Source organism: Lissotriton helveticus, chromosome 11 (genome assembly GCF_964261635.1).
Source record: "Lissotriton helveticus chromosome 11, aLisHel1.1, whole genome shotgun sequence".
Taxonomy (NCBI): domain Eukaryota; kingdom Metazoa; phylum Chordata; class Amphibia; order Caudata; family Salamandridae; genus Lissotriton; species Lissotriton helveticus.
In genome coordinates this window covers 273441030-273513118 of record NC_136072.1, presented here as the reverse complement: position 1 = coordinate 273513118, position 72089 = coordinate 273441030, and positions in this window count along the sequence as shown.

Genomic DNA, 72089 nt, shown 5'->3' with positions numbered 1-72089 from the left:
GTTCGGGCTGGACTGTTCCCATGAGGCACAGGGTCAGACTGATTTGCATATGGCCATGTCTGAACTGGCGTGGCGGAGTGAGCTAAAGAACTGTGATGGATTAAACCCAGATCAGTTGACTGGGGGTGAGTGTTTGTATTGTCAACGCTCCGTCCATCACCACCTTTGGTTTTTCTTTGTTCGCCCTAAGTTGGCAGGGTATGCTCAGACGTGAGTCCCTTGCTCACTTTGCCACTGGAGTCAAGCAAGCCCGGCTGAAGACGGCTGTAATGCCAGAAACCGGTCCTGGGAAGCTTGATTCCGGTCCAGGGAAGACATGGCTTGGCAGTTCGGGCTGGACTGTTCCCATGAGGCACAGGGTCAGACTGATTTGCATATGGCCATGTCTGAACTGGGGTGGCGGAGTGAGCTAAAGAACTGTGATGGACTAAACCCAGATCAGTTGACTGGGGGTGAGTGTTTGTATTGTCAACGCTCCGTCCATCACCACCTTTGGTTTTTCTTTGTTCGCCCTAAGTTGGCAGGGTATGCTCAGACGTGAGTCCCTTGCTCACTTTGCCTATGGAGTCAAGCAAGCCCGGCTGAAGACGGCTGTAATGCCAGAAACCGGTCCTGGGAAGCTTGATTCCGGTCCAGGGAAGACATGGCTTGGCAGTTCGGGCTGGACTGTTCCCATGAGGCACAGGGTCAGACTGATTTGCATATGGCCATGTCTGAACTGGGGTGGCGGAGTGAGCTAAAGAACTGTGATGGATTAAACCCAGATCAGTTGACTGGGGGTGAGTGTTTGTATTGTCAACGCTCCGTCCATCACCACCTTTGGTTTTTCTTTGTTCGCCCTAAGTTGGCAGGGTATGCTCAGACGTGAGTCCCTTGCTCACTTTGCCACTGGAGTCAAGCAAGCCCGGCTGAAGACGGCTGTAATGCCAGAAACCGGTCCTGGGAAGCTTGATTCCGGTCCAGGGAAGACATGGCTTGGCAGTTCGGGCTGGACTGTTCCCATGAGGCACAGGGTCAGACTGATTTGCATATGGCCATGTCTGAACTGGGGTGGCGGAGTGAGTTAAAGAACTGTGATGGATTAAACCCAGATCAGTTGACTGGGGGTGAGTGTTTGTATTGTCAACGCTCCGTCCATCACCACCTTTGGTTTTTCTTTGTTCGCCCTAAGTTGGCAGGGTATGCTCAGACGTGAGTCCCTTGCTCACTTTGCCACTGGAGTCAAGCAAGCCCGGCTGAAGACGGCTGTAATGCCAGAAACCGGTCCTGGGAAGCTTGATTCCGGTCCAGGGAAGACATGGCTTGGCAGTTCGGGCTGGATTGTTCCCATGAGGGACAGGGTCAGACTGATTTGCATATGGCCATGTCTGAACTGGGGTGGCGGAGTGAGCTAAAGAACTGTGATGGATTAAACCCAGATCAGTTGACTGGGGGTGAGTGTTTGTATTGTCAACGCTCCGTCCATCACCACCTTTGGTTTTTCTTTGTTCGCCCTAAGTTGGCAGGGTATGCTCAGACGTGAGTCCCTTGCTCACTTTGCCACTGGAGTCAAGCAAGCCCGGCTGAAGACGGCTGTAATGCCAGAAACCGGTCCTGGGAAGCTTGATTCCGGTCCAGGGAAGACATGGCTTGGCAGTTCGGGCTGGACTGTTCCCATGAGGCACAGGGTCAGACTGATTTGCATATGGCCATGTCTGAACTGGGGTGGCGGAGTGAGCTAAAGAACTGTGATGGATTAAACCCAGATCAGTTGACTGGGGGTGAGTGTTTGTATTGTCAACGCTCCGTCCATCACCACCTTTGGTTTTTCTTTGTTCGCCCTAAGTTGGCAGGGTATGCTCAGACGTGAGTCCCTTGCTCACTTTGCCACTGGAGTCAAGCAAGCCCGGCTGAAGACGGCTGTAATGCCAGAAACCGGTCCTGGGAAGCTTGATTCCGGTCCAGGGAAGACATGGCTTGGCAGTTCGGGCTGGACTGTTCCCATGAGGCACAGGGTCAGACTGATTTGCATATGGCCATGTCTGAACTGGCGTGGCGGAGTGAGCTAAAGAACTGTGATGCATTAAACCCAGATCAGTTGACTGGGGGTGAGTGTTTGTATTGTCAATGCTCCGTCCATCACCACCTTTGGTTTTTCTTTGTTCGCCCTAAGTTGGCAGGGTATGCTCAGACGTGAGTCCCTTGCTCACTTTGCCACTGGAGTCAAGCAAGCCCGGCTGAAGACGGCTGTAATGCCAGAAACCGGTCCTGGGAAGCTTGATTCCGGTCCAGGGAAGACATGGCTTGGCAGTTCGGGCTGGACTGTTCCCATGAGGCACAGGGTCAGACTGATTTGCATATGGCCATGTCTGAACTGGGGTGGCGGAGTGAGCTAAAGAACTGTGATGGACTAAACCCAGATCAGTTGACTGGGGGTGAGTGTTTGTATTGTCAACGCTCCGTCCATCACCACCTTTGGTTTTTCTTTGTTCGCCCTAAGTTGGCAGGGTATGCTCAGACGTGAGTCCCTTGCTCACTTTGCCTATGGAGTCAAGCAAGCCTGGCTGAAGACGGCTGTAATGCCAGAAACCGGTCCTGGGAAGCTTGATTCCGGTCCAGGGAAGACATGGCTTGGCAGTTCGGGCTGGACTGTTCCCATGAGGCACAGGGTCAGACTGATTTGCATATGGCCATGTCTGAACTGGGGTGGCGGAGTGAGCTAAAGAACTGTGATGGATTAAACCCAGATCAGTTGACTGGGGGTGAGTGTTTGTATTGTCAACGCTCCGTCCATCACCACCTTTGGTTTTTCTTTGTTCGCCCTAAGTTGGCAGGGTATGCTCAGACGTGAGTCCCTTGCTCACTTTGCCACTGGAGTCAAGCAAGCCCGGCTGAAGACGGCTGTAATGCCAGAAACCGGTCCTGGGAAGCTTGATTCCGGTCCAGGGAAGACATGGCTTGGCAGTTCGGGCTGGACTGTTCCCATGAGGCACAGGGTCAGACTGATTTGCATATGGCCATGTCTGAACTGGGGTGGCGGAGTGAGTTAAAGAACTGTGATGGATTAAACCCAGATCAGTTGACTGGGGGTTAGTGTTTGTATTGTCAACGCTCCGTCCATCACCACCTTTGGTTTTTCTTTGTTCGCCCTAAGTTGGCAGGGTATGCTCAGACGTGAGTCCCTTGCTCACTTTGCCACTGGAGTCAAGCAAGCCCGGCTGAAGACGGCTGTAATGCCAGAAACCGGTCCTGGGAAGCTTGATTCCGGTCCAGGGAAGACATGGCTTGGCAGTTCGGGCTGGATTGTTCCCATGAGGCACAGGGTCAGACTGATTTGCATATGACCATGTCTGAACTGGGGTGGCGGAGTGAGCTAAAGAACTGTGATGGATTAAACCCAGATCAGTTGACTGGGGGTGAGTGTTTGTATTGTCAACGCTCCGTCCATCACCACCTTTGGTTTTTCTTTGTTCGCCCTAAGTTGGCAGGGTATGCTCAGACGTGAGTCCCTTGCTCACTTTGCCACTGGAGTCAAGCAAGCCCGGCTGAAGACGGCTGTAATGCCAGAAACCGGTCCTGGGAAGCTTGATTCCGGTCCAGGGAAGACATGGCTTGGCAGTTCGGGCTGGACTGTTCCCATGAGGCACAGGGTCAGACTGATTTGCATATGGCCATGCCTGAACTGGGGTGGCGGAGTGAGCTAAAGAACTGTGATGGATTAAACCCAGATCAGTTGACTGGGGGTGAGTGTTTGTATTGTCAACGCTCCGTCCATCACCACCTTTGGTTTTTCAATGCTGGTAGGAACGTCACGGGGAATTATCATAGATTTTGTAATTTTATACAATTGATTTTTCCTGTTCGTTTCCCAAAAATTATTTGCATTTTTTTAGGGTGTGTAAATTTGATTTTATAAAATGTTGTGAAATCTCTGTTCCCCCGAGGATAATGCCTTGCCTTGTGTGTACAACTATACTAGATCGTGTATTCCATTAGAAGGCTGTTTACTATGTCTATCACCCTGTATTTTGAACCTTCCAAACATGCTTCAGTATATTCAGCACTTGCACTTTAAAAAACCTGTGTCCCTCCCCTAACGTCATGTGATCAAGGCCTCTGAGAAGGCCGAAACGTTATGCTGGTGGCGATTCTGAAAATATAATAAAAATATCTTTTCACCCTAGCCTGGGTCAACTTTCGTTTTTCAGCCGACGACGCCTGAGGATTGCGGGTACGCTGGCTATTTGGAGACGAGTGTGTTTCGTACCTAATGACCGTTCCTGGCTTCTACGGTCTTCAGGTTGACCCCTCCTTCCACGTGGGCGACACTGCAGGGAGCTGTTCCTTTCAGTTCTCCGGAAGCAAAAGAAACTCCGGTGAGGAGTCGCTGCGCCAGCCCCCGGACTGCGTGATTCAAACCTGCAGAGCCGAAAACGAGCGCCGAGTGACGGACGGCCCGACTTTTGGTCCGGTGCTCGCTGCGGTGTACGTGCGGGACAATACGTGGAGAGTCCGGAGAAGGAGTAGTGCTTTGTAGACGAACGACACCACTGGGCTTCACGTTCATCATACAAGGGTGAGCAAGCACTTGTTGCATTTTATTCAATCGCCATGTCAGCCAGTACAATAAGGGGCAGAGAAAAGGGTAGAGCAGAGGCAGCTCTTGACATGTTCAACGACTCCCCGGCTAGGGAGCCGACCACCATGAGTCAAACCGTCCCGGAACAACAAACCAACAACAGCCTTAAAGACATTTATAAAAAATTGGAAAAGATCATGAGGAGAGAGCAGTCCAAGTGGTGGGAGCATTGCTCCCTGAGTAGATACCTGGAGGTGGGGCGCATTCCCCGCGGGTTGCGCGTTATGCTGGCACCGTCATTTGAACAACCTGACCCCAAGATGCTCGATGAGTGGGCACAATGTAATTTGGACTCATCACGAAGGCTTGTGATAATTTTAGTGAGGTATGCAGAAAGTGATCGCATACTCCTGTTACAGCAAATTGATGTCCTTGAAAGTGAAATCCTCGAGTTGGAAAAAGGCTCTGAGGAGGAGTCTAAGAAATTAAGAGAGGAGATGACAGCTAGGCTGCTTAAGGAGGAAGACATAATAAAAAAACGAAAAACTTTAAAATTTCAAAGGGACAAAGCCGATTATCAAAATGGCCGCGTATTCACATTTGCTAAAAAGTACGACGCCATAAAAGCGGTTAATTGCAGTGGAGAGGCAGGTACATCAGCAGCAGGGGCAGCAGGAACATCGGCCCCCAACCTACCTTCCTCGGCCTCGGAGTATAGCTCTGCTGCGGAAAGCGGTTCTGAAACAGATAGTGGCAGAATAAACCTGAAGTTGGGGTTTACCAAATTCTCTCTGGGGCAAGAGGTAAATTGTCTCCGGCAAGACCGTCGAGACACACTGCGCCCCAGGATCCCACGACCACAAACAAACATAAACGGAACCGCAAGCGATACCAGCTGCGCAAAGCAGCCTGAAGGCGAGCAACCAACAACGAAAAAGAAATTTGTAGCAAAAAACAAAAAGAGATGGAACAAACAAAGTTAATTGACACGGACACAACACAAGTACAACAACCAGGAGGTCCAGCTGTGATAAATCTCACTCCAATGATACTTAACAAGTCCGATGTCGATATCTTATCTCTAGGTCTCTCCTACTGTCCAGCCAACAATTTCAACTATGCGAAAACAAGGATTAAGTTGTTTAAATTCATTCGGAAACTCAAACTCAAAAAACATTTCCTTAACAGCCGCCCCTTGCTGAAGGCACGACCAATCCCACAGGGCACAACGACGCAGGGAGCTGTAGCTGGGGATGCCAGCCTACTCCAAAATCTAGTTGCCTTGAGGAATGAAGGGGCATCTTTAGCGTCACAGGATGAACCTGTGATTACTAGCGCACCTGGACTGATGACCCATGTGTACTGCAGATCGCATCACACATAGAAAGAGATAAAAACAAGGAGAAATACAATTATTTCTCCTTGTTATACCACCCCTGGGGATGTGCAGCAGTTTTGAGCCAATCCTGGGTCTACTATTTACAGTAAATCTGAGAATGCACCAAAATCTATGGGTGTTGTGTGGGAACACCCACACACCACCCATGGAAGGCCTCCCTGGGCCAGAGTAACGCAATGCAGCGATTTGCAATGCGTTGCATTACTCTGGATTTATCAAGCCACTCAGGGCCACACAAGGTGGCCTTGCATGGCTTGATAAATAATATTTAAGGGTTGTGTAGCACAAAAGCAGCGCAACCCTTTGATAAATATATGGGATGTATGACATTAAAACGCATGCTTTTACCACGCATGCCTTTACATCGCAGTTTTTACAACGCATGCTGTTACAACGCATAGCGCTAAGGGGTGCTGGATAGTGAATAGTTTCATTTACTATTCCAACTCCAGTCCCCGTGGATAGTAGGGAAGGTGTTGGATAGTAAATTAAATCTATTCCCTATCCTAGAGCGCCCCCCAGCGCAATGCGTTGTAATGACATGCGTTGTAATAGTTGCGTCGTAAAGGCACTGCGTGGTAAAAGTTGCGTTGTAAAGGATGTCTCCCAAATATATGTCCCCTTAGGTGGAGATACTAGTAAAAACTGTGTTGCCTCAGTAATCAAAGCACAACAACAACGTTTATTCAAAGTGGTCCACAGTAAAGCTTGATTAAAATGGCTTTTAACCTCATGTATTACACATAAAGCTAGAAAGCTATGTTATTTATCGTGTAGCATTTTAAACCAATCGCCTGGAGCCATCCAGGAAATTGGTCGCAATCAGTTGAGCTACTAATACACACTTCATCATCTCTCTTTTGCATTTCTGAGCAAAATGCTAGTTTAATAAATGTCATGCACGTGGCATTCTCTGGCTTTTTATCCCACATGATAATGGCTCCTGCATTTGCATCCTCATGGAAGAATTACTTGAAAGCTTTTTAAATGGGTGCCCCCTGACACGATGTTTATGGCATCCTTTTTACACATACTATTCATCTCTCTTGCAATAAAGTGTTTAGAGTGAACTATATATAGCCTTAACTTTCTCTCAGAGCGTATCCTATCAATATACAGAAAGAGGAGCAGTAGCTCAACTCCCGTCAGACATTAGTTGTTGTAAGGGCCCTTCACGTGTTTTTCAGCCTACATTAAAGTGATTGGTTGTTGCAATTGTGATGTACGGTGTATTGTATTTGTACCTGGCTACTGCCGTTTCATTAGTACAGTAGGTGCATGAGTCCACACAGGAATGAATACATACAGTTTTGCTATGATGGAGTATGCTCTACTCCTGACTGAGGCCCCTGTCGCTGGGTTGCAGCACCAGAGGGTATTGCACTCCGGCTGGCAGTGCTTAATTTGTGCCGGTGGTTTCCGGTGCTCAGCACCGGCACTTAATTGTCAGCTCCAGCTCTAGTGACAGTCCGCCACATGGTGACACTGTCTTTTTAATACTAAGATGAGCACAACAACCGTGTTTATCAAGTCAATATAGATTGAAAAAGAAGAATAACAGCCTTTCCTGCCATTATCATAGTTTTGTGTGGCCTGAAATAGTCCTAATTGTCACAGATGTAGTAGTCTGATGGTTAGGTATTATGTTGGTGCTGCAATTGGCAGAGTTGACAGGGTATGGGTGGTGCAGACTGCAGTGGTCTTCCGAGAAGGGCCCTGGCACTTAATTTTTTACAAATTAAGCACTGCCTGCTGGCTCTTGAGGAAGGCGTGCAGAGCTAGACCGGGTTCCCAAACCATCCCTGACAATTACATCTGACCGGCTCAGGGGGGATGAGGAGGGAGGGAGGGGGGGTGCAGGAGGGCTGGTGGGAACACTGCTGCTGCACTTTTGTTACAAGGGGACGATTTTACAGCACTGCCCCCACCCTTCCAGCCCACTGGGGAAACGCCAGGTGCCCGCTACGGCCAATCTGGCCCTGAAGGCGTGCAGAAAGCCACGACACCATCAACGGCGTAATACAAGCCCCTGTAGCGCCTGAGATGCAGGATTCTCCCACCCTTCAGGAGCCCACATTCAGTCCACGACCAATGAATATTTATGAGACATGGGAGACTCAAGGGGCCCTCATTACATTATAGGGAGGAAACTTGGTGAATGCACATTTTAACATGAGCTAATATATATATAAGCAACTCTTCGATAATCGTTCATAATGCCATCTAATTTAGTTAGTTCTGTTAATTATTCACATATCTCATTATCTACAGAAACTATTTAAAAATACTTACACATGTGCGTTATCGCGTTCACATTTCGAATTCACGTTAGAAGAATACCATAGAATCTTAGTAAGTACACACCTATGTTACTGAAACAAGCAATTTTATTCTACTTTTTTCTGAATGCTTTTAGGATGAAGTAAGTTAGGGCCATATTATCAAGAAAGGGTGATACATTATCGCCGCTTTTATCAGCAGGAAACTGCCGCTAAAGCGGCGATAATGGGCTTGATAATATGCCCTTGGAAATTCCCATAGCTGCCCAGGTTCTGGTGTTAACCTGGGCTTCTATGGGAATTCACAATACACTCATGTCATTTACTATACACTAACTTACTTTAACCCTTTGTGTGCGTTTTTTTGGGGGGGTGATGGGGAGCGCCCCCTTGGGTAAGGGTTGCTCCCCTTTACTGGGGTGATAATTTTGACTGTTTTGTGGGGGCAGATCGGCCTTATATTTTTAGGCCAATCTGCCCCAAGGGGGTCAGGAGCCACTAAACACTAGGAATTTCTTTTGTATTTCAATTTCAGCAATGTCGGGGAGTGGCTTCCTTGGGGATGAGTTGCTCTCCTTCATTGTGGTGATTTTTTGGGCCGTTTCTGCCCACCTTGGGGGCAGATCAGCCTTATGTATTTAGGCCCATCTGTCCCTAAGGGGGGCAGAAGTCACTAGACACCAGGAATGTATTTTTAATCAATCTTGGTGATGTCGGGGAGTGGCCCCTTGGGCAAGGCTTTCTCCCATTTAGTGGGGCGATTATTTTGGCCATTTCCGCCCCCTTTGGTGGCAGATCAGCCTTATGTTTGTAGTCCTATCTGCCCCTTAGGGGGGGCAGAAGCCACCAGACACCAGGGATTTCTTCATTAGTTCAATGTTGGCAATGTCGGGAGTGGCCCCTTGGAGAAGGGTCGCTCCCCTTTATTGGGGTGATTTTTTTTAGGTCATTTCAGGGTGCATTTTAGGGCTATTTCTGCCTCCCTTGTCTTTAATTTCCCAGTGTACACTGGTAGGGATTCCACTATTGACCACCCTGGTTGTCCGTCCACTTAAGGAGTTTCAGAGAAGATTGTGTGGGATCTTGGTAGAAGACTTTTTAACAAAGGTCACCATTTGTACCTAGATAACTTCTACAATGCTGTGCAATTGTTTGAGGAATTGTTCAAAGTGGACACTCTTGCTTGTGGCACAATACGCTCTAAACATAGAGGTTACCCAAAAGAGCTTGTTTGCAAAAAGCATGAGAGGGGACAGTGCAGTGCCTTGTGCAGTGATTAACTGATAGCTGTGAAATATGTGGACAGGAGGGATGTCTATATGCTGACTACCATCCATGATGAAAGTACTTCACCTGTGACTGTTTGGCGTCAGGTTGCTGAAGTGTGCAAACCTAAGTGCATTGTAGACTATAATAAGCACGTAGGTGGTGTAGATAGAGTAGATCAGACGTTGGAACCTTACGCTGCTGTTCGTAGGGCTTACATTTTACATAAGAAGTTGGCCATTCATCTCTTCAACTGAGCAACTTTTAATGATTTTGTTGTGTTCAAGGAGTGTTCTCCAGCATCAATGATGACTTTTGTTCAGTTTCATGAGTCTGTGATAGGCAGCCTTGTAGTAGCGGAACAGGCAAATGTTCATGGAGCTGGAGTGGTGGTGGATGTGGCTAGATTTAAAGATTGTTTCAGGATATGTATGTTTATTTATTTATTTAAGAAGTATGGTGTACAGATAGTGTTATTTAGATAGGACACAAGGTTAATATTGATTTAAATTGCATTTAAATTGTGTGTGATTGATTCATATTTTTTAATCATTGTAGATACCCCTGACAAAGATCCAAATCTGACCGAAATGCATTGGGTGAATTAATATGTATTGGAGGACGGAGTTCAATTACATGCCTGAGAATAGGCCCGGATGGGCAATTCCTGTGTAATTTAAATGCGTGAAAAATGTGAACTTCCTCTCTTTGACGTGACGGATAAAATGTTTTAAAATGGAAATAAATAGTGGATGAACTTTGGTAACACTACGGAGTACGTGTAAAAATTGTTTCACATATGTGTATCCAGCTGTGCAACTCTCCTGGGACATGAATCTTGAGTGTCCCAACTTTGTAATGAACTCTTACCCATTGCATGTTTGGAACGGAGCGCATAGAGAGTGAATGCACGCGAAATATGATAAAAGGATTACAAAATAGAACTTTGGCAAACCAAGGTGTGCTTCAGACTCTTTTCAGATAGATTGAAAGATTGCCCCTTTCCCGATTTAATTCCTCCCACGCCTAAAAAACCCAATCCCTGTAAGAGATGTAGAGTCTGTTAGCGAAGAGGTATGTAGAAGGAGACTTGTATGCAGTGTGCTGATTGTCCTTCTAATCCTGGGCTGTGTGTGCCACCATATTTCAGATTGTATCACACTCAAAAGAGTTTTTGGGAGCAACCTCGAGTCTAATAGTGACCTGCCTGGTTTGTATTGTTTTATATTTATAGTTCTGTTTCACGGTTGGCATTAGAATGATGTATTTAGTTACCGCTGTTGTGTTTGTAGTCATAGTTTTGTATCTATTTCCAAAGAGTTTGTGCTTTCTGTCTTGTTAAAAACAAATCGATGATGGTGTGTGTGGAATGTCATTTGGCATGGTGGTGTGCATGGACTGGTGTGCATGGACTGGCATTTGGCTGATGGTATGCATGGACCGGTGCTTGGCTGGTTGTGTGCGTGGACTAGGGCTATGCTGACTGTGATCGTGGACTGGCATTTGGGTGGTGGTGTGCATGGACTGGACTTTGGATGGTGGTGTGAATGGACTGGCGCTTGGCTGGTGATGTGCGTGGACTTGCGCTTGGCTGGTGGTGTGCCCAGACTGGCCCTTGGCTGGCAGTGTGTGTTGACTGGGGCTTGGCTGACAGTGTGCAGTCAGTTTTAACCAATCCGAGACCAGGCTGGAAGGAGCCAGTTGTACCCCCCAGGGATTAAATGCACGCCACAGCACTAAAAGCCATTTTGCACGCTGCTTTGTTTAACATGTGTTACGTTGTTCTATGTTTTTAAACACCGGCTGTGCTTAGCTCTGATTAGCCCGTTTTAGCCATTCCGGGAGGAGCCTGGGAGGAGCCTGGGAGGAGCCAGTAGTGCCTCTTGGGCAATAAATCCACTCCGCAGCATGGACGTGCTGTCAGTATGAGTGGTGCTAGTCAGAGGGAATATGTTGATTGTATTCGGAAGCTAATTTGTACTAAAATCGATTTTTTGCTGCTTCGTTTAACTTGTGTTACTTTGTTCTATGTTTTTAAACGCCGGCTGTGCTTCGCTCTGATTGACCAGTTTTAGCCAATCCGGGACCAGTGTGGGAGGAACCAGTTTGCCCTCAGGCATTAAATGTAGCAGACGCGCTCAGCAAGCGCGCCGCTGGCACCCCGAAGGCACGCCAAAAGCAAGCACATCTGCTCCCATCTGCACCTGAACATCGCCAGGAGCCAGGCATCCTCCTCCATTACTACCCCACAGGTTAGTCTACTCGTGTGAAGCCTTGTTTGCTCTGCACTATGAAGCTCCTTGTGGGAAACACAACTGGTCCCCTGATGCAAGCTCCCCATACTGTAATCGGTGCAACTTTGAGGTCAGCCCTTGCCTGCGCTTTGTAGCTCCCACCCCCAATGAGACAGATTTTAAAATCTGCAGGCTAAACTGCTGCTCTTTAGTCAAGCACTACGCAGAGGTGTTTGACCTCCTACATGAAAGGTCCCCTGATGTTTTATTCCTTACGGAGACGTGGCTCTCCGAGGACTCCGTTGCTATACCGGCCCTTCCCGCCAGCTATGCCATGAACAACTTGAATAGAGTGGCTGTGAGAGGGGGCATTGCAATCATATACAAAGTTGCCTATACTTGTAGCCTTATCCCGAAAGATATTCCCGATTGTGAAAGCGCTCTTTTTAAAATTGCGCTGACAGAGAATTTCACATTCTCTGGGCTACTCATCTACCACCTGCCCGGCCCATCAAAGGTTCTTAGACAAGCTCTAGCCAATGCTGTCACTACATTAGTTCTTCAGACAGCCAATTTTAAAATTATAGGCGACCTGAACCTACATTTAGAGTTACAAGGGGCTCCTGACATCATCAAATTCTTTGGGGACATGGCAGCCTGCCAATTGCTGCAACTGGTCCCGGGGCCGACACACCTAGCTGGTCATTTCCTTGACACTGTCTTCTCATATTTCCAGACCCTAGTAGTGCAGGCCCTCCTTCCGATGTCTTGGACCAATCACTCCCTCATCTCCCCTGCGGATACCCCTAGCTGGCACCAAATCACAATCCCAGCGCAACCCCTTGAATAAAATTTCTTGGCACAAACTGGACCCTGCTGCCTTCAAAGCTGCCCTAAGCACCCAGCGTCCAGAACAGCCCGCTAATATAGAAGCAGTCAACAAATCCTTTCTGGGGTGGGTCACTCTAACACTGGATATTTGCATTCCGGTCAAACTAACCCACCCTAAATGCATGCGGGCCAATGCCTGGTTTGATGAGTCAATAGCATTAGCAAGGATGAACTGTAAGGTTCTAGAACGGGCCTGAAGACTGTCCTACGACCTCACAGCTAAAGCACCACATAGAAATGCAATTAAAGCTTACCATAAACTGGTCCGGAAGACTAGGGCCACACATTATGCCGATATGATCAATACCAGTAGCAACCCTACTAATTCTATTTTTACACTCCTGAAAGATATGGTAAAATCCCTTTCTGCCCCCAACAGTACCATGTCTTCCAACTTGCAGTGTGAAGTATTGGCTAAATTTTTCAATAATAAGGTCGGTTCTGCCCTGGAATACTTCTCCCTGCCCTTGGAGGAGTCCGCGCTCTCACCTTGAGACCCACTCCCTTTTTTTAATTTCTCCTATTTCTCCCAAAACCTTCGAAGCTCTGTTTGTCAAGGTAAAGTCAGGGCCCCAGAAGACCATCTGAAACCTGACCTTTTTATAAAATTCCAACAATGTCTCCTACCCGAGTGCCTGGAGCTGATCAATCTGTCTCTATATTTGGTGTCTATTCCCAAATCTGTTCCTTTGTTGAAAAAACAACATTGGAGGTGTCCAAGCCTGAAAATTTCCGACCAATCTCCCTGCTCCTGTTACTTTCCAAAATCACGGAATCATACGTCAACGCTATCTTAACCCAATAAGTGGAAGTTCATTCGATACTGGATCCATCTCAAAATGGTTTCCGGCCTCGGCACAGTAATGAGTTTTGCAGGCTGTTACGGAGCAGCTACGGGCTTCTCTGGACGAGGGCAGAACATCAGCACTGATTCTGCTTGATCTGAGCACAGCCTTCGACACTGTCTCCCATAAGATCCTACTATAATGGCTGAGGGAGATCGGCATCAATGGCAAGGCCCTCTCTTGGTTCTCGTCTTTTCTAGCCGACTGGACCTTTCAAGTCATCACCCCCCTTTTTTCTCCCTTACCCACCGCTATGCTGTGGAGTCCCCAGGGTTCAGCACAGAGCCCTACTTTATTTATTGCTAAACTGAACTGTCCGATATACAACTATGCCGACGACACTCAACTAATTGTCCGCATTGTTAATTCCTCTCAGGCACAGATCAAGGTACAGAACATCCTTCGGTTTACGATGAATTGGATGACTCTGATCTCGCTCAAAGTAAATCCAGACAAGACAGAGGTCCTTGCTATTGCTACAAGGGCCAGCACATGGTCTAGCCTCTTCTGGCCACAAGAGCTTTGCAGTACTCCGACACAGATGCCAGCAGCGAAAAGCCTGGGGATCAGGTTAGACTCCAAGCTAACGACGGATAACCAGGTAGCTGCTGTAGTGGGGAGTTGCGTGGGACTGATGAGGCAATTAAGGAAACTTGTAACCGTGCTGTCCATCGCTACCTGGCGCACTGTGGTGTTGGCTCTAATCCTGTCACGCCTGGATTATGGCAACGCAGTATACCTAGGACTCACTGTTAAACTTTTGAGGAAACTTCAGATGGTCTTAAATGACGCAGTGTGACTGATCCTTAAATTGCAGAGAAGAACACATGCCACACCACTGCTACATCAGTTACACTGGCTCCCTATTAAGCAGAGGGTCAGGTCTAAGGGACTGTGCATCGCACATAAGGCTAAGTATGGATTGGCGCCTAGCTACATTAAAAACCACCTGAAGCCTTATGTACCAGGCCGATGTCTTTGTTCATCAGAGACTCACCTGCTGACCTGTCCGTGCTTCAGCAGAACCACCTTTGGGGTTCGTGCCTTCTCGTTGTGGTTCCCCAGATCTGGAATAAATTACCAGAAAGTCTGCACAGGGAGACGACTCTTTCCATTTAGGAAGAAACTCAAGACCATCCTTTTCACAGAAGCGTTTGGATAAGTTCACCCCAATTTTGCCATCTGCAAGTGTTAAGACATCCCGGGTTCATGGTAATAATACTAAGAGACCGTTGGTGATTTGGCACCTTACAAATATAATCTAACAATAACAATAATGCCTACATCCGACCTCTGGCTTTGATGGCTAAAGCCCGGAACATAATTTTGATGTCATATGCGGACGACACTCAGCTGGTGCTTACCTTTTCTAGCAACCCCAGCCAGGACTCAGTGAAATTTCAGGAAGATCTAACTGCTATCTCTGATAGGATGGATAACAATTACCTCCAATTGAATTCCACCAAATCTGAAGTCCACTTGGTGGGCAAGGACTCCCATCTCTGGGGCAGCCAGTGGTTGCCCCCGCACTTGGTGCACCCCCCCAAGCTAAATCCGTGGTCAAGAACCTGGGTGTATAGGTGGTTAGAGCCCTGTCGTTTGAGGCACACGCTAAATCAGTGGCAGGCACCTGTTTCGGATTGCTATGTGGCCTAACCCTATTCTAGGACTTTTCGATTCTCACATCCGGCAGTTGATCCTCCAGTCCACTGTCCTGGCTTGATTGGATTACTGCAAGGCTCCAACAAATCAGTGATCAAAAGGCTCTAATGTGCCCAGAACGCTGCAGCCCACGCTTTGTTCACACTCCCTAAGCATTGTCACGTCTCTGACCTCCTCTACCAGCTACACTGGCAGCTCATGGAACTGAGAATTTACTTTAAAGCTCTCTGCATCATCTATAAGATCTTTTCGGGCCTTTGCCCTCGGATTTTGAGCATTACCTGCTCTCCTTACGCATCCACCCGTGCCCTGCACTCTGCGCAGCTGCATCTGGCTCGAGTGTCTCAGGTACGCAGGGTCAGAGGGGGTAGCCTCTCGTTCAAGGCACGGCATCTGTCCTTTGGAACTCCTTACCTCTTGCTACCCTCAGCATCTCCGATCACTGGATTTTTAGAAGGAATGGGAAGAGTTGGCTATTCTCCAATCACTAAGCTCCCTATGCTTCCCACTATACTAGACAGTTAGTGCTGGGATACCCTGTTGCTGGGGTAGCCATGCGCTTTATAAATATTTTAACATAACGTAACTCACATTTGGCTGGCGATGTGCATGGACTGGCGCTTGGCTGGCAGTATTTGTGGACTGGGGCTTGGCTGGCAGTGTGCGAGGACTGGCACTTGGCTGGTGGTGTGCGTGGACAGGCATTTGGCTGGTGGTGTGTGTGGATTGGTAGTTGTCTGGCAGTGTGCGAGTAGTGACTTGCTGCTGGTCATTACACACACTGCTATCCAAGCACCACTCCACACACTACATCAACCACCAGCCGGTGTGATTTCTGTGTCAGCCATGTGGGCATATGAAAGTAATGGGCCCTTAAATGGCGCTGTCTATTGATGTCAATGTTGTGATATGCTGGGTATGCAGCTGGCTGTGTGAATGGTCTGGTTTGTGTCACGTATGAAAGATGTGTGAATGGCCTGTAAAGAGGTTGGTGCCTTGCCGTGGCTTTACAGCTCACGAGCTGTGAGTCATTGGTTTCAGATTCACCCTCGTGCCAAATCCAACCAGTACGTGTGTGTACTTGAGGAATAGATGGATAGGCAGTAATATTTGTCTTGTCTGTCTTTCCGTGCCAATGTGTAGTTTGTCTCTAGGAAAAAACTACCAACTTTAGATATTTTGTTAAACTAAAAGTACAACCTACTGGTTGGTGTTCCTCTCATGGATCCCAACATCTTTTTTTTTTACTCACAAAGCCATGCAAACCTCAAAATGTGACTAGAGTCACACATTTTCCATGCATTACCCTGTCATAATCGCCTGGTATCAGAAAAAAACACAATTTTCCCACCACCCAGTGTTCCCCCAGGTCTCCAAATAAAAATGGTACCTCACTTTTGGGGTTGGGCCAAGTACCTGAGACAGGTAGGACCCAAAACATATTGTGGAGACATCAAAATTACCTATCACGAGGAGGAGCTTGGCAGGCATCCGAGATGGCCGCGTGAGCACAGCGCTCCCCGGACCCCCGCCGCTCCCGGCTTAATATCCTGCTTTAATCCTGATTTTTTGCGAGGATTCATATAGAGGACGTTGGGCTGATCTACCTGGACCTTTCAGAAACTGATTTGGACATCGGGTGCCTGAATTATGTTCAATTGAACTTTTGGGCTCCGCCCTCGAAGTGCGCCCGGGACTGGGTGAGGTTCGGTGGCCGTCTTGGAGTTGAACAACAACGGCAGGGGGATTGGTCTTGTGGGTCCCCTTCTTAAGTTTCGGTTTTGTTTCTGCCTCGGACTGGGACATTGGTGAGAGGGTCGGGCCAGAGCTGCGGCCGGGACACGAGTAGGTTGTCCGGCCCTTGGCTGCACTGTTCCTGGAGTGGGCTGCCTCTATCCTGGTGATACCCCTCTTGTGGTCCTTTGGTCCCGGGGCCTCCATTTCTGGTGCCCGGTCCGTCGACCCTGGTGACTTTACTCGTGACGCATCTTCAAAATGGCGGGCAGAGGGGACCGAGAGACGCGCAAGACGAAGACACCTCTGCGCGGGGGTCCAGTTCAATCTAATGTTATGGATCGTTATACCCACTCTAAAGGGTCCCCTGGAGCTGCCCTGCCCGGTCCCATTGCGTCCGACCAAGTAGTGGATGCGTCGACGGAGCCCTCCTTGCAGGACATCATGGGCGCCATTTCTGGCATGAGGGAATCCATAGGCCAACAGTACGAAACCTTGGCCCACAAACTTGACACTGTGGCAATTGAGGTGAATTTGATTCGGGCCGATCTCTCCAAGACGGACGAAAAGGTGAAGTCGTTGGATATCAAATCATCCAGCCTCACGACGGACGTCTCTGATATTCAGACGGAGATTGGCAATCTCCGTAGGGTGAACGATTTCATGACCCGGCGCTTGGAGGATTTTCAGAACAGGGCACGTCGCTGTAATGTTCGCGTGGTTGGTGTGCCGGAGAATCCAGAACCCCGCTCGGTTGATCTCCTGGTTGAAGACCTCATCCATAACCACCTTTCTCCGTCTGGCCTTAGTAAATTTTTCACAGTGGAGCGCGCACATCGTGTTCCGGGGGGCCAGGGCAAGCCAGGCGCCCCGCCGAGACCTATTGTTGCAAAGCTTTTCCACTATAGAGATCGGGACGCTATCCTGCAGGCCTCGCGGGTGAACGGCCCGGTGGCCTTTGAGAATGCCACGGTGAACTTTTATCCGGACTTTTCCCAACAGGTCCAGAAGCAGCGTATGGGATTTCGTGGTGCCAAGAAGCGTCTTAGGGACATGGGGATGCGTTACGCAATGCTCTTTCCGACCAGGCTGCGGGTGGAATATAATGATCGAACTTTCTTCTTTGAGCGGCCAGATGCTGTGAATGACTGGCTAGACTCCCTGCCTCATCGACCTCCTGAGACTGAGTCCGAAGCCCACCCGGGCGGTGCTGAAGGTGGCGTAGAGAGCTGAACATTTCATCTTTGACTGATGCCTTGTTTTGTATAACTTCTCCAGGGATGTAAGCCTATGTTCCTCTACCTCACATGTGTTTTGATGTATGATCTTTTTCTCGTCACTGGTTTGCTCGGGGGGTGGGTGGGACGGAGCCTTTCCTCCTCCAGGGTCTTTGTGTAGAATAGGGGTTCTTGGGTGACAGGCACACTGCAGGTTGGGGTGGCTTTTTAGCTTTTTGCAGGGGTGCAGGGTGGGGGGTGTTTTCTTGTTATTTGGGGGGTGGGTGGTTGGGAAGTTCGTTGTTTGTGTGTTCTGTGTTCAAGGCGACTTTATTCTGTATTTGGACTGCTTTTTAGGGTCATGCTCATTGGTGGGGGGTTTGGGCTTTTTCGGGTGGGATGGGGGGTAGCGGGTTGAGACTTGTTTTGTGGAACGTTAACGGTCTGGGAGATCGTATCAAACGAAGTGTGGTGTTGAAATGTATACGAAGTTTATCTCCTGACATTGTTTTCCTGCAGGAGACTCATTTGATAGGCAATGTTTGTCATGCAATGAATAGGTGGGGCTATCGCCTCGTAGCACATTCGGGGTTTACCTCGGGTTCCAGGGGTGTGGGTATCCTTATCCGGGCTTCCCTCCCCCTGGCTATTGATGATGTTATTCAGGATGACCGGGGGCGGTATGCTGTTCTTGTGGGTCGATATGAAGGCCGTGCCCTCTCCTTATTAACTGTTTATGTGCCCCCCGGCTTGCAGACTTCTACCTTTTCAGATTTGGGCCGTGTCTTGTTGGACCTCCCTGATAGTACTCTCTTTCTGGCTGGTGATTTTAATTCGGTAGTCTCCGGCCTCCACGATCGCCACCCCCCTAGGGATACCCCGGCGGCTCAGCAGTGGTTGGGTGGATTTCTGGATACCTTTGGCCTGGTGGATTGCTGGAGGCTTTTGCATCCTACGCAGCTTCAGTACACCTTTCACTCTGGGGCCCATGGGAGTCTGTCTCGGCTGGATTATTTCCTGATGCCTGCGGCTCAGTCCCCAGCGGTGCGTGAGATTGTGCACCTGCCCAGGGGTATCTCTGACCACTCTCCGCTCTGGCTTCGTTTTGAGGTTGGGGTGGAGGCAGTGGGCCGGGTGGCCCCCATTAATCCGTGGTACCTTACCTCTCCCGAGACCCGCACCCTTTTGCTTAAGTCCTTGGACTCGTATTTTCTGGATAACGAGGGGTCGGTTTCCTCTGCTGTGTCCCTATGGGAGGCCTTTAAGACCGTGATTCGTGGGCAGGCCCTCTCCCTTATTGTTGAGGCCAAGAGAGCGAGGAATAGAGAGGTGGTTGATCTTGAGGGGGAGATTTCTGCATTGGAGGAGGGTTTGGAATCTGGTGTCACGCCTGAGAAGCTCCATGCCCTGGGTCTGAAACAATTTGCTTATAAGTCCATGGTCACAGATGCCGCCAAAGTGATGTTTCGGGAGCAACAGGGTCGATTGTATGATGTGGGTGACAAAGCGGGTAAATTGCTGGCATGGCTGGATAAGAAGGAGAGACCTAATCGTGTGGTACCCGTGATTCAGTCTGCGAGTGGTGTGAGTGTAACGGACCCGATCGGAATAGTTGACCGGTTTGCCGATTACTTCCGTGTGGTGTATACCCCTGTGTCTGTGAGGGATGTGGTTGACTCTCGCCTTCTGTTGCGTGATATAGCCCTGCCCATTGTTTCCGATTTAGACCGTGTGGCGTTGGACTCCCCCTTTACGGTTGATGAGATAGCTACTGCCATCCGTTCCCTCCGTTCGGGCAAAGCATTGGGCCCGAACGGGTTGCCAATCGAATTGTACAAGTTGCGTCCCGATAGGGTGGCTCCGTATCTTCGCGCCATGTTTCTGGAGTCCCGTGAACAGGGTATTCTCCCTTATGATCAGAGACTGGCCACAATAGTTGTCATCCCCAAGGAGGGTAAACCACGTGATCTTTGTTCCTCCTATAGGCCCATATCCCTGCTAAATGTTGAACCCAAGGTATTGGCGAAACTCCTGGCATCCCGTCTCTTGACGGTCATTAGTGACTTGGTCCATCCGGATCAATCTGGATTTATCCCGCATCGCAACACGGCTCTGAACCTGCGTCGTCTTCACGGCGCGGTCACGAGGGCGGGGCTTCTGACGGAGCCGGCCATTTTGGCATCGTTGGATGCTTCCATGGCCTTCGACACGGTGGAGTGGCCTTATCTTTGGGCGGCTCTTGAGAAATTTGGATTTGGGCCTGAGTTTATTGGTTGGGTCCAGTTACTGTACGCGGAACCTCTGGCGCAAGTAGTGGTGAATGGTAGGGTCTCGGCTCCTTTCACCCTTGGTAGGGGTACCCGTCAGGGATGCCCCTTGTCTCCGTTACTGTTTGCGCTCGCCTTGGAACCATTGGCTGCTTGGCTTCGGTGGGAACCTTCCCTCAAGGGGATCCGCTGGTCTCCGGACTTTGAGGACCGCGTTTCGCTTTACGCGGACGATATCCTTTTATATCTCACCTCCCCGCGTAAATCTCTGTCTGTTCTGTTTGACGTTCTTGCTTCCTTTGGAGCCAACTCGGGCCTTGTTATTAACTGGACCAAGTCCTGTGTATATGTTCTTTCGGGGGTTTTGCCCCCCTTGCCGAGCAGACTTCCTATTCAGGTGGTCCAATCGGGTTTCAAGTATTTAGGGATTTTTATTACGTTGGACCCGACGCTCCGCTTTGAGCGTAATCTCCTACCACCGTTACTTAGATTGCGCCTGGATGTGGCCCGTTGGCGTAAGCTTCCTTTGTCTCCTCTTGGCAGGGCGGCCCTGTTTAAAATGATGTCCTTGCCGCGATTCCTTTACGCGCTCCAAAACTCCTATGACGCTATTCCTAAGACCTATTTCCAAGAGATTGAGAGTCTTCAACGGCAATTGATATGGGATGGGCGTCCGCGTATCGCACTCGCAAAGCTCACCATCCCTTGGTATGACGGGGGCATGGCGCTCCCCGATATCAAGCGATATTATTGGGCTTCCCAGTTGTCTGCCATTAATCACGTGATGTTTTCCCCGGGTCGTAATCCTGCATTCGAGATGGATAGACTCCAGCTTCCGGGTGGGGACTTTCCTAGAGCACTTTATTCTCGATCGGCCGGGCGCCATCTTGTGGGCCCATCCAAGATCGCAGTAACTGTATGGCGAGCTGCGAATGTGAGTTTGGGGTGGGAGGATCGCTTGACGTTGGCGACGCCGCTTTATGCCTCGGAACGTTTGGGCGGACTTTGGTCTACCAAGGGTTTCGACCGCTGGGATGTGATTGGGATTTGTAAGGTGGGTGATGTGTGCTCGAACGGTTGTGTGAAGTCGTTCCAGACCCTCCAGGCGGAATATGGTTTGAGTGGTAGGGAATTTTTTCGCTACCTGCAGGTCCGGCACGCCCTTGCCTCAGTCTTGGTTCCTGATGAGGCCCTGCCTGAATCTTCCCCCCTCGAGGACCGCGTCCTTGATGGGCATCTTCCCGATAGTACTATTTCTCTGATTTACAAGAAATTGATCAATAATCGGGCGGACTTATTGGTCCGACTTCGGGAGGCTTGGGTTGGCGATGGGTTGGAACTGGACGACGAGGATTGGCAGTCGGCACTCTCTTCTCCCAAGGAGGTGGCCATTCCTGCCCGTCTCCGTTTGGTTCAACTTAAGATTCTTCATCGAGTTTATGTCACGGGTCCGCGTCTGGTGACGATGGGCTTTTCTTCGGATGGGCTATGTAAGCGTGGTTGTGGTTTGAGTGCGACCTTTTTACATATCCTTTGGGAGTGCCCGGTTGTAGCGGCTTACTGGACTGCTGTGCTTGAGGTGATGACTGCTGTGACGGGTGTGGCCCTGCGGCCGGAGCCTCGACGTTGTCTGTTGAATGTGTGGGAGCCCACTGACTACTCTGTGGCCCAGACCAGATGGGCTACCCTGGGATACATGATTGCGAAGCGGGATGTTGCGCAACTCTGGGGCGCTTCCAGGCCCCCTGAGGTCTCGAAGTGGGAAGACAACATGGACTGGTCCATGTTTCGTGAGAAGACGGTTTATGTGGCCAGGGGCAGACCCAGGGCGTGGACGAAGGTTTGGGGCCAGTGGAATGATTATCGTGGGGATATTTGCACCCCTCCCCTTGTAGGCACTGCTGAGATTGTCCTATCTCCCTAGACGAGCGTTCCCGGAACCTTCCCATACGTTTTTTTTTCTATATTTCCGGTTCTCCCCGCTGCTCCCCTCCCCCCTCCCGACTTGATTGGAGCCTCCGGGCTCTGGGTGTGTTCTCCTGATCGTGTACCGTCCCCTCCGTTCTTTGGGCTGACCTTAAGTATCGTACATTCGCCTTTTAGTGTTTGTTTTTCTTTTTGTAAAATAAAAAATTCTAATTGCTCTGTGATATATGTAGAGTAATGCTTTGTGCTCGAGCTGTACCTGACCACGGGTGTACATTTCTATTTCATGCATTGTGCCTTATTATTAGCGGCCAGCCCGTGAGGTTGTAGGCCCATTCTTGTACTTTTCTATGCTTGCTCCAATAAAGGTTTTTGAAAAAAAAATAAAAAAAAATACTGAATTAAATCAGTTGAAGAGCATTTTAATGCAATAAATATCACTATACAAGCCATACCTTCTCCTAAATAATGCGTGAGGTCATGTCATTTATTGTCGGTATTGGTGAATTACGTAAGAGTTTTCTATGGAACGTTAATGGCTTTATTCAAAAGTACCTTAAGTGATGTACTGCTGCCTTATTGAACCACCAGGGGAAGGCTTCAAAGAGTGCCATATCACAGCGGGGATTTGCAAATAAGGTCCTTTTGAGAAATGCACAGCCAATAAAAAAAGTTTGCCTGAGGCACCTAAAAAAAAAAAAAAAAAAAAAAAATTACCTATCACAAAATGACCTGGTTTTGCAAAAGGGGTCCCCTAGGTTTTTGACCCCGGGCTCAGCATCCATCTAGGGAAACCTGCCAAATCCAGAATTTTTTTAAAACAAGACACCTGGGGTAGTCCAGGGAGGTATGGCTTGCATGGACCCCCCAACGTTTTCCTACCCAGAATTCCATGTAAACCTAAAATTCTGCTGAACAAATCAAATTTTTCTCAAGTTTCTGTGTAGGAAAGTTGTGGGATGACTGGGCTGACACAAATATCCTACCACCCAGCATTCCCACAAGTCTCCCAAGAAAAATGTTACCACGCTTGTGTGGGTGGGCCAAGTACCCACGACAAGCAAGGGCCCAAAACATATTGTGGAGACATCAAAATTACCTATCACAAAACGACCTGGTTTTGCAAAGGAGGTCTCCTGGGTTTTTGGCCCCGGGCTCGGCGGCCTAGTGAAATCTAACAAACCCAGACATTTCTCAAAACTAGATACCCAGGAGAGTCCAGGGAGGTATGGCTTGAGTGGCCCCCCCAAAGCATTTCTACCCAGAAACCCCTATAAACCTCAAATGTAGCTGTAAAAATTGTCACTTTTTTCTCACATTTCTGTGCAGGAAAGTTGTGGGATCACCAGGCTGACATAAATTTCCTAGCACCCAGTGTTCCGCCTGGTTTCCTGATAAAAATGGTATCTTACTTGTGTGGGTGGGACAAGTACTCACAACAGCAAATGGCCCAAAAAGTATTGTGGAGACATCAAGATTAGCTAACACAAAACGACCTGCGTTTTTGGTCCCGGGCTCGGCGACCATCAAAGGAAACCTACCAAACCCGCATATTTCTGAAAACTAGACACCCGGGGAAGTTCAGGGATGTGTGGCTTGCATGTTTACCTTAATGTTTTGCTACCCATAACCCCCTACAAACCTCAAATTTAGCTGAGAAAATCACATTTCCCTCACATTTCCATGTGAGATTACCGTGCCGGCACAAATGTCCTACCACCCAGAGTTCCCCCAGGTCTCCTGATAAAAATGGTACCTCACTTGTGTGTGTGGGCCAAGTACCCGCAACAGGAATGCTGGGTGGGTGGAAATTTGTGGATCCTTGCAGATTCCAGCACTTTCATTCACAGAAATGTGTGTGCCGAAAACGTGTTTTTTTGATAAAGTTTGATGTTTGCAAGGCATTTTCGGTAACAGAACCTGGCAAGAGCCACACAAGTCACCCCTTCCGGGATTCCCCTGGGTGTCTAGTTTTAAAAAATGTATAGGTTTGCTAGGTTTCCCCAGGTGCCGGCTGAACTGGGGTTCAAAATCCACAGCTAGGCACATTGCAAAATAGGGGTCAGTTTTCAGTGGAAAAATGTGTTGTGTCCACATTGCGTTTTGGGCCATTTCCTGCCACGGGCTCTAGGCCTACCCACACAGGTGAGGTACCATTTTTTCAGGACACTTTGGGGAATGCTGGGTGGGTGGAAGTTTGTGGATCCACGCAGATTCCAGAACTTTTCATCACAGAAATGTGAGGAAAATGTTTTTTTTTTTTACACATTTGATATTTGCAAGGAATTCTAGGTAACAGAACGTGGTGAGAGCCCTAGCCTGGTCTTCCCTGGGTATCTAGTTTTAAAAACTGTATAGCTTTGCTAGGTTGACCTGGGTGCCGGCTGAGCTAGGGTTAAAAATCCACAGATGGGCACATTGCAAAAACAGAGTCTGTTTTCGAAAGAATATGAGATGTGTCCAGGTTGCATTTTAGGCCAATTCCTGTAGTGGTAACTAGGCCTACCCACACAAGTGAGCTGCCACTTTTATTGGGAGGCTGGGTGGAAGTTTGTGGCTTCCCACAGATTCCAGTACTTTCCATCACGGAAATGTGAGTAAAATGTGGGTTTTGTTTGCAGTTTGAGGTTTGCAAGGGATTCTGGGTAACAGAACCTAGTGAGAGACCACAAGTTACCCCATTGAGGATTCCCCTGGATGTCTAGTTTTCAAAAATGTATAGGTGTGCTAGGATTTTTTAGGTACCAGTAGAGTTAAGGGCCAAAATCCACAGCTAGAAGCATTGTGAAAAAAGGGTCAATTTTCACTGGAAAAATTTGATTTGTCCACGTTGCATCTTGGGCCAATTCCTGTAGCGAGTACTAGGCCTACACACACAAGCCCGGTACCATTTTTATCGGTAGACTTTGGTGAGTGCTGGGTGGGTGGAAGTTTGCTGCACCTCGCAGATTCCAGAACTTTCCGTCACATTGTGGGTACAATGCACATGCTTTATGGGTACCCACAGTTTTAAACATGTGCAAATAACCAATGCTTTTAAACTCTATATTTTGTTCTCATTAGTACCTATTTTTCACTCTTTATATTTTACCAAATTAATTGCTATATAGCTGGTACAAAATGAAAAATCATTGCAAGACAGAGCTCAGTTATTGTCTCTGGGTTCCTCGGGTTCATGGTGAACCTACAAGTCCTATATATTTCAACTGTTAGTTTCTATAAAAAAACTTGAAGGATCTACTCAAATGACCACTTGCTGAATTCTAAATGTTGTCTACTTTTCAGAAATGTATAGCTTTTCAGGATCCTTTATTGCTTTCACACCCATTTCTATCACTAACTGGAAGGGGGTTGAAAGCACAAAATATAGCAAAAATATGCTATATCCCAGTAAAATGCCAAAACTGTGTAGAAAATGTGGATTTTCTGACAAACGTCTGCCTGTGCCCGAAAGCTGAGAAGATTGTGATTTCAGTACCACAAACCCTTTGTTGATGCCATTTGCAGGGAAAAAGCAGATGCTTTCTTCTGCAGCACTTTTTCCCATTTTCTGCTGTTTTTTGGCTAATTTCTGGGTTGCTTCCAGGGGAATATTCAAACCCTGGAAACCTTTAGAATTCTAGAATCCTCAGGGTGTTGGGAAAAAAGGATGCAAATTTGAAGTGGGTACCTTATGTGAACAAAAAAAAAAGTTACAGGGGCCTAAGCACAAACTACCCCAAATAGCCAAACAAAAGGTTAAGCACAGGGGGGGAAGGCCTATCAGCAAAGGGGTTAAGCCCAAATTTACACTGTAAATCTTATCTAAATGTCATAATTTATAATAAAAATGCATATTTGAATACTAGAATGCTTGCTTGCTAGCCTAAATTCAAAAAGCCTGATTGCTTATTTGCTCAAACGTTTTCCTTTTCTTCTTGCTTGATTCTGTCTCCATGGGAGAGTATCTCAATATTACAAAGTATTGCAACTGTATCCTGTTTCAGAAGATCACACAAGCCTACAAGGGCCATGTGATACAAAGATTGTTACACTAGGAACATCTGCATGGGAAACTGCCCTTTCAAACATGTTCATGTGCTTTGTTAAAGGATATTTGTCGAAGGTTCACCTCTACCGGGTGGTCTGGTCATTTATGTAACCTGAAACGCCTATATTCCTGCAAATGTGTCTTCTTTATGCCTCATGACAAGCATCCGATATGTACTGACCAAAGGACTGAGTGGTCTGATCTGATGTGGTAACATAGAAGGTGCCACTTTCAAATTGTGATAATATAATATCCATTGGATTGACGATTCGGAACGCTTTCATTCTTTTTACCACCTTTTGATGGCCCAAAGAGATCAATTTGATGATTTTGTGTTATTAATTTTCTGATGCCTGATATTGGTGTATTTACTTCCTAAAAATTCTGATAAAATCTAACCATTTATCAATCATGTTTCTGTCTCTCTATGACTAGTCTCCAATTATTGATTGTGCATTACTGTAGTTTAAATTAGGCACGGGCGGAGAACTCAGCTCCGCCAGCGGAGTCTGCGGAGATTTTCCTACTCCGCGCTCTGCTGAGAATACGGAGTAGGGACAAAACTTGAACTCCGCAGCGGAGCGGAGTCAGTCAGCCCCCGCCTCCACCCCTCATAATTTAAAATGCCAGGACAACATAATTTAAAAATAAATAAAAGTAGCTTACCTTACTGTGGCGTCCCCAGACTGCCCTCTCCTCCTCGCGTACATCTTGCACGAACTGAGCATGAGCATTTCATTGTGAGAAATGCACTCGCGCATGTGCAGTTTGTGCAAGATGTACGTGAGAAGTGAAAGGGCAGCCTAGGGACGCCTTAATAGGGTAATTACTTTTGTTTCTTTTTAAATTATGTTGTCCTAGTATTTAATTGATGCGAGGTGGAGGTGGGTGGCGAAGTGGAGCGGAGTTCCACAGGGTTTCCCCCCAACTCTCTGAAACTCTGTGTACTTGCACTCTGCAAGCTCCACCCAGGGTTAGTTTAAATGAGAGATGGGAATTCTAACAGAAAGATCTCTAGTCAACAGGTCACAATGTTTCTATTTTGTATAGGTTTAACATTATTACTGGTTTGTATGATCCTAGGTTGTCTAAATTTCTTCAGGAGATTTGGTTTAGAAGTTATAATTCTGTGCCTGTATAGGCAATTATTAATAGTCATTACATGAATTTAATTACTAGCTTATAGGTCAGTTATCCAATTTCTGGTCCTCATTAGATGACTGGATTGGAACCCCTATATCCAACCCCTCTCAGCATGATTCAAGATCCTTCGGAGGACCAAAGTAAATGACTCTGAGGTATAGTATCAGGTACATTAAAGATTAATAGTAAATTGGCCCAGTGGTCCTACCGCAAAGTCTTCAAAATGTTGATGCCGAGAACCCCTGTCAAAATTCTTTAGGCATAAGGACCCCCCTCCTGACAAAAATTTCTAGAACCTGGTAGTCCTCCTCATCGCCAACGTTTGACAACCATAAACACCCCCAATTCTCACTGCAAATTATTTTTACAGTGGAGAAATGTTATTAAACTGTGTTTAGCAACCCAAACGTCAATGACTGTGGAGGAGTGGTCAAATGTGTAACTAAAAGCAAAGGGCCCCATTTATGAGGAATTGGCGTATCGCCGCACCGCAAGTCTTCTTGCTGCCGTGCCCTACACCAATGTAAAAAGGCAGGAATGCGCCCTATTTATGAAATACTGTTTATTCCTGTCCTTTCCCCCTGCTTTGGTGCACAAATTGATGCGTAGTGTCAACGTAGACAGGATTGTTTTTGTGCAGGAAGAAGCATTTTCCTCTTTCTATGTGCAGAACACATGGAAAGAGGAAAAAACGAGGAGAAATAAAAACCTTTCACCTCGTTGTGCCTCCTCCAGGGAGGCGTAAGGTTTTCGCGCTGCTCCAGGTTTAAGTGGTTTTGTAAATCTGTGGCAGCGTCAAAAACTATGGGTGTTGCATGGGAACACTCAACACAACGCCAATGGAATGCCCCCTTGACGCAGAGTAAGGCAACACAGACACTTGAGCATCTTAGCCTTACTCCATATCTAGGTAGCTACATATATTATAATTGGCAACTGAAATGAAAAATAAATTTGAAAAAAGTTGTTACTCAGTGGGAAATGCACTGTAGTACATTATGAAACCGCTATTAGAAAATGCGCTGCAGAGGTCTCTGTGTAACAAGAGAGTTACGGAATTAAATCTTTGTTGGTGCAGTGGAGAATAGGGACTTGTGTAGTGCAACAGGTCACAGCCTGTGAATATGCAAGCCATTATTTTATTCTTACATTACACACAGTATAAGATAGAATGCTACAAAATGTGCAAATAGTTTTACGATAAAATGTTGATTCCAAAATGCAGATTTTAGCTAATCCAGACCCTACGTAATGCAATTTATTTTACACAACTGTCCCCTCAATACCTCCTTAAGGGTGCTAAGTGCTGCGTAAATACATTTACGATTAAAAGCACACAGCTTCACAGCCCAGTTGTTAACTCTGCACACTACCACTCAAAACAAAAACAAATCTTTGTCTTCAGAAATCTTGGAGTGATTTGATCAATTAAAGCCAGAACCGGCTCCCAAGCATCCTTTATTTTTGCAGATTACCTTCTACACCTGCAGATTAACTCATAGCTCACATTTGCATTTCATTCTAGCAAGCAGGCACCCTGACACGAAGCCTTGTTTAGCTGTCTGCCAATGGTGGCCACCCCAAAACTCAAGTGGGAGAATGGGGAGGCCAGGGGATTTTGGAAATAATAATAATAAACAAAACACATACCAGTCCTGCCATCGAACCTGCCATCTGCCTCAGTGCTCCCCGTCTCTCCTGGTCCTGATCATGTCCCAGCAGTCCATGGGACACCACCAGAGGCTCCCCACCCAATCCCAGCCCAGCTCTCAATTGGAGGAGAGCAGCACCAGGATTGGTTTTAGGAGCCTGGGTTGCTGTTCAGACAGTTTCTGGGAGTCTGTGCTGTTTCTCCAACCCGGCTGTGCAACACAGCTGGGTTGGAGAAACCGACATGCACACTTTAGAGTGCACCTCCCTGCCATGGCCCTCTCCCGCCACTGACTCCCTGGCTCAGTCAGTCAGTGGAAAAAAAATATAATGTTGTTTTATTATCATTTTAATTTATGCTGACTGACTCAGTGGGACGACGCTCCTCGGCCATTATGGGGGAGCCTCCCCCTGCTGCCTGACTGGCTTAGCTTTGCAGCACAGGACACTCAATTAATGAAACTTCAGCTAATGCATTATAACGATTGGAATTAACCATCTGCAGGGCGGCTGTCTTTTTCCAAAATGAAGAGCAAGCGTTTTGGATTCCCGGCTGGGGAATACACGCCATGCATATCAGGACATCCATGCCCCCCAGAGGGTCACGCCCACAGATTGAAGACCTCTGTCCTAGGGAGTGCAACCCCAGGTGCAGAAAATCACTCTCATGTACGATCAGACAATCCCAGCGCAGACTGCCCAACCAGTGGCCAAATGAGTTTTTACCATTTCATCACGGGTTCATGGTCAGTCTTCCACCATTAGGGCCCCTATAGCCCTCATCATCAACAAAGACCGTGAGCAGGATCTGAGACCTCACAACCAGCAAGAATGCTGTGTTGGTTTAAAATCCCTTCTCCTCCTCTTCACTTCGAGAAGTACCAGGGAGTGATACTGCCATTTTCTATTACCTTGACTTTAAATGTGGCAGTGTGTTATTGTGGATCCGTTTTTTTTCTGATTACCTCAGATACTTGCACAGTAATCTCACAAAGTTTTAGGAATTGTTCACATAGCCATGTTTACATTCATAGATTACATTTATGCCTAGTTTTGCTCTATTTAAATGTATATTACAAATGTAAATAAGAGGGATAACACGAGCAGTGGTTCTGTTATAATAATGGCAACATGTATCACAGCAAATATTCTGACTCCTCCATTAATGCCTTCATGTGAAAGTCTTCAAAAACAAATAAAAAACCTGAGTTATTGGCTTGGTCAGTGCATTCATCTAGGCATTCAATCATCCACCCATCCACACACTAATTCATCCATTTATTTACTCACCCATTTCCCATCCATGCGTTCACTGAATCAACCATTTATACCTGCAATGATCAAATTAAAAAAAATATTTATTGTGTGGTTGACAAAAACCATTACAAAATATGGCAGACATTCCAGAAAATAATGATAAGATAACATAAAACAATTCCGATAATAAGCAAGCTCAAAACGGTGTGTAAACAAAGCAGGGATTGATTACCTTGTAATTGCAGCAGTTCAATTTCACATTTTAAGTTAAGCTTGTTAGTGGAATTATGTAAAATGGCAGACATTCTGAGAATCACTACAAGATTGCATAAAAATGCTTTAATGTTAGTCAGACTGAGACATTATGCAGGCAAGGAAGAGATTGAGCACCAATTAATGTCAGCAAGTCGATTTCACATTTTATATTACGCTCGTTAATGGCAGCTTTACTAAAATTACTTTGAAAAAATTTCACAAAGCCACCATGGGCGTCAATTCACCAAAATGCCAGGGGTAGCATAGTGCCACCACATGCCACTTGACCTTTACTTTTACTCACACACACGCTTACACATACACACACACTCTCACTCATGTAAACACGCTGTTACCCACAAGCATGCATACAACATACATTTAAAAGCATCTATACTTCTCTTAGCTGCCAGATAGTGTCATATTCCAGCTAACTGTACTCCATGTTTCACAAATAATGAAGAATAATATTTTACTATTTGTGTAATAAAAAGAAATTTGACAGAAAATCAGGAAAGTAGATCTCCAACCTACATCCATTAGGATGAACTGCCCCAGTGTTCTGGGCACTGTTTACCCCCTCTGAGGCCATCCATCACAAAGGAAGTGCCAGGGGACGTAAGGGGCAAGCCAGGGTTGGCAGCTGCGACTTCTGGTGAACCCTAAATGGCATCCATGAAAGCCAGTGGCCAGCATGGTAGGATGGAGGGGTATGGTGTGGTGATGCTGGTTAGGCTTCACCAAGCAATACTGTCACAAACCCCAAAGATGGTTTTTGGATTCACACAAGTAAATCCTTAGCTCAGTTCTGGTAGTGTGGCAAAGAGAAGTCAAGCTTTACTAGCATAACATGTGTTAAGCTTTTTGGAGTTCCAACATGGATGATAAGTAACTGATACGCCTTGAAAGAAATCCGAAACCAATTTATAAAAATAGAGTGTATTTGTATCCTAATTTAGACACCAAAACAAATGGAATAACGTACATATAACTGGAGTTATAGATTTTTTAAGCATTATAAAATCTAGGTGCAGCATCCAGTAAAGGGGAGTACTGGCGACCAACAAGCCTTGGCAGCTGTAAGTATAGCAGAAAGTTACTTCAATCTCCGATGGTCCCAGGGAAAGCAGTAGTTGCCTGTAACTTCATGGAAGGCAGGACTACAGGTTCCACAATGCTCCAGACCATTTGGATTTTGGCAATCCCTCGGAGGGCCTAGTGACCAGCGACTCTTCAAGTCAGGAACATTGGTTTATTTGACAATTGCAGGGGACTAGTGCCAAATAAAATAAATAAATAAATAAATTAGTCCAGGGAAGTCTGAGAGTGACTCACAGGGGTCCCTCTGTGTGGGGAACTGAGAGCTAACCTAGGACAAAGTCTCAATCAGGCAATTCCAGGAGGTTTGCCTCTTTTGCTTCGTGCAAGTCCTGTTGTTACAGTGACGGGTCTCTTCTGTCCTCTTTCATGCAGGTTGCTCACTTAAATCCTAAATTTAGGGGAGTTAGGGGTGTAGCAGCAAGCAGCCAATGGACTGCTAGTCCCTACAGCTAGTCCGCCTTGAGATGAACACATCCGGGGCTGTGGGTCACCTTTTCTACCCAGAACCCTCTATTCTGCCACTCCTAATAATGGCAGAACCCTTCTTCCAGTGTACAGACTTGACTGCCCACCCTAGAGGTGTGGCTAGGCTTCTGGGGGTGTACATCTCCTTGACTATCTATTTTCCCGCCTGCCGAGGTGCAAATGTGCCTGAGGCAGGGCGAGGGCTGTTTCTTACTCTGGGACTCAGCCTTGATGTATATAAGATGTTTTGCAGCCTTTGAAGCTCCCCGCCTTAATGTGTCACTTCACTATCCTGCATGGGAGAGAGGAGATGTGACCCCCCTTCCTGCATAGGCGTTCTGTTCCTGTCGCCGGGCAGGGACCACACTGCCTGGTTGAAGGTCAGAATCCTGTCTTGGTGGCAGCAAGCACGGGATGTGCAGGCTTGCCAGCAAGAGCACAGAGAAGTTGTGGCAACCAGGTAGGCAACCGCTAAGGTGGCCACCTGGGTGTATGTCACATCACCCTCTACACGAGATTCAGGTCAGGGATGAGAGGGCTTGTTGTTTGATACCAAACATGACATATTGAGGTGGTACCATAATGGAGCTGCCAACCTTGTGTTTGCCCATGTGCCAGCCCTTGTTATCCTATGGACCGTCTATCACTTATAGTGTTCTTTAATGGTAATGGGCAGTATAGAGTCACATAAGCTTGCACTCACATGTCAACACCTTTGATATAATGCACCCTGCCTCCTGGCCTTTAGGAGGCCTTCCTTAGGGGTGACTGACATATATCAAAGATTGTGCATTGGCGTTGCCACACACAGTGAGGGTAAAGTTGAGTTCAAGCAGTTTGTGCTGCTCCTGCAGACTGCAATGGAAGGTCTGCTGTCAGTTGTTGATTTGGGTCACTTAGGCTGCATAAAGAGTGCAACAAGCCCTGGGGACCCCTTTACCGCCCTTGCTCTATGGTACCACTGATACCATATACCACAGGCTTATAATCAGGTAAAGTCCTTGTCAATTGTGATTGCCAATTTACACATAACAGTTTTAAGAAGAGAGCACTGGCATTAGGGCTAGGGCAGCAGGCTTTAGTACACTATCAGGGTCATAACCATCAGCATTGGAGCACAACTTGAGGGGTGACCATACAAAGTAAATAAGTAATGTGTTTATTGTACAGTTATTTAAAAACCTTTACAAAAATTGGCTGTCTCCTATAAACAGTAAAACATCAATTTCAAAGGCTGATAGCAACAATTAAGAACACACATTAAATTTACAGAAGATATCCACTCCCCTGGCCTTGGTGACCCATAGTCCAGTTTCTTCATTTTTGTTTGTTGAGATTTAGCAGCGATTCATGACGTACAATTACCCCCCTGGCCAGAGTCTTGGCTACAGAGTGAAGACAGGCGAATAGGTGCAAGTTAAAAGTGCATAGTGCAGCCTCAGCATTAGTTGCTTAGTACAAAAATGTCCGATGTCAGCCTGTTGATGCTTTTCCTTGAGGCTTGGATGTGCAAAAATGCTTAGTGCTTGATGTGCAAAGCGCTGCTATGGCTATTACGCAATGGGTTAACTGACTGGCTCCATCCCGGTTCCAGTGCAACTTCTCCGATGATCTAGCGGTATCCGTTTTAGTCGGAGATCAGCAGCAGTAAAAAATGTTACCAGGCAGCAGCTTAGTTGAACAACTTCACCAGAGAAGCTTGCGAACACCGCTTGTCTACACGGCAGTATTTGTTTCTTGTTAAAGATAGGTCTAAGTAGCGACCGGCGCTCCTGTATCAGTACCCATCAGCAGTGAATGGTTTAAATGAAATTTCTGAAATATTCAGACTGTAAACTTGCAGGTCTTCATTATGAACCTAGCTGTGTGGACCTTTCATTAAACTGCCCCTGACACATGCCTCTGTCTTTACACACCCCCACCCTAACAAACTGAGGACTTTATGAGTTTCATGACTGAACTCATCAACCCTGCTTGAAGCGTTGCCCCCTTGGATTTGATGGGTTCGAGGCCGTATGCTTAGCTTTCAAACGCTCTGCCCGAGGACACCTGCCATCTCTATGCGTCGATCTTATTCGTGATAAAACACCTGGACATTCTCCCCTTAAAAATCCCCAAGCTGTACAATAAAACAATTCTGGGCACATGACAATGGCACCACCGTTGCTAACACAGGCTTGCCTGTCTTCCAACTGGCTAATAAAGGTTTTCACGATGGGACATAAAACCATAATGACAGATGCTCCGTCCAAGGACACCCACCAATCGTTTAGTTTTCAGGTGTCATTCTTGTTAGATCACCCTGGTTTTTCTCCCCCTAAATGAAATGTTGATCGTGGAAAGCATAATGATTTCGGATAGAAGACAAAGGCATCTCCCTTGATAACACGGGTGTTTGCTTGTGTCTCAAACTGGCCAATAAAATTTTCTCGGAACGGGATATAAAACTCCATCTCCCGTGATGCCAGATTATCCACAATCCTCCACGGGACGCTGCGCCGTGGGCGAGTTTGGCTACGGATTGAAGATGCCGACTGTAAACAGACGAAGCGGTTGTCCATACTTCTACAAGGTTAGTGTTTGTCAGGTCGTGTATTTAACTTCATGCAGGCATCTCTTGCAGTTTAGCTGTTTGGATTAAGGCTTTGTTGTGAGGCTTTTTGATATCGGCATATTAAGGCAGTGGTTTAGCTGGGAAGTTAAACGAGTGAGGACTGCCTAAGGAACTCTGTGACCGGCACTGCAAGTTCCATTGAGGCATAAACGGTGGCAGAGTTGTGTTGGTATTAGAACAGATACAGTGAGATTAATTGGATATTGTTTATATCCACATACGGGCGAGCTGATGTTGTCATTTACAGTACATGGTCAGATAATTACGCTGGATACAGAAGGGGGCTCCAGTCTGGCTGCCTGTTTGATCGCAGTCATTTTCACTTTTGCAGATTTATGCCATTAACCGGGGAAGCGTTGAAGCGCCCATCTTTCAACTGGCTGCCACATATTGGAAATTCTATCGGTATGTTAGGTGCGATATCCATTCAATAAGTTAAGACATGAAGGTTTAAAAAAAATATATAGTCTTGACAATAGAGACTTTACCTGCTTGCCCTTTAGATCTACCGTTGATATTGTCACCTATATTGGATTCACGGGAAACGGCTTTTACAACGAAGCCGTTTCCACGAAATCTTTAACCACGCATGCAGTACAACGCATGCGTGGTTACCACTAATGCCTTTACCACGCATGCCTTTACTACGATGTTTGTAGTAAAGGCATATGTGGTAAAGGTACAAAAAAAAAGGGGGGGCTTGGGGGGGTCTCCCCCCCAAATAAAACAACTCACCAGAAGTCACGTCGGCATCAGAGTCGTTTAAGAGAAATCGGGAAAAAATGCCGTTTTCTCTTAGCGACGTATGAAGTCACCACGCAAATAGTCGAGGAAAAGTTTATGCGTGGTAAACGAATTCCGTTGTAACGCATGCGTGGTAAAGGCATGCATTGCAACGGAATTCGTTGTATTGTCATATATTCGGATTCACTCCATCATTGTATCTGAAGTCGCAAGGATTTTGAATTACACCACAATGTAAGCCCATTTTTCCAATCTTTGGGTGAGGCACATTTTGACGTAGTACTGACTGGTGGGAGGTTTCGAATTTTGTCTCCCAAGTTTTTCCTTTTTGATTATCTTTTGATTTTCAGACAGATTAAGGATTGACTTTAAGTACAACAGCCTTTCAATTATAAGTAAGGTAAGGAATCGCTGCACCTTTAGGGTGCGTCCATATCATTGTTGTTTATTTGATGATCAGAGTAGTAGGAGTTTGCGTCTCTTTTTTCTTTTTTAGATTGTGATGGTCCTGATGAGAGCCCTGGGATTTACAAGGGTTCGAAACGCGTCGACCTAGCGCATTGTCTAGTCAAACAAACTTTTCTGAAAATGTTGTGTTTGTAATGCTCTTGATTTTCTGTGAACTTTGGGGAGTGTTTGGTGCATTGCTCCATTTTTGAATTGGTGGCAAAATTTGTTGTTGTTTGACTGAGTGCGTTGTGTTCCCCTTTGGGTTTTGCCTTTTCAAGTAATTTGTGAATGTACTTGGCTCAACCCTTTGGAGAATTTGGTGAGTGTGCTGAGTTAGTTATGTGTCAGGATGGAAGTTAAATTGAGCGGTTGTGGTGTCTTTCGATAATTTGTGCAATTGTGCAGGAATGATTTTGTACACTTAGGGGTCGATTCCGATTCGTTAAAATCCCCTACGAATCGCTCTATGGAACATTTTTCCCATACGAATCGTATACCTTCAGCGTGCCCGTACGTACGATGAAGTCACATCCGTACCCGAAACAGATCTTTGTACGAATCATACCAAACACCATACGACCCAAAAATACGTGCAAATTGTATCCGGAACACGCTGTACGTGACGTCCGTACATAAACAAGCCGCAGTTTCCGGCCCAGCAGGTACGATTAGTCTCTGCGATACTCCGTACGACCATTTTTCTACGGGAGTTCAAAACGTCCGTAAAAGCAGAGTCCGACCCGAACCGCATCCCCAGTATGCGACATACACGCCATGAACCCCATCATCCCTGTCATCCCAGTCCTGTAAGCCTACGACCTGGTGTACAGAAACCGACACCGCCGCATATGGTGAGAACAAGGTACCGCAACAACGGAAATGTATTTGTACGGTGCGTCTTATACGCTCGCGTATGGCACCATTGCAATAGTAATACGAGCTGCACACACACGCCATGAATGTTGGGGTACGGTGCATTTCACGCGCTCGCGTATGGCACCATTGCAATACTGATATGATGCACTCACACGCCATGAATGCTGGGGTGCGGTGCGTTTCACGCGCTTGCGTACCGCACCCTCACAATACTTATACGAGGCACACACGCCATCAACCCCATGTGGCCAACAGTATGGGGTGGGTGGATATGACTCCCAGCAGTGCCCAGACATATGAGGGGTGGGTGCAGAAGACTCCCAGCAGAGGCCAACAGTATGGGGGTGGGTACAGAGGATTCCCAGCAGAGGCCATCAGTATGGGGGTGGGTGGATATGACTCCCAGCAGTGCCCAGACATATGAGGGGTGGGTGCAGAGGACTCCCAGCAGAGGCCAACATTATGGGGGTGGGTGCAGAGGACTCCCAGCAGAGGCCAGACATATGAGGGGTGGGTGCAGAGGACTCCCAGCAGAGGCCAGCAGTATGGGGTGGTGCAGAGGACTCCCAGCAGAGGGCAGACATATGAGGGGTGGGTGCAGAGGACTCCCAGCAGTGCCCAGACACATGAGGGGTGGGTGCAGAGAACTCCCAGCAGAGGCCAACAGTATGGGGGTGGGTGCAGAGGACTCCCAGCAGAGGCCAGACATATGAGGGGTGGGTGCAGAGGACTCCCAGCAGAGGCCAACAGTATGGGGGTGGGTGTAGAGGACTCCCATCAGTGCCCATACATATGAGGGGTGGGTGCAGAGGACTCCCAGCAGTGCCCACATATATGAGGGTTGGGTGCAGAGGACTCCCAGCGGATGCCAGACATATGAGAGGTGGGTGGATATGACTCCCAGCAGAGGCCAACAGTATGGGGGTAGGTGGATATGACTCCCAGCAGTGCCCAGACACATGAGGGGTGGGTGGATATGACTCCCAGCAGAGGCTAACAGTATTGGGTGGGTGCAGAGGACTCCAGCAGTGCCCAGACATATGAGGGGTGGGTGGATATGACTCCCAGCAGAGGCCAACAGTATGGGGGTGGGTGGATATGACTCCCAGCAGAGGCCAACAGTATGGGGGTGGGTGGATATGACTCCCAGCAGAGGCCAACAGTATGGGGGTGGGTGGATATGACTCCCAGCAGTGCCCAGACATATGAGGGGTGGGTGCAGAGGACTCCCAAAAGAGGCCAACAGTATGGGGTGGGTGCAGAGGACTCCCAGCAGAGGCCAGACATATGAGGGGTAGGTGGATATGACTCCCAGCAGTGCCCAGACACATGAGGGGTGGGTGCAGAGGACTCCCAGCAGAGGCCAGCAGTATGGGGTGGGTGCAGAGGACTCCCAGCAGATGCCAGACATATGAGGGGTAGGTAGATATGACTCCCAGCAGAGGCCAACAGTATGGGGGTGGGTGGATATGACTCCCAGCAGTGCCTAGACACATGAGGGGTGGGTGGATATGACTCCCAGCAGTGGCCAAACACATGAGGGGTGGGTGGGTATGACTCCCAGCAGTGCCCAGACACATGAGGGGTGGGTGCAGAGGACTTCCATCAGAGGCCAGTCAAATGAGGCGTACATCATCATCAGCATACCACACCTACATGGGGTATGTGCACATCCCTAACTTGTGAGTATAATGATAGTGCCATAGCAACACATCACTTACAGCAATGTCCCACTCCCTGGAGGATGAATTACTTTCACACACTGCGTGACACACCACATGTGGGTGTGTTGACAAATTACACATGCATACCCACCCATAGAGGTTGCTGGTGAAATAATCACCCTACCATCTTGTCACAATAGTGTATAGTGATGTAACAGCCTACCAAACAAAGAGAGCAAAAGGGAACACACACTGTCACGCACATCCCAGGACTGATATGAATGTCCAGGTGGTGGTCAGACCACCAAGATGTAGTCTATCATGGAAGGAATAGGGTTAAAACCCCTTAGATACAATGCACAAAATTGTGAGTCATGTGCCCAAATACCCTGCATAACATTCCCCAACATAGGGGTAGGCTGTGATTATACACATGCATAGTGGTGAAAAGGTTGAATGTGTCCAAAAGCATTTGTACATATTCAAAACACAAGTACAGTGATTTGCAAGGATGGCACAGACGAATGACCAGTAGACATCTGTGAGCAGGCATGGCCATCGTTGAAGGGAACTGTCACCAAAAAAGGAAATGTGCACACATGCCAGCACAACAATTGTGTAACTGTCTGCAGTGAAGATGTCAGGTGCCACAGAGGAAGGAACACTCCTTGGGACAATGTCTCTAGCCGAAATGAACACACACAACCAATGATTAATTGCAGAGACATTGTGATGGCACACAGATACCATGGTCCAACTCATGACCATCAACAAAAAAGATCTTTCAGAACCCCAAAACATTACCATGACACGAACTCCAAGTCCCTCATCACCAACATTAAGTACCTGAAATGCAATAGTGGTGAACATAAAATAAAAGGCTTTATTCAGCACAAAATAAAAAGATGTTGAAAAATGAGTCTCTGCTCAAATAAGGCCAATGGCCAGTCCAGAAATTAGTCCTTGTCGGGGGACGCTGGGTAGGTCGTCTACCCCAACTTGCTTGCACATGGAGCCCTCAATGTGATGTGGACCCTTGGGGGGCATCATCAGGGGCAGGACTAGGCACTGCAGGGACAGGAGTGGTAAGGGTAGGTGTGGTGGGTGCAGGGGTGGACGTATCATCCTCAGTGCAGTGTGCAGCGCCGAAGGTGGACTCATACTCAGCGCTGCACACTGCAGCGAGTTCGGCCAGACCAACCCCTACACCCGAGGACACAATTGGAGTGGAGGGAGAGGGCTGTGAGGGTTGTGCACCGTGACTCTGGCTGCGTGTATGAGGTCTGAGCCCAGTCCCTGTGGGTGTGCCTGCAGCCACCTGAGTGTGCGTGCCAGGAGGGGTGCGCTTTGCCACATGTGGGGGTGTGCTGCCTGGGTCTGTTGGGGTACGTGATGGTGTCTTCCTGCATGTACGTTGGACAAGTATGGGAGAGGGGAGTGTTGATGGGTCCGAATGAGGGGGGGACGGACCGCTGCAGGAGGGAAACTGCTGCCAACAGTGAGGAGTCCATGGACTGCATGATCCGACGTTGGTCAGACATCCTTGCTGACATGCCCTCCATGAAAAACAACAACTGGGTCAGGATTTGAATGTGTCCATGGAGGACACTCAGCATCGATGTCTGACCAACATGCAATTGGTGGAGTAAGTCCACAGCCTCCGCACTGAGGGCAGCAGGGGTGGCAGCGGCTGGAGCTGCAGTGCCGGGGCTGAAGGAGACTTGGGGGCTGCACGGACAGAAGGGACGGGAGCAACTGGGAGGGTGGAGATGGTGGTGGAGGGGGAGGGCACAGACTCTGTGAAGCTGCCCGGTGTTGCTCCATATTCCTCCTCCTCCAGGGAGCCAGAATCAGATCCGTCGGCCTGGTATGATGTCTCGCTTTCCAACTGGTCCGCAGACTGACTCCCCTCACCCTCCGTGCCGCTGGCTCCCTCTGATTCCTCCACGCTGGTGGCACCGTGGCTGGGTCCCTCCACTTGGTCTGTGCAGCTGTCTCCTCCAGTTTCTGGTGATGATGCTGTGGGCAAGGAGAAGAAACAGAAATACATCAGTCACCTGTACACATCTGACACATGAGCACAAAATGAGTAGGTCACACTGCAAATCGTGCCATGCACCACGAGTAACAGCCAGATAACTCAGCACATATCTAAGCCTTGTACTGCCCAGTTGGTATAGACACAATGCTACTTGGACACAATGATCCAAAGAACACACCAGGCCACACCTTGAATGAGAAATACACAGAGAAGCTAGTGTTTGTTTACAGGAGAGCAGATCAATGCAATGAAGTGATGCCACCTGAAGTTCACAAAGAAAGAAAAAGTAGTGATGCCCCTCAGGGAAAACTAACCCACCTCAATCCCCAAAGGTGATACCACACTCAGAGCCCTGTAAGTACATTGGGCAAAAAATAAATGATAAAAAAAGTTGGTATCTTGGGACTCACCATACTTTACACAGTCGACATGTATTGAATGTGGTAATTCGCCAACTTGTGAAGAGAACACGTATGTGCCTTCATGAAAGATGTCTCACAATGAAATGCACAATAAGAAACATTTACACATTCATTGAAAAAGCTGGCACCCTTTAAGAGAAAACACTGTTAGAAACAAATGGCGTTGCAGATTGTCCATATACATGGTCCAATGGAGGTCTTGATGTCTTGACACTCTTTAGTTTGTATAATTGACAACAAAGGAGTTTCAAGACCTCGAGACCACTGTGGGGACATGTATATGGAGATCAAGGCACACCATTAATCGCTAACACTGGCCTCTTTGAATGGGTTCCAGCTTCTTTCAAGAAAGTGGAAATGTTGCTTTGTGTGCACTACCTTGTGAGACATCAATCATGCAGGCACATAAGTGTCATTTACACAATTCGACATATTAACACATTCTAAACATGAACAACTTTTAACAAGTGGTGTGAGTGCCAAGGTACAATCATTTATGTGATACAACTTCAAATAGGTCCGTCCTCACATGGGCATCCATTCCCTGATGACACAGTTGCTTGCACATAAAACCTACCGGCTGTCATGTGGAGTGGCACACATGTCCAACTCTGGACAATGCTTAAGCTATTGGGCCAGCAATTGTGATGAACAAAATCATTGCTGCATTGTGGACACACCGCCATCCCCAGGCAAAATGTCAACACTAAGACAAAACAGCGTTGCATCTTAATTACATACATGTGATAAAAATGTATGAGCCTGAATCATGTCAGGAACAACATTACATAGGCTGCCAAGCCCCAAATGCAATCACTGGCCACCATCACGGGGGCAGTGCATGGTAAATCATTGTTCAGCCAATTCTCACCCACAGGTCAGACCTGGCAAGGCTAAATCAGGCAGGCCCATGTAGACCTCTCCTGCACAACACCCCATCCCTCAGTCAATGTGATTGATACAGCTCAAGAAGTGATACCTCTGAATCGGGGTAACAAAAACTGTGCAGCAACCATTCCAAAAGTAACCCAAGCTCACCTCGTGGGGCTGGGAATACATTTTTGTGACAAACAACCATCAACATATTGTTGTGAATAGGCACACAGGCACTGCCCAGTGTGAGTACACACAAGCCAAATGTTGTATCCCTGTCCAGTGGACACATATAGCAGACACAGGAAAAATACAAACTATGCCAGGGATCAATGTCACAGAGGCAGGCCCATGCTGAACCCACAGAGAATGGGCACAGTGTTGGATGACACATATGATTAGGAGGCCAGGGTGTCTCAAGGTACTGTAGTGGGCACACTGATCCATGGGTCTGGAATGAGCTGACTGTACCATGAGTAACCGTCATGCACTGTGCATATCTACCACTGATGTACATCGTGTTTGAGAACACACCATAGGTCATGCATGCTGCAAGGGTGTGCAGTTGAAACCTCACACTCCTATGTTGAGATTCAGCATCAGCGCAAACACATGTGAAGGCCAAACACAGTGCACAGGTCATGGCACAGGTAACGTCCCAACACATGTTACAGACCACCCTCCCACATGATGCGGAAATCAATGTGCAGTCTAATTTTCTTGCACCCTAGATGAACATGTGCAAATGAGATTACACACAGACCAGGGGACACATGTTAAGGAAGGGAAGGGATGAAAATAAGCACCAGGTGACTATAGGGAACCCAAAAGACACTGCACATATAACCTGTCTGACCAGACACCCCAAATGTGGGAGTGTAGCCAGGCTTTAGAGCACTTCAAAAAGCAGGTGATGCACAACACAACAAACAATCATGTACCTACCCCCTCCTTGCTGCTGTCTGTCCTGCAACTGCCCATCGAGGTCTGGGAACATCACCGCCAGGACACAGAGCATGTGGGGGGGGTCAGGTGACGGCATCCTCCATGCCAGCGAGGAGGTGACAGCTTCAGCTGGACCCGGGCGATACACCGTGTCCAGCACCGGATGTCCTGCCACCTCTTCTGCACGTTGCGCAGCCGCCGGCGAGGGCCCCCGCAGACCTCACGGCCCTGACGATGTCCCGCCAGATTTCACCCTTCTCGTAGGCAGTTACCTGCGAGGAAGACACAGTGAAACAACATCACTACACCTGCTCCATGTCCCAGAGACACACACTTGCACACCTTTGATAATGTGAACAGGGCATAGGATGCTGACAGAACTTGCATCATTGTTCATGGGAATTTGGCCGATGTGCAAGCCCCAATGCACTACATGGCATTGAAAGCCAACAGATGGCATAACGGGTGCAACACACTCACTGATCATGGCACACACTGAGCAACACATGCAACTTCAGGGTGTGGGACAGCACGTGCCAAGCAGTCACATATCCCACTCCACTGAAGAACCCTCAGCAGACCACACAGACACACCTTGGCACAGATCACTCGCCTTTCACTGACAACAGTGGATACTACCCTCACTTTACACATGTGCCACTTGCCACTGGGGTGTCACAGGTGTCATGCTAGCCTTGCAAGTCAGGCACATAGCACTGCTCACTTGTCACATCAGATGGTTAGAGCTGCTGCATACGCCATGCAGCAGTGGTGCAACACACCACATACACACTCACCCACATGAAAAGTCACATTCACACACATCAATGTCCATGAGGTTGCACACATCATTTGGACAATCTCACCACAGGTCCCCTCAAGTCATGAACATCTGTGAGTACAGTCACCTGTCACCCCGGGGGGACCACTGTTCCACCCCTGGACATTTTGAAATGAAGCCAACAAGGTCTGGCATGGCTGAATGTGTCATTCACTATGCAGTGAATGTCACAGTAAGCACAATGCAAGTGAGGAGTGAACACACATGAACTACATCATGCTCAGCATGAGAGACACCACCATGTACACCCCCTGGAACTCACTCCAAACAACATTGCATGTCTGTCCCACCAATATACAATGCCTGTTGTGACAATCACACAACAGTTGCATAGTCAAAGGTAGTGTAGTCAGCACTCACCTGCTCCTCTGGTCTCCCATACAGCTTGCTGTACTGTGGTAGGAGGCTGTCCAGGAGGGCCTGGTTTTCCTCCTTAGTGAAAGCAGGCGCCCTCTCCATAGTACGAGCCATTGCAGGAGACTGAGGACGCAGAGACAGCAGCAGTGTGGTCCACTCCAATGTTGTGCAGACATGTGCCCTCTCAGGGGTTCATGCTGCCTTAAATCAGTGCTGCTGAGGGGCTTTAAGTTCGGGGAGTATAGAGTGATAGGTCAGATTAGTTTGCATGGTACGTTTCCTCCAATCCCTTTAAACATACGGCTCTGACACGCATTCACAACGTTTAAAATTTGAGCTTCAGTTCCACAATCAATTTGCAACATTGTATTTTTTTTGGCCAACTGACTTTTGCAGGACACCTGTTGGACACATAGCTACGGTGCGTTTCACGCGCTCGCGTAGGGCACCATTGCAATAGTGATATGAGACGCACACCCGCCATGAATGTTGGGGTATGGTGAGTTTCACACGCTCCTGTAGGGCACAATTGCAATAGTGATACGAACCGCACACACGCCATTAATGCAGGGGTACGGTGCCTTCCACACGGTGCTTTTCACACGCAGGGGTACGGTGCGTTTCACATAGTGATGCGAATGCAGGGGTACGGAGTGTTTAACACGCTGATGTCAATGCAGGGGTATGGTGCATTTCACATGGTGCGTTTCACACGCAGGGGTACGGTACGTTTCACATGGTGATGCCAATGCAGGGGTACGATGCATTTCACACGCTGATGTCAATGCAGGGGTACGGTGCGTTTCACATGGTGCATTTCACACGCAGGGGTACGGTACATTTCACATGGTGATGCCAATGCAGGGGTATGGTGTGTTTGACATGGTGATGCGAATGCAGGGGTACGGTGCGGTTCAAACGCTGATGTCAATGCAGGGGTATGGTGCGTTTCACATGGTGCGTTTCACACACAGGTGTACAGTGCATTTCACATGGTGATGCCAATGCAGGCGTACGGTGCGTTTCACATGGTAATGCCAGTGCAGGGGTACGGTGCATTTCACATGGTGATGTGAATGTAGGGGTACGATGCGTTTAACACGCTGATGTCAATGCAGTGGTACGGTGCGTTTCACATGGTGATGCCAATGCAGGGGTACGGTGCGTTTAACACACTGCTGTCAATGCAGGGGTACGGTGCGTTTCACACACAGGGGTACGGTAAGTTTTACATGGTGATGCCAATGAAGGGGTACGGTGCGGTTCACACGCTGATGTCAATGCAGGGGTACGGTGCGTTTCACATGGTGCATTTCACACGCAGGGGTACGGTACGTTTCACATGGTGATGCCAATGCAGGGGTACGGTGCGTTTCACATGGTGATGCGAATTCAGGGGTACGGTGCATTTAACACGCGGATGTCAATGCAGGGGTACGGTGCGTTTCACATGGTGCGTTTCACACGAAGGGGTACGGAACGTTTCACAAGGTGATGCCAATGCAGGGGTACGTGCGTTTCACATGGTGATGCGAATGAAGGGGTACGGTGCGGTTCACACACTCACGTATGGCACCATTACAATAGTGATACGAGGTGCACACACGGCAGGGATGTAGGGGTGCGGTTCGCAAAAGGATGTCTATCAAGTACTTTTTATTGCATACTTTCATGGGCAACCAGTGATATAGCACAGGGCATCTTATCTTGTTGCACAATCGATGTGGGTTGACCTGTGGACACATGTCATGTGTGATGGGGCACTATGCGGCACACATCATCTTGACACTTGTCCCATGTGTATCATTAGGCAGATTTTGTCATGCACAACAACACTGGGATGGCACAGTCATTACTACTGGCATGTGTCTCCTGATGCCAGTGACTGGGGCTCTTTGTCAACTGACATTTCACGCTCAGCATGACCCTATGTGACTATGTCAGGTGTGTGTCATGTTTTATATTGAGCTTGCTGTTTGTGTTCCGTAAACTGCATCTGCTGTTGGTGCATCTAACATGGGCCTATGTTGAGATGGCAATGGTTTCACATCTACGCACACCATGCCACATGTGCATTCCCACGGCTGTTGGGTCTGATGGCATCAGACATCATATTTCCCCAGGCATACATGTCTGCGTCGTGACAATGGCTGTGTTGTTATGTTGTCACGTGTACACCTTAATCGCAATGTGTTTGATATGTACATTTGACATTCCATGTGACGTGTGCATGTGCCTTGCAGTCAGCTGTATGGATGGGTTGACAAACTTCCACTGCAGGTATTGTGACGTGTGTCACTCCAGTGATATCTCGGGCTGTTCACTCAGATCGGCCCAGCAGCTCATTTCAGGGCATGTCATGTTTATTTGTCAATCAACAGGTGTATCTGGCTTTTCGTAGCAGTGCCAGCAAGCTGGTATATGTGTCCTGGATGTATTGCACACGCCAGACTCCATAGTGACCTGATGTCTAGTAGCAGTTTTGCATGTGCTATGTACATTGCCATTGATGTTGGCTGACTGTTGATCTCCATTCTTCCCAAATATGGCCTGCAGGGCACCGCCTCTACCAAGGCCATTCCCAGACTTGGCTCCCATGAGGGAACAGTTGATTCAGGAGTTGACGAACAAGCTGGCACCACATCTCCAACCGCAACACAGGTATCCTAGTGCGCTGACCCTCAAGATAAAGGTGATGGCAGCACTCAATTTCTTTGCTACAGGTACGTTTCAATTAACCATAGCTGGTGTTGGTGGAATGTCACAGACAATGTCCAGCCGTGTTCTGCGTGATGTTTTGGCAGCAATGTTGGAGCACATTGATGAATTCATCAAATTCCCTACTCCTGAAGAGTTGAGAGATGTCAAGGGTGATTTCTATACCCTGGGAGGGATGCCACATGTCATTGGGTCCATTGATGGGACACATGTGACTTTGATGCCACCACAGGCACAGGAGCCGACTTACCGCAACCATAAACATTATCATTCAATAAATGCCCTTTTGGTGTGTCTTGCTAACATGCTGATTTCCCACATTTGCACACGTTTTCCAGGATCGGCACACAATGCATTCATCATGAGGCGTAGCGGGGTGCCACAAATGACGCTGCAACTGCGCAATGAGCGGGCATGTCTTGCTGGTGGGTAAACTCTGTCCTGTGTGTTTCAGTATCTTTTGCTCTCATGACATCTCCTGACCCATTTATTTACATGATGTATCTATGTAGGGGACTCGGGATATCCTAACATGCCATGGCTAATGCCACCTCTCCGCAACCCAAGAACAGCTGCAGATCAGTGGTACAATAATGCACACGGCCAGACCAGGCGAGTGATAGAGAGGACGTTTGGTCTCCTGAAGAGCCGATTCCGGTGCCTCGATAAGTCCGGCGGATGCGTCCAATATGCACCGGACAAGGTCTGTTAGATGTTCATCGTGTGCTGCATGCTGGACAACATGGCAGTTGAGAAGGCAGTGCCACTCATCCTGGATCCTGTTGAGGATCAAGGGCTTGGTCACGATGCAAGTGATGAGGAGGAGGAGGATGATATCTGGAGTCAGCTCATACGCAAGTACTTCTCATAATTGTGTCACTGTGAATGCATGAGCAAGCTTGTAGCATTGAGTGGCATGTGTTGCTATGTGTGTGTCCAGCTGACTGTATGCACAGTGACTTTGATGTGTGTTCTGATGTGTAACGCAAGTGCTGATGTCATGCCAGACAGTAATGCGCAATGACTTTCCTTCGAAATTTGCATGTGTCCTACATAGTTTCTGTTTCGTAACTGCCCATGTCTTTTGCAAAGATTTTTACCAGTGAACTCTTGTGTGTCTGTCATTCCCAGGTTGCTGTGCCTGTTGTGTGTTCGTGTCATCTTTGTCCTCTTGCTATTCCTCATGATGATTGCAACGTGGGCTGAATCAGCATTCCATGCACGAACATGTGTAAATGTCAGTTCGGGTAAGAGTTCCAAACAGGCTTTTTTGTGTTGGTTTGGTTTGGGAATGTGTGGGAACTGTTTCTGTGGATGTTGTAGTACCATGCATACATGTCTCATCACCATGGATCAAATTACATGTTGCACCACTCTCATGACATGAAAGTCACCCTTCTTGACAGTCATCTGTGGTGGAGTGTGGACTCTGGTGAAGGCATCAATGTGTGTAAACCTTGCCCCTGACACATTGCGGATACCACGTGTTGACATTGTGTGGGACATCACAACAGGCTCTATGGGGAACTGCAGCCTCGCTGTGTGCAGCAGGATGTGATTGGCTCATCCACTTAATCTTGTGTGCCAGTACATTTAGATTTCCAACAAACATGTTTGGGCCAGCGTATGTACCACATGTTCTGTCGACTGTCCTGTGAGTCTGTTCGTATGGATGCATTGCCCTTTGTGCCAGTATGTCATGTCACTGTCACGTCGGTTCCTCAGGGCCAGTGGAGAACACTGCTTTGCAAGCCTTTACGGTAAGTTGATAAGAAATTTATATTCCCATGAAGTGAAGAACGTTGCACTGATGACATCACAACGTTACGATGTAGCAAATGTAAACGCTTCCGTGGCACCAGTCGGGCGTCGTCAATTCCAGGATTCTCCTGTGGTGTGCTGCATATCCTGGTGACGGTAGGGGTGCTTTTGTGCCATTGCTCCTCATTACTCTCTCTGTAGAGTTCCGGCCCAGCAGCTTGTTCTGTTAGGCATTTGAAAGCCCAGTTGGACGAGCCGATGACTGACTCTTGCGGAGCTTCCTTGTGTTTACCTAATTCCCTCCCTCGTTGGACGTGCTTCTTAAGGCTCTTGCGGGGGATGCGTAATTTCCATTCTTGACCCGCACTGATTCCCTGGGGTAAGTACGGATAGTTGGCTTTGTGTGAGTCACGCTGCTGTGCTTTTGAATTTCTGTTTATTGGACCGTATTCATACGCTGTGATTTTCAGGATTACCTCGAGGCTTAACTTGCCTTGAAGCAGCCTGCAGAGCGTCATACCCACTTCATATTACTGTAATACTCTGCTACCTTTTATGTGTCTTCTGTGATCCCTGTGCTACTTGCAAAATCCTTGGAACAGGATCATAATATTGGCCTTTTCTTTTGCAACTCGTACAACATGATCTTTTTTTGTGTTATGGTGTTTCATCACCTTTCCATGTGCTATGAATTCATGTGCATTGTTCATCTCTGTTTTCACAGCAGGGGCTTGTAGAGCTCGCCCAGAAGTAAGCTCAAATTACCCAGTTACGTGGCTGTTAATACTTTTTTGGGTATGTTGATAACTGCTGGATAAATACATGTAAACGTATGGAACAGCCTTCTTTGTGAGTGTGTAGTAATGTCCTGGTCTGATCCTCAGATCTATTAGCACTTTCATTACTGTGATCCCAACTAGGATACAGTGGCTGTTGTTTTCCTTTACAGGTGTAACTGTTACAGTAGAGGTCCTGAGGTATTCTGTGATTCAGTGACAAGAAGTGTTGAATCCTTATGCTTGTTTACCTTTGTTTCTGATCTCCCTCCCTGCTGTTCCTTTCCTTTCCTTCCCTCGCCTGATCACCCTTTTGAGTCTGTCATTTCTACTCAGACCAAGAGGCTATCGGGAGATGTACCACTTTGAGCATCACACATTTCAGAGGATTCAAGGCCCTGACAGTCACAGGCAGTCCAGTGCACATTGGTTCACAGCAGTACAGGTTATCTCGTTACATGACTGTTTATTTATTCAGAGCAATGGCACTGGTCATGGACATTGGCTCATGCAGCATGGCCTCAACACATACTTGCTCCGTTTGTGTAGTAAATGTGTTCAACACAGTACAATGTGCCTCATCACTGTTACCGCAGAGCTCTTGCCATTTCGCATGCGTCATCTATGGAATAATTGACAAAGATTGTGCATATGGGAGTATGTGTATTTTGCCAACATGCATGCAGTTCTTCATGGCTAATGATCCCTATTGTGCATGAAGTACTTGGTTGTGTATGTATTTGTGCAGGTTGCTATCCACAACGGACAGACAACACCTGCTGACACTGTGTGTCCTGGGCGCAGCTTGGCCTTTTGGTGCCTGATCCTGTGCCCATCATTTTTGGTGATTTTGCATCCATTTTCTTTGAGTGACCCATGAGTAACCAGACACTCCTTCCATTCCATACACCTGTTACACTGTGCCTGGTGTCTCACCCCTTCAGCCATCAGGTGTTCACTCATTACTGCTGCTGCCTCCCCTGTGGCACGGCAACACCGAGTGCCCTGATTCTGCAACCCACATGCCCCTCAGATGCTCCTCCCTCCACCCATTCTTAATGCAGGTAGCAGCTTCTCTGTGCCACTGTTGTGCCACCTCCGTGCCAAAGGCAGGACCGTCTGCGACCATCCGCGCCTGCAACGTGCACAGTGCAAGACCCTCTGGTCCTTGCAAGACCCACGTAACACAACAGACTCATGCTCCAGCCACCCTGCAAACAATGAACACCAGACAATCAACCACCTGCTATCAGGCAACCCCTAAGCGCACACACAACAGCTTCACATGCTGTGTGTGCAACTCCTACTGCCAACACCGCGCTGCCCCGCCTCACAGACCATGTCCGTACAACCAGGTCATGTGTCTCCTACTGCACACCCGCTCCATCCACCAGCACACCAATGGACTCTGTTACCTCCTCAACACAATAGCCCTACATATTGCCTTCATTACAGTAACCTGGTTGAACGCATCCTCAGGACACAACTTCAACATTGCCATCACAGACTGATACAAGATCACCCGCAGGGACCACACCAACAATCCAGGAGGATGAATTGCAATTCATTCTGAAGTATACCCTCAGAGTCACATACAACAACAGGGACACACTCAGCATTGTGAAGCACCTGCACTTCATGTTTCACACCAACACCCTGACAACCCTCAGTCTAACACTCATCTACAGATCTCCAGGCCTACACCCACAATTCCGCAAAGCCATCAACAACTACATCAGCACGCAGGCCCTCACCTACACAGACTACATGTGGCAGGGGGACAGCAACCTCTGGCAGGAGGACAACCACACCACCATCTTTCATTGGTACATCAACATTTGCATCCAGTTCTCCGACAAGCAACACACTCTGCTACAGATGCCCCAGAGATGCTCGACCTAAGTCACCACAGACAAGCTGTGTGGCACCCTCACCCAGGACTCTCCAACCAACGCCACCGCCACACCCTGCAACCTCACACAATGGATCAGCGACTGATCTAACACTCTTGCCACATTGGCGGACTTTCCTGTGAAGTACAACAACAGTTAAGCCACATGGGACAAGGCAGACCTACTGGACTCATACAGGTCTAGCCGCACTCTTGTGAAAACCTTGCGAAACAAACAAACATAAGTTACCTTTCAGCCCTGAAAGCCGCCACACACAGACATCACCATATCATCAGCACGGACAAGAGGACATCCTTCAGGTAGGGCATAGGCACCAACGCACACAACATCAAGGAACTCACAAGCATTGTGTATGAACTATCTAACCACAGCTCTCCATCCAAAAGATATCCCACCCCTGCAAGACCACTGTAAGCTCATGGACGTACACGACAGCCTCGCCACACAGAGGCAGACAGCGCTATAATCCATGGGACATACCTACCCTCAGTTCCTGGACTCCCGTCAACAGCAGAGACACCACCCGGCTCATGCACACAATCCACTCCGGCTCTCCTTCAGGATCCTTCCCACACAACATCTCAATCACAGCATACCCCATCCTTGGAGCCCACCTCCAGCATGTCATGTATGTCTCCTTTGAGTATGCCACATTCCATGGGAGCTGGAGGCATGCAGACACCCAGGCTCATCTTTAACAATGGACGGTAGTACCACAGGATCACCAGGGACATCACCCTGCTTCCCTACCCGGCAAATGTCATGAATAAGACAGTCAACGAGCAACTGACCATCTCCCTTTAAGCAAACACCTCCAGGCAACCCGCCCCAGTCCATCTTCCACAGTCATCACCCCACTGTAACAGCCCTCATTGCCACCACCAACAACATCTTGGACCCTGCTCAACAATGGTGAGACCACAACCCTCACCCCGTCGACCTCTCAACGGCATTCTACATCATGTGCTACCACACTGTCAGATCACACATCTCCAACACTGGCTATCCAGAGGAGGGCCCAGGATGAAATTGCCAAGTACTTCACCAGCAAGTACCAGGGAGTCTGCCTCCCCCCTTCAGCATGTAGTACACTGGGGTCATCGGCCCATGCCCCGGGGCTCATCTCTCAGCATCACAATCTTCAATCGCTCCATAACACCCCTCTCCACCATCACATGCACACACGACCTCTTCATCATGTCCTATGCCATTTACACCCAGCTGCTCCTTACCCTCACCAGAGACCCAGCCACTCCCAGATCCAACCTTCAAGAGGGCATGAGGTGCCTTGATGAATGGATGAACATCAGCCACCTGGGGCTGGACTTGGACAAGACTGAGGTCATCATCTGAGGATTGTCCCCTTACAGCTGGGACAACTCCTTGTGTCACACCGGCCTGGGCAGCGCACCAGCACGCAGTGCCCACCACACATAAGCAGGTGTTCACCATACACTCCTCGCTCACAATAACCATGCAACTCAACACAATCTCTACCTCATGCTGCAACTCCCTCCGCATGCTGCAAATGATCTTCAGATAGATCCACTCCTGGGCAAAACAGACATTCACCCAGCTCCACGACACCAGCCGACTCAACTACAGCAACGCCCTCTATGCAGTAACAACAGCCAGACTCCAGGAGGACTTGTGCACATCCAGGGTGCATCCGCACACCTCATCCTCAACATCCCCTGCCACAGCCACATGACAGTCCACCTGAGATACCTACAATAGGCTCACTGTCAACTGCAGGATCACCTTCAGACTCCTCAGCCACACTCAGGAGGTACTCCACAACCCCAGCCCCAAAGACAAACATGGACGTCTCCCATCCAACACCCCATTGCCCCAACTCCGTCCAGGCAACCTTGCCCTGGGCACCATTCATCACATCCACATTACAACTGCATGCAGGAGATAGTTCTCCCACCCCACCAAACAGACCTGGTACTCCCTCCCTGGGCACCTCCACATGACCGATGACCTCTACGCCTTCATAAAACTCTTCCAAAACTGTTTGTCCGAGCAGTTTGGCAAGCCCAACCCCTTCAGCAGCTTGAAACCATCACAGGTGAGTATTGTGCTCGATGTATGTATTTGATGATACATTGTGACCTATGTGTGTCCTCGAACAGACTCAAATCCCAGTGTATGGGTGGCTTAAGTTTGCTCCACACTCTGGCATACTTTGACATATCCCCACACGTATGTTGTTGACTCATGCTAAATGACTGCAACACCAATTTTACTTGTGATTGTGTTGTTTATTTGTCTGTCTTGTGCGTGAAACATGAGTAAGTGATAGGTGCTGTCCAAAAATGGGCAGAATCCAAAGTTCACAGAGGGCGATGTGATGCCTTGCAGTTTGAGTCAACAGAGTCCAGACCACAGTGCTTGGCATCATTGTTCAGACTGCAACCAGCAAGTCCATGTGGGACAGTAGGACAGTCAATGAGGTGATGCTGTTGCACACAAGGTCAAGGTGCCAGGCCAGGTGTCCTGGGAGATGCGCATGACCCGCTGCCTTTCACTGTCTTTTCCCTGGGCGACCCACCTTCCTTGCGGGACCCTCATATGCAGGCCTTGATGATGCATGGGACGCTCCGTCGGACGATTCCTCCTCCTCCTCCCTCCCTGTGCCTGGTGGCGGTCTTTGCCTAGATGTTTCTTGCCTGGTGACACAGGGAGGGTGCTCCATGTTGTCAGCGATCTGACGGAGTGAATGGCTTATGTCCCTTTGCACCGCCAGGAGCTCAGCCAGTCTTGCCTCCATCCATCCTTGATGTTGTTGTTGACTGGCGTGTTGCTCGGCCTGCAGGTTTTTCATCTCCGTGAGTGTCCCCACTACCTGGCTGATCTCCCTGGTGTCGCGCCGGTATGCCTCCATGATGTTGCGTAGTTGAGACATACCGGGCCCTCCAGCTGGCTCGTCAGGTTCTCGCCTCCGCCTGGCATCACTCCCACCACCCCTGCCCACAGGAGCCTGGCCAGCCCTTGTGGGCACATCGGGTCGACGGGACCCCTGAGGGATGGCAGTGGTGGTGTTGTCTGCCACCTCCTGGGTGCCCGGCGAACCTTGTCCCTCATTGTCAGATTGGCTCAGTTGTTGACTGTGGGCAGGGCTCTGAGATGTCTGCTGGGATGTGGCAGGAATGGTGGTGGTGGTGGTTGGCGCAGATGTTCCTGAGCTAGCTGCTGCACGGTTTTGGGAATCAGAGGTGCCAGATTGGTTGAGGTCATCCTTGGAGTGGTGAGAGGCATCGCTGTTGATGGGATGAGGGTCCTGCGTAGCCTGGGACTTTGATTCATCTCGCCCATTGTTGGGGGTAGATTCCGCACGTTGACATGTGGGTGTGAGAGACAGACAATGTTAATGTCATTTAATGCAACATCCATTTTTCATACACATTGTAGTTGGCACTGTTCCACCTGGTAGTTGTCTATGCTTTGGATTGTCCTCAATGTTCACTTGTGGTTGGGTATGTTGTGGGGTCAAATTGATTTGTGCTCAGTAGTCATTGACATGTGGGTGCATATTTACAATAACTGGCACAGCCCTGCATATCAGCAGGGATTGGCCAGTCATTGTGCACCACATCTATACCAGCATGGATGCAACACATTTACAATGCGGAGCACCATGGGGGGAAAGCGGCACAGCTGCGTCACTCATCTGTGCCGTAGAAGTGGCACATTGCTGGAGTTGCGTCACCGAACCAATGCAGCTCCAGCAATGCTCTGTGGGGCCCTATATGCACAATGCTGCATCACTCCTTACACCTGCTTCAAGCATGCACTCAGTTTTGATGTAGCATGTGCTTAAAAGTGACTGAGTGAAATCTTGTAGGTTTCACTCAGCCATTTTTGTGAGGCGTTGCTGCACAGGAATGCCCACCCCCCCCCCCCCCCCCTCGGGCAAGTACACTTACTTCTGGCGCAGGGCTTTAGAAAGTGACACATCCCCCAGATGCATCACCTTGTAAATACACAGCACCATGGCACCACTTCTAGGCCGGCGTGGAAGAAGGCCAAGGGGCTTGTGAATCTGCACCTTGCTTTTTTTGCTTGGATGCTTCTGCAAATCTGTATTGGTTTTGTTGTTTTACATGACCATTGTGACAGTGGGGCACTCCATTGCCTGTCCCAGGAGGGTATGTTTGTGTAAGGGGTGTGTGACAGGCCGTGCTGTTAGTTGCAGTCTTATTTGGAACTGGGCCTCCCTCGTGGTGTGGCTGTCCCCCCATGGAGCATGCTGCCATGACAGTGGTTGTGAGTTCCTGTCAAATATATCTGACCTTGTTGTCCTGGTGTTTGTGTTTGCACTGGTCCAAGGGGGCCTTGTGCTGCCTAAACCAGGGCCCAGTGTCAGCTATCTTGTCAGTACTTTCCCACTCTCTGTGCATTGAGCATGGTGCATGGGTGAGTACCTGGGCCAAATGGGATGAGGGCAATTGGGCACGGGCATCCACAGAAATGTTTCTAGTGGTGGGCAATGTTTTAACTTCATCACATCCCCCTTACACCCTTCTCACGACTGCCTTGCACCCTTCTCCCCCTCCCCTTGCACCCTTCTTGCCCTCCCCCTTGCACTCTTCTCCCCCTCCCCCTTGCACCCTTCTCGCCCTCCCCCTTGCACCTTTCTCCCCCTCCCCCTTGCACCCTTCTTCCCCTCCCCATGTACCCTGCTCCACCTTCGCCTTGCACCCTTTTCTACCTTGCACCATTCTCCCCTTTGCCTTGCACACTTCTTCCCTCCCCCTTGTACCCTTCTCCCCCTTGCACACTGCTCCCCCTCCCCCTTATACCCTGCGCCACCTCTGCCTTGCACCCTTCACGCCCTCCCCTTGCACCCTTCTCGCCCTCCCCCTTGCACCCTTCTCCCACTTGCACCCTTCTCCCCCTTGCACCCTGCTCCCCTCCCCCTTGTACCCTGCGCCACCTCTGCCTTGCACCCTTCTTGTCCTCCCACTTGCACCCGTCTTGCCCTCCCCCTTGCACCCTTCTTGCCCTCCCCTTGCACTCTTTTCCCCCTCCCCCTTGCACCCTGCTCCCCCTCCTCCTTGTATCCTGCACCACCTCCGCCTTCCACCCTTTTCTACCTTGCACCATTCTCACCTCTGCCTTGCACACTTCTCCCGTCCCCCTTGCACCCTTCTTGCACTCTGCCTTGCACCCTTCTCGGCCACCCACTTGCACCCTTCCCACCAAATGGAGAGGGCTGCCACCTGGAACAATGTCACCATTTCAAAAGCATGATGGACTAGGTCCGGTCCTGACTGGGCCCACACCAGACGCACTGGCGATCCAGGGGGGGGGCACGAGACCCCCTTGCCCGACCCAGCAGACGCCCATGCAATTGGGTCTGATTTTGAGTTCCACAATGCATTTTGTGACACCCACCCTCCCAGCATAACGGACGTCCATTTTTCGGTCTGTGCTTCCTGTAGCATGGGACATGGCATGGCCTTGCTTTCTCAATGGGGCATACACATGTTTGTGGCATTAGCATTGTTTTTGGATGTAGTTGTGGGTCGGTGGGCGCTTGGGGGTTGGTGCAGGCATTTTTTGTACTTGGGGTGTGGATGCCATTACCCCCATGTTACATGAGCTGTTTGTGTACTCACCAGGCTCTGCGACTCCTTCAATTCTATGTACTCCCACCGGCGGTAGCAGGGCCATCACCTTCTCTTCCCAGGGCTGGTACTGTACTGGTCTGCGGGGACCACCACCTCCAGTGTGCTGGCTCTGTTGGTACTCCTCGTCCATCTTCCGCTTGATCATCCTCTGCAGATCGTACCACCTGGCCTGGCAATCCTTCCTTGTGCGTCTGATGAGTGCAACAGCATTCACCCTATTGACTATCCTGTCCTGTCTCCGCTATGCTGGTCCGTCTGACCAATGCGCCAAACAGCTGTGGCTCGACTCTGATGACTTCATCTACAAGGATCTCCACCTCCTCCTTTGTAAACTTTGGATTCTTCTGTGTGGACATGGTATGGGGTGACGGTGTGTATGGATGTGGGTGTGTGGGTCTGAATGTGAAGGGGGTGTGGGTTAGAATGTGATTGGAGGTTATATGTGAAGGTGGATGTGTGCAGTTTGTGGTGTGTTGTCAGTGTGTCTTGCTAATTGTGTCTGTTGCAAAGGATCATGGTTTGTGTGTGTGGGCCCTTTTTATTGGTCCATTTGTGGGTGTGGCTTAGTTTGAATTTTTGGTGGGTGTGTTATAAAGGGTGTTTCTGAGTTAGCCCCTCTGTTTGCCTGTTTGGATCTGGCCAGGACATTAATTTCCATGGTTTGTACACTGGAGACGTGTTGTGGGGTGTTGTGTGAGTCGTTTTCATCCTCATTGTGCTGTTTTACAGTGTCCGTGTGGTTCAGTACGGCTCGTTTAGTTGTATTTGCTTCTGTTTATTTGTGTATGCAACGCGACGTTGTCGCGGTACGGGTTGTTTCTACATTCTTGTACTGTTTCATGGGGTTCGCGTTCGCTTCGTTCCGGGGGGGGTACATATCGTAGTGGATTTTGTGGGTCACTCGTACGTGACATTTTTATGGGGTTCCTGTGCGGTTCGTTGAGGGGGGTTCGTTGAGGGTCGTACAGCATGTTTAGTTGTCGGGTCGTACAGCATGTTTACGATTCGTACGGTTCTCTTTCAGGAACCGTTTCGTAGGGTTTTTCACTTGTTTTTTGTACGGTTCACAAAGATTCGCACTGATTTTTTACCTACGTATCGTACAACGCGATTCGGACGGATTAGTACGATTCGTACGCATAGGGCTAAGAATACGATTCGTCGTACGGATTTGTTTCCCGAATCGGAATCGAGCCCTTAGTGGTTGTTTTATTGATCATTTATTTATTTTTGTATATATTTATTGAAAAATAGGTAAAGATTCAAAATAAAAAAGTTGTTCTGAAATTGCTTGCTCATGGAACCTATGACATACATGCGTTGGTCCCAGTAATGCAATAAGCGATAAATAGTGTTCAGTACTGGCACTTGTTTTGGTTTGCTTGATGTGGACTCAGCCTTACTGAGTAGAGTCAAGGCCCTTGGTTGTTCCTTGATTCCTGCATCAGTACCCGGCATATGGTAATGATGTGGACTATGTCCTCCTCTCCTTCCCCTCAAAGACGACAAATTGCTGGCTTTGGAGGACGTAACCATGGGGGCAGATGGTATGCAGATGGCAATAAGCCCAGCCGGAGTTTCAGAAACTTCCCTTTGGTGGTTTTGGAGAAGTTAGAACGGAGGTATGCTTGAGGAATAGCTTTAATGTAGGACTGTACAGTGAGCCAGCCATGTGTGTGTTCTGTCAAGACCGCTTTGTCTTGTATGATAAATTCATTTTTGACAATGGAGTTTACAATTTTTTTGAAGCTTGCAATGGACCCTGACGATGCCCAGAGTTGCCGTAACCCCAGCTGGTCCCGTGCAGTATCCAAGAAGTGTCTAACTGGGCAGGTTTCTGAGGCTTCCAGTTCTCTCCACAAGTAGGAATTCAACGTTTCTGGCTGCCCTTTTTTGATTTTGTACCAGGTTTTAACGTTCAATGTTTCTGTGTCACTTCCTCTCATGGCTTCACTTCCAAAGGTGATTGATGGAATTAGTTTAGCCTGTATCACCCTGGTCAGAGGGAGAAAGCTTAGGACAGCAGTTATATTTTTCAGATTTCTTAATGCCACCGCAGTCGTTAGTCCCCTCTTTTTTATTGCCTCACATTGTACTTTGTAGTTGCCTTTGTTGTCGATCATAACCCCCAGGTATTTGTAGTCTTGTACGACTTCCAACTTGACTTTTGCCAGGTGCCAGTTGTACTTTGTTTTTGTTTTCCGGTAATTTACACACATGACTTTCGTTTTTTCTTGATTATGCTCAGTCTGTTGGTCTCCGAGTATTGAGATGTGATGTCAAGCAAGCGTTGTAGGCCTATAGGTGTCCGGCTGATGAGTACCAAGTCATCTGCATATAGGAGATTGGATAGCTGACGGCCTCCTAGCTTCGGGGCATGCGAGTTGCTTCCATTGAGTTGGACTGAAAGCTTGTCCATGAAGAGATTAAAAAGTATAGACGCAAGTACTAAGCCTTGTTTTAATCCTGAGGTTGTGTTTATCTTTTTTGTTAGATGGTCTCCTGCCCCCAACTTTACTTGTACCCAGGTGTTACTATGCAAAAGAATTAGTTGTTTTAGGAGCAACGGCAGGATACCTCGCCTTTTTAGTTTTTGCCACAGAATATTTCTATTTATATAGTCAAATGCCGAGCTGTAATCGATGAAGCAGATGGACAGGGGCTGTTTAATTACAAGTGCAGCATCTATTATTAGTCAAAGGGCGGAGATGTTAGTGGCAGTGCCCATGTCTCTGCAGAAACCGGTTTGATTGTAAGGTATTGCTTTAATTTCTGTGGCCCATGTTGTTAATTCTTGGAGGAGTACAGCGGCATAAAATTTGTCCAGAAGAGCTACCAACCGGTAGCTCTTTGGGTTGCTCCTATTGCCTATTTTGTAGATGGGAGAAATTATCGAGCCCCTCCACGATGATGGCACTGTTGACGTTTGCAGAATTGTGTCAAAGATCGGTTTTAGAACTGAAGCCCAAAATTCTGGATCTTGTTTAAATAATATGGGCGGATCCCGTTTGGGCCAGGAGCTCCGTCACGTCTGCCTTTCAAGATTCTTTTACAAACTTGTGTGTTCGTGATAGTGAAGTCCTGTCCCAGTTCTGCATTGGAGTTTAACTGGGGTGATTGAGATTCCAGGGTGAACACAGGGTTAATTAAGCCAATTTCGGGAGTCTGTTCCTTATTAAAGTGTGATTCAAGGTAAGTTGTCCAAGCTTCTTCTGTGACGTTGGAGTTGATGCACTGGCCTTGCGGGTTAGACAGAGCTTTAATCTTCTTCCAAAATTGTGCGCTATTATTGTTTTTAATATCGTGCAGGAGTCTGGCCCAAAGAGATTCTTCAGCTTCCCTTTTATTTTTCCAGACTAGTTATTGCGGGTGGCTTTTAGCTGCCTCAGTACTTGCAATGCCGTGGGGTCTTTCATCAGCCTTCGTAGTGTGTAGTTTAGTAGTGCTTTTAGCTTTTTTAGTTCTGCATTATTCCAGAGGTTGGAGCCTGACCATTGGTTTTGGGGGCAAGTTGTTCTCCTATTTCGAGAGCGTCCCTTTGTGTCTCTGTAGCTGTTCCGTAGGGCTTTTGTAAATGCCTCCCAGCCTCCTATTGTATCGGAGTTGGCAGCTTCCACTTCTTCCAAGAGTTGTTTCGTAAAGGAAAGGAGGCCTTCGGGGTCATTGGTGCTGCAGTTTACTCTTTTCTCATTATTGGTGAATTCTGAGCAGAGTGAATTTGCTGGGGGCAGTTTGCATGTTGATGGCTCTTCTACCGTGATATCCTGGGGTAAGTGATCGCCAAAATCCACGCTCCCAATGCGATAGTCTTTTACTTTTGAGAACATGCAGCGAGAGCAGAAAGTATAGTCAATTGTGGACCTTGTTACTGATTTGTTAAATGTTGCTATCTGTGGGCGTTCTCCGAGAAATCTACCGTTTAATGCATAGGAGCCCCGTTGCTCTAAGAAAGCCAGTAGATTTTTTGAAGTTTTTGTGGGTCTTCTATCTGTGTTGTTGTCTTGAGGCATTTCCTCCCAAGCAAATGGATTCTCTTCTGAATAGATGTCATCAGCTCTTTGAATGAGCATGTTTAGATTAAAGTCCCCTGTGATTATCCAGCTGTTTGCTTTCTCTCCTGTTATTGTTTTAACCAGCTCTTCCTTCAATTGTTGACTCCCTCTGATTATATCACGTGGGTGCAGATAAAGGTTCACGAGTATTATATACTCTTTATTTATCTTCCCCTGTAAGGTAATTCGAATTACTTGCATTGCATTGGGTGGAGCTAAGTTATATGCTAATGATTCTGCTACATAAATGCAACTTATGGAGCTGTATGTCACTAGGCCTCCCTTATTGTGACCAAATTTGGCACTTCTTGTTGCCGGTAGGTAGAGCAAGTTAAAACCATGCAGTACAGTTGGTACTCCACTCCATGTTTCTTGGAGCGAAATGATGTCAATTTTCTGCAGATAAGATTGCTGTTCCGGATCCGAGGTCTTGCCTCCCAGGCCATTGATGTTCCAGGTGCAGATTTTCAAGGAGTTCTCACGTGAGAATGCATTAAGCTCGGAGTGTCACGGTCTTTCAGGTTTGATGTTTATTGTCCTGGAAACCCTGCTCCACTCTAGTGTGGCTTTGCTTCTACCAGAGTGTGCCCTTTGTTCATTATGTTCTCATTTTCCCCGTACTCAGTGATGTTACTGCATGCCCTTCGCAGCACTGAGAATAATCGTGGGATAGGTTGTCCAGAGCTAGGGTATTCTTCTTGGCTCTTTAATTCGGCCAATAAGGGATCAGGATACCTTGGTTTTTTAAGTGGCCGAAGTTTAATGCCCCATGCGTTAAATTTGGTTTGTTCCTTTAGGACTCTCTCGGCTAGGTCTGGTGTGGCCCAGACTGTTTTCGTTGACTCTGTTCCAGGTCGATCAGGTGATTCTTTAAACTCGACTGACTCCAGGTCGGTGGCTTTTATATTCTTTAAGCTGTTGATGGACCTTAGTAGTCGCAGAATGTTGCCCCTATTTAGTGTATTGACCCGTCCCTTTGATATATACTCTGGGTGAAACATGATTGTTATTGTTGCGCCTGAGAGCACTGTTTGTTGGTCCAAGGTGTTCTCTGTTGCTATTGAGACCTCTTTTAATGATGGTGGTCCCTGTGATGGTTTTATCAGGCAGAGTAGCTGATTGTTACTTGCTGAGACTTTCTCTGTGCTTGAGGCTGTTATGATTATCTCCCCCTTTGTGCATATGCTACTCTGTAGAGCTATTTGTTTACCTGCTAAATCCATAGGATCTTTTGTTGATGATGTTGCTATGCCTTGTGTTGCCTTATTGAGTGCCCAGTCCGTTATTGTTGTTATTGATGGTTCCCCTGTTGAGCGCCATCTTTTGTTGTCCGGTTTCTGCTCCAGACCGTCGATTATAGATTTATTGGGAGATATTCGCTCTATCTTTTCTAGTGCTTTTTCCTGAATTGTCCTCTTTTTTCTTTCCCAGCCTGGGTCTGTCACTTCTTCCTCCCTACTAGAGAAGTCTTGTTGGTCGTCCATTGGTGCATTCCAGGGGCTATAAATTCCATCCCTGCTTTGTGACAAAACCTGAGTTGGTTTTTGATTTCGCCCCTTCCTCCTATGTTTTCTCCGCTGTTTGGAGGATAATTGTGCACCTTCGGTCGGAGCCTGTTTTTCCGGTAATTTGCTGGGTTGCGAGGTATTGCTTGTTAGGGGTGCTGTGCCTCCTTGGCTTAGTGAGCTGTTGTTTGTCCCTGATATGGGTAGGTTCCCAACCTCCCAGAGCTGCCTACCATCTGATGTCTGTGCTGCAATTGCAATTTGCTGGGCCTGTGCCTGGGGTCTTGGGTTTTTACTTAGGTTTATTGTTGTTTGTTCGCCGTTGCTGGTTTGAGCCAAGCCCAAGGCTGATTTGACTGGCACTGGCTACCTTATGTTGGTGAGGAGGTTATCATTGCTGATGGCAGTGTCGCTGGCTTGTCCACAATTGTTATGCAGGTGCAGCTAGCCTGGGTAAATTGTATCTCTGACTGTGCCCTCTTGATCAGATTGTTAAGGTCTGCCAGCTTATCGTCTATATTAGCAACAAAAATGGAGAGCGAGTTGAGGACTGACAACTGTAGGTCCATCTTGTCTGATTGGTATCGCATGGACATTTGCATTGTGTGTAGCAGGGTGGACTAGATGTCATCTTTGTCTTTTAATTTGTCCTTTTCGATGTTAGGTTTCAGGGAGTGGTTGTTTCTTCCTTCTGGTTCACCTCCGGGGGCAGTGGAATATGATGCGACCAGTTCCTCCCATTCTTCAGGTGTGAGGTATGATGACTCTGGTTTGATTTGCTGAGACGTTAGTAATCGTGTTGGAGCCTGTTGTGTAATACTGCTGGGTTGAACTAGGGCGATACCGTGACCATGTTGGGTTTTAAGTTGTCCCAAGGTTAGTTGAGCCTACTCATCTTGCGCTGGTGAGTGAAGTGTAGGTGGTACTTTCCCGCTTCAATGTTTGTTGTCATAATGTGGGAGTCTTTGCTGTCTCCTTTGCCCGCATTGGCCATGATCGCCTCCTTATGCTCACATGTCCCAAGTCTCTCAAGTGTCTCAGGTGACAACTGGCCAAGAGTGCCAGAGGAGTAAGGATTGTCTTTAGGAATATCTTCCACTTTGGCCTTTGACGGAGTATTAGGTCACTGTAAGGATCCAGGGAGAGCTGTACTATGCTAATGTTCTTCTGAGTCTTCCTCCTCTTCTCCCAATTGATGTGGTGGCATTTTATCCAAGGATCCATCCTTGGCATGCTATGGGGGATGCAGTTGTTGGTGCTTTCCCTTCTTTCTTTCTTTATTCCTTCTATCCCTTCCTCTCTAGTTGTTGCTACGTGGCTCCCGGCCAGTCCAAGCGTGTCATGCCTACTCTCATTATCTGTGGCAGTGTTTATGGGCAGGTCGATCTCGCATTGCCTCAAGCCGTCGTGTCTTAGGTGTTCACTACTTGAACCACTAGCTGTGCCGTTTGGTTAGGGCTGTGGGCTGGTTATAAGTGGAGAAATCAGATTGAAGGCTTGGTCTTCTGTCCTCGTATTTGCTTCGGCACTTCCCTTGTTTGGTGTCTTCTTGGTTGTCCTCCTCGTTCTTTTGGCTGGGTTTACTGCTGCCTGCTGCCTTGACTTCCCGGACCTCATTATTGCGTACAAGATGTTATGGGCTGATTTAGTTGAATTAGCTGTCTTAGATGTTGTAACCGCTGCTTATCACATATAACGTTTTCTAAGGTTCATGTCTTTTTTTTTTTAACCTTGGTTGTTGCAGGGACTATTTCCTGCCTTGATGTCTTTCTCTAGCTCTCAGTATCTTTTTGCTGTCCTTTGTTATCCTTTGACGTCCTCTTTTAATTGCAGAGGAACATTTCCTCTTTAACCACCGTTGTTTTGCCTTTCTTTGTATCCAGAGGAGTCACACGCAGGCTTAAATTTTTCTTTTTTCCCTTTTCCTTCCCCTTTGCTGCCACCCAACTGGGTTGAATGGGTTAAATGGGTTGAATGGGCTGAGTGGGGCGGACTGTGTTCACCAGCTCTCTGCTCTCTGTGAGCCACTCTGAGAAACAAAGCTGTGATGGCGAGACCAATATATCTTTGTGGTCGTGAAGCCTGCTGTTGCACTTGTCCTAACACTGCAGCCACTGCCAACTGCTACTGCTCCCCCTCTAACTCCACATCCCTCAAACTCCCCCCAGGCTCTCAAGCACCGCAATAGACAAAAAGACAAACAGTGGCACAGAGACTGAGAGATAGGGAGAAATGGAGAGAAACCGAGAGGCAGGAAAACAAGCAAGAGGTGAATTGGGCAAATGGGCAAGTGTTGGGCAGAATGGGCAGCCAGCAAACAAGCAGTTGAGGAGTGAGAATCACCATGGCTCGCAACCTGCCGTGTGCTGCCACTCCACGCCAGCCACGTCAGCTACGGCAATCAAGCCACGCTGTACCACCTTACCTCGTCTGCACCCCCGCACCCTCCGCCACAACCCGCGGCCGCGAACCGCTCTGCAACCCACAGGTTGCTGGTTGCAATCTTACCGTGGCAAGGGGGGTGGTCGTATCAGTGATGCGGTGGCTGATATTGTAAAAGCGTGCGGCAACAGTGAACAAGAGCAGACAGTCTGACGCTCAGGTCCCTGCGGCTTGATGGCTGAACGCAGCGTCACCAACTCAGCCACAGAAACTCAGGCTCCGGCTCCAGCTCTCTGTACAGGAATAGCTGACAGCTGGTGGCGGAAGCGGAAACAAACTCCAGAAGCAGAAACGTGGTCCAGGGGCTGTTCTCATAAGGTTCAAAATGTCAGATGGTTTGAACTAATACAACCATACAAAAGGGCACTTTCCTACAAGCACTCTTATTGATTGTGAACAGAGTCTAATGTTAATCCAGCTAAAAATCTTGAATGTTCATTCCAAAGCCTAAACTGCAACAAATTAAGTGGTCCAGAGATTCCTTCCAATCAGAACAGACACTGCAGTTTGTGGTGCGAAAGGGATGTTGACATTTTTGCCATAACTCACCTAAATTGAGTAGTCCAAATCTTGGTCTTGCCATTTCTCGTTGGACCTTAAAAAATATTGCCTCTGTTAGGTAATTTTTACCCCTACACTATCAAATACTTACCAAACATGCAATGTAATGTTATGCGTTGTAATGGTATGCGTTGTACAAGTAGTATTGGTTGTAATGGAATGCGTTGTAAAGGTAGTTTAAAAATATTCGTTGTAATGGCATGCGTTGTACTGGAATGCGTTGTAATGGATGTTGCGTTGTAAAAAATGTGTTGTAAATGTATGCGTTATCAAAGTATGCGTTGTAACGTCATACATCCGTTACAGAGGGGCTAAAGATGTTTGCTACATTAATCGTGAATTGAACGAAGATGACATGTAGGGAGGAGTGAGATGATGATCGGTCTGATAGAAAAGATGCAATCTGCTTCATTTATGCACCCTGCACTCTGAAGTTGTCAAGTCTTTGTAGAAGAGACCGACTATCTTCTGTTATGTTTCGCAGTCCCAAATAGGTTACAGCTCTTATTTCCACTTCATCTTGTTTGATTCACAAAGATCTTTCAACGTTTAGTAGTTGAGATGATGAACAGTATCAAAGGTAAGGTAGAGTTCAAGTAATACGTATGACAGTACTCCATTTTTAAGCCACTGTAGTTTTAAAATAATCCCTCATGGGAATCACTTCTGCTGCTGAGTGGCAGCCATTCCAGAATCTATTTTGGTAGTCTCAAAGCAGGTTATTTTCTTTGAATGTTAGGTTTATGTTTTGAAGTAGGTCTTTCAATTATTCTATCTTTTTGACTAAAAACAGCCTGTTATTAGATAGAAGTTAGACAGCTCTCTTGGCTCAAAGCCTATTTGGTTTACGGAGGGTTTTATGTAAGGCACTTAGAATTCCTTTGGAAAAATATCCATATTCAATCAGTTGTTGGCTATTCTGCTTGGATTAGCTGCAGAGAACATGGGTCTGCAGGTGATTCTGCAGGCCCACAGGCATTTGCAAAATTGAGGAAGGTATTGATGATACCTTAATGAGATTAAATGTGTGTGAATGTAGATGCTTTTGTGGTTTGTTATATGGTGAACAGTATTGAGCTTCTGGAATTGTGGTAGAGCAGTGGGAAGGAATGCAAGAAGATAGAAATTGGTGGGTGGGAAGTAATGCAAATTTGCCCTCCAAACAGCAAGGACCAGTAGTGTGGAGGCCCTCTGTTGTACTGCCAAGGAATCAGAATGTCCTAGGGAACTACCACTTCAGTTATTATGGCTGGCAGACTGTTTTTCTTCTAGTGAGGCTGTTGTTTGTGACCTTGAAACACCTCATCAGGTCTGAAGTCCACTCACTAGCTCTCTCTATTCAAATCTTTGGCCCCATGTTAAGGGCATTTGGGCACTCTCAGCTCTTCAGGGAATGATTAAGCTCTCCAGGACATAGGGGAGGTCTCCCTTGAGCAAGGAAGATACCAAGGGGCATATTTACAAACCCCTATAACCACCAGAGATTAATTATCTTGACACTCTGGGGGCGTTTCGCCATTTTCCAAATTTACAAGGTGGCTCTAAGCCATTTATAACATAACACGTGTGTTTGTAAAGCTCACATTCACCCGTAGGCATCTTGGTGCTGAATTACAGATGTTTATTTTTACTCAACTGAATAGTACTCATTTTATTGACCTCAGATGGATGCAATGCTGAGTTGACCCACTGGGATATGAACCTGTGAACATGGGGTCGAACACAGACCCCTCCAGTGGACACATATGTCCACTGAGCCACTGATCTACCAGGCCCGGCAAAGTGAATGTAGCTTAACGCCACCTTGTAAATGTGCCCCTTTCCGCTGCGGTCCTCTGCGGCAAAGGTGTGTGCAATGGGTGTTGCTGTGGGTGTTCCACCACAGCATCCATTACTTTTTGACGCTGCCTCTGATTTATAAGGCTGAGGCAACGCCAAAAACTAATGCCATGGAAAACGAAGCATTAGAATGGCGATATGAGGAGAAATTATTAATTTCTCCTATTTTTCTGCTCTTTCCATCTGTGCTGCATTCTGTAGCACACATGGAAAGAGCAAATCGTCATTATTGATTTTTTAGGTGTCCCTTCCTGCTCATAAACAATCGTCCCTCCAGCACAGGCCCCCCTGAAACATGACGGCAGGGTGCCTGCACTGGCACTAGCCAGCTTTTTTTGTGCCAGCACTAGGGGAAACACAGGGGCCCGCCGTATTCATGCCACCCTGCATTCTAAAAATGTCGGAGCGCAGCACTGCCTAATTTGGCGCAGCTCATCGCTTTGAATTTTTTTTGTAAATATGCCCCTAAGTCACAAAGATCGTTCACTTTACTGTCTCCTGTCAGCTTTCCTTGCTATTTAATTTTGATTTTGTATTTGTGGTTTGTGTAGGGCAGTATGTGCATGAGTGAGCCAAAGTAATGGAGGTCTGTGGGTCCCATTTTGGATCTCCTAGCCTGCTCTTGTGCACAAGCTGTAGGTGAGATTTTTTCACAGACAGTGGAAGAGTATCAGTCCTGAAAATAGAGTGAGGAGAAAAGGCTCCATTAGAATTTCACTTAAGCAGCTCCTACTGAGCATAGCTGTTGATTAGCTTTCATATGGTACTGCATTTGGTAGGTGATTGTGGTGGCACTCTGAGCTCTGCTGTTCAGGGTGAGAGAGATCTTTTAGATGAGAGCAGCCTTTTGTCTTCATCTTGATCACTATTCAGCGTGGCTGGTGATAAGACAGTTGCAGAATCATCTAGCCTCTTTGGGCCTCATTTGTAGGAACTCCAGGCTGGAAAATATCCTGCTGTGAAAAGCATCACTCTACACAAAGACTGTGTCTGGAGAACAGCCTAGAGAGGATCCTTGACAGAAGAACTACTGGAAACCTGTTTGAAGATTGCATACAGATAATCTACATTCTGCAGAGTAAAAGGAATCTGCACTGATTGCTTAAAACTGGGAGCTACTTACATCCTTGTTGTTCCAGTTCCAAGTCCTTACCAAGGAAGGGATTGTTCTGCAGCATATTTGGAGAACTTCTCTACAACTAGAACTGGTGTCTGTCTGACAGCCAGTTTCCCATAGAGAAGGGTACATCACTTGGAGTCTTATCTTGTTGTATCCCTGACCTAAAGCAGCTGGAAGACAACCTGCCTGCTTAGGGAGTGAATGAGCTTGTCAAGCCGCAGGAGGTGTGACTGTCCATGGAATGCCCCAAACCACCATACTCTAGTGTGGAAAGTCTACCAGGTGAAAGAAGACAGTGATGAGTGATCTGGAGCCCGAAGAGTGTGGTTGCAGTCTCTCCAGAACAGTTCCAAAAGTGAACCATGGGAGGACAGCCATGCTTGCCGCAATGCAATAGGAACAATTACAGCTGACTTCACTGCTTAAATCCAGAGCTGTGCCCATTCTGAATATAGACACTGAAACCCAGAGCTGTTCCTGTGGCTGACTTTGCAAAAGAAGTCAAGAATTGTGTCTGTGTGGACGTCCCCCTCAAAGCCATGACTTGTGTACATTGAGGGAATGAAATATGTAAAGAAGAAGTGTCCTTGCACACCTTGCGTTGAGTGAATCTGACTCAAATTTGAAATGCACAATAAACTAAATGTAATCCCTTATAGGCGTGCTACCACTGAACAGAGAGATACGACCCAACTATCTCCCTTAGTGTTTGAACAATCTATAGAGGGCTGGGGAAACCACAGCCTAAGTGGAGCACAGCCGTCGGACAACCAACTGTTGTCTCAATGAGTTAATCAAAGTTATCAAAACGTACTCAATGGCTTAAAGCATGCCAAATTTATGAAATTTTAATCTACATTGAATTATCACAATTATACACAAGTCCAAATGAGCATCAATTGTTTGTAATATTTCTTACAAATCAATACCAAATCATTGGTTGATTATAAGCATGAAAAACATATAATTCATTTAGTACATTATTCCAATCGGAGTACTCAAATATATACAAAGGTCCCAGTGCATTTCGGGTTCCTGAGCTGAACCCTTCATCAGGGGATGACGTTCAAGCAATATCCAAATGTTTCAGAATGTAATGAACACCACAGGAAAACCTACAACACAATGTATAAAGTGTCATTTCATATGTTACTCTTCGAAATTACTCAAATTACAAAAACATGAGCAAGTTAAGAATTTGCACTCTGAAAAGTTTATGAGAAAAAGTGCGAGGCAACAGTAAGAAATAAGTGCAAGGAGACTATATGTGTGACAGGTGGATACAAAAGAGTGAATTCAAGTGTACGTATTTTTGTTAATTATATAATTGTTAACTAGTTATTAATTGGTAATTCATTTGTATTAATTGGTTAATTTAGAATTATGTTCTGTAGCGGGTTATGAGTTTGAAGGGGAGTAGGGTGGGAACAAATTTAAATATAATTAAGTCATAATTTATTTTAATTAATTGTTGTTAATTATATTATTGGTGATTAATTATTAATTTGTAATTAATTAATATTAATTGGTATTCATTATTAATTAATTTTTACTTAATTATTCATTGGTAATTATGTTTTTAATAATTATGTATTAGTATTTGTAAATAGTTATTTAATAATAAAAATTTTAAATATTTTACAATATTAATTTATTTATAAGTATGGTATTTTTAACTTCTACGCTATCCAACACCTTCCCTTCTGTTGCACTCTCTGGAGTGGGAATAGAAATGTTTACCCCTACGCTACCCAACATTTTCCCTACTGTTGCACTCTCTAGAGTTGGAATAGTAATTTTTACCCCTACGCTATCCAACACTTTCCCTACTGTTGCACTCTCTGGAGTGGGAATAGTAATTTGTATCCCTACGCTATCCAACACTTTCCCTACTGTTGCACTCTCTGGAGTTGGATTAGTAATTTTTACCCCTGCGCTATCCAACACTTTCCCTACAGTTGCACTCTCTGGAGTGGGAATGGTAATTTTTATCCCTACGCTATCCAACACTTTCCCTACTGTTGCACTCTCTAGAGTTGGAATAGTAATTTTTACCCCTACGCTATCCAACACTTTCCCTACTGTTGCACTCTCTGGAGTGGGAATAGTAATTTTTATCCCTACGCTATCCAACGCTTTCCCTACTGTTGCACTCTCTGGAGTTGGAGTAGTAATTTTTACCCCTGCGCTATCCAACACTTTCCCTACAGTTGCACTCTCTGGAGTGGGAATGGTAATTTTTACCCCTACACTATCCAACACTTTCCCTACTGTTGCACTGCTTGGAGTTGGAATAGTAATATTTACCCCTGCGCTATCCAACACTTTCCCTACAGTTGCACTCTCTGGAGTGGGAATGGTAATTTTTACCCCTACACTATCCAACACTTTCCCTACTGTTGCACTCTCTGGAGTTGGAATAGTAATTTGTACCCCTACGCTATCCAACACTTTCCCTACTGTTGCACTGCTTGGAGTTGGAATAGTAATATTTACCCCTACGCTATCCAACACCTTCCCTTCTGTTGCACTCTCTGGAGTGGGAATAGAAATGTTTACCCCTACGCTACCCAACATTTTCCCTACTGTTGCGCTCTCTAGAGTTGGAATAGTAATTTTAACCCCTACGCTATCCAACACTTTCCCTACTGTTGTCCTCTTTGGAGTGGGAATAGTTATTTTTACCCCTACGCTATCCAACCCTTTCCCTACTGTTGCACTGCTTGGAGTTGGAATAGTAATTTTTACCCCTACGCTATCCAACACTTTCCCTACTTTTGCACTCTTTGGAGTGGGAATAGTAATTTTTACCCCTACTCTATCTAACATTTTCCCTACTGTTGCACTCTTTGGAGTGGTAATAGTAATTTTTACCTCTACGCTATCCAACATTTTACTTACTGTTTTTTTTGTGTGAGTTATAATAGTATTTTGTTCCCTCTGTTAATTAAAATATTTTTTATAGTTTTATCTAATGTAGTATATAATTCATTTTTAAAATATTAAAAGTACATTTATTTATTTTTAATTTGTTTTGCATAATTATTTAATTTTTATTTATAATATTTTATGTTTATAGATGAATGTGTAATTTATAATATTTTTAATTATTTATAATGTATTAAAATAATTATTAAAAATGATTATTAAGTAAGTATATATATTATATATTATATGTATGTGTTATGTTATGTTATGGATTCTTGTATAACGCATGACTCACCCGGCGGCATCTCAGCGCTTACCAAGGGGATACCAGGAGGGGAGCGGAGAAATAGAGTCTGCAAAAAACAGATTTAGAACACGAACGTTTTTAATTGTTTTCTGAAAGACATATGAGGTGGACCAGTTTAATTAATTTTTTATTAAATTATGTATATTACTTATTAATTGTAAATATTATAAAATATTTTTAACTATTTTTCTTATATTTTTAAGTATTATTTAATTTATTTTACATATTTTTTTAATTTAAAAAAACAATATATTTCTTTAAATGATATTTTTGACATTGATATTTTTTTCTCGATATTTTTGTACTTACCTTGTTGTAGATAGGATGTTGATATTGTTGACATTGATATTAAGGCTCCGATATTTTTGTACCTCGATATTATGTCTTTCTATATTTTGTCAGACATTTGTAATGTGGACCTGCCAAAAGTCACAAGAGGATGGACTCGTGAAATAGATAAGAAGAAGATAGAAATTACAGTATTCATTGGCCCAAGTGACAGTGCAAATTATTGTATCTTCT